The sequence below is a fragment of the Nicotiana tabacum genome, chromosome 9 (genome assembly GCF_000715075.1).
Source record: "Nicotiana tabacum cultivar K326 chromosome 9, ASM71507v2, whole genome shotgun sequence".
Lineage (NCBI taxonomy): Eukaryota > Viridiplantae > Streptophyta > Magnoliopsida > Solanales > Solanaceae > Nicotiana > Nicotiana tabacum.
Genome location: NC_134088.1, coordinates 125,088,029 through 125,156,388, shown reverse-complemented (window position 1 = coordinate 125,156,388; position 68,360 = coordinate 125,088,029). Strand labels below are relative to the sequence as shown.

Here is a 68,360-nt window from a genome sequence, read left to right as displayed (position 1 = left end):
CTTCTAGCGTTCTATCTGCAGTATGCACTATTCACAATCTTCGGCACTTGAGTATATCGTACGTTGTTCACCTTTACCTTACTTACCTTAAAATCTCGCATCACGTCTTCTGTCTCTTTCATAACTTCCCTTCTGCATATGTATGATTTACATCCACAACTTGAAGCTCTATTATAACACTTGCACTTCTGGTGCATACACAATCCAGTGGGAGCATCATACTGACTTCTTATGAGGCTGGTGCTCTTCTAATTGACTTTATTGTAGAGGCGTTACAGAATATGGTTAATGTACTATCTCTTGTACCTCTGATATTAATAGTGATTCTGCAATGTTCTCAATCATGATGTCTAAAATTTTCTGGGTCCAATAATCAGACTCCTGATTTGCTTTGTTGATGTAACTCTTTTAGCTCCTCTTCCTTCTGATAGGCCTTTATGTAAGCTTAAGCTATCTTCCGATCTGCGGCTCATGGTATTAGTTATTACTTTAGCCTTTTATGGACGCTATGGAATATCCATGATGCAATCTTCTAACAATTCAATCCTTTGTCTATGACCTGGACTCAATTCTTTCTTTTAACTTATATCGGAGTCTTCTACGTTGTATGATTGTTAACATATATGTTGCATGGATAATACTCTAAAATCTTAAGTGCATTCATAACGTAACTAACTCTGGATCATTGATCGAATAATTCCTTTCGTTCCTTCTCAACTTTCTTTAAATGTAAGCACTTACTTTTTGTGGTCGTTCTGCCACTTGTTGCATGAATACTTGGCTTATCTTAGTTCCCATGCACATCGGAATTTTGTGCAATTCATATGGTCTCAAATATTACTTTTGGTTTCATTTCCCGCTCATTAGCCACGCCAGGTGCCACTTCCTTATGGAGTGCATACAATGTTGTTGTGAGACTGTTGTTACAAGACCATTTCCTCTTTTGGTCACTGTGCTTAGGTTGAAGCCTTCTTCCTTATTTTCTCAGCTAGTCCTTCGTTGTAGTATTTAGGGAGAACCTTCTGACTCTTGTAAAGCCGCGAGCTTATTACATCGCATTCCCGATAGAATTTTTGATGTCCTTCCTTGCCTATAATTATCCGTAGTTAATTACCTTCACGCCCTTGTGCTTGTAGGGTTGCTTGATATTTTGACAGTCTTCCCGCTGGAATTCTCTTTTATTTCCATAACATTCATACGGTACCTTTAACTACCCCAACTTTTATCTGAATATTTCTCAAGGGTCGCAATATCATTATCTGTGAGACTGAATTCCCCATGTTGGGGTTCACTATGTTCATCTTGCACAATCTGTTGATTTGTCTGTATCCTCTTGTCTAGCTATAACTAGGCTCTTCCTGGATCAACTACTAACTACTCGTTGGACCATTCTCATATCAATATTCCGCGTAATCTTTCTTGGGTTATTTCCTTTGTCTTAACTTACGTCTCGCACAGGCTCCTTCTCTATGAATAACATCTCGGGTAGGAACCCTTACTTTCTCTCCTTGACATCGTGTTTGCATAATATTCTGGAATCGTAGCATATCTGTAGGCTTTGAATAGGTGCAATATTATACCCTTCTCATTTTTATCGCATTCTTCTTTACCATTCCATAGTTACTAGAACTATTTAATTATGACTTAATGCTACATCACTCCATATTCCCCCCTTTAGGGGAGTGCTAATATTTAGTGCTACGGTGATCTACGTATAGATGTTTTACCTCTTCATCTTTGGCATATTTTCACATCATCGATGGCCCTTACTCGCCTTGCGGTAATCCTTCTGTATCAAAGATAACAAAAATTCCTTACTCGCGAGGGTGACACTTAGTATAACTGGCATATACAATCCCTTAAGCTTAACTTTGCTCACATTGCTTGCTTTAGGGAAGCGTCTTTCGGAATGACCATTCTCTAAATTTCTCATGAATCTTCTTCTGTTGTCCATTCTATTATCGTCGAAACGCAAATCTGAAATTCTCATGATGCCGACCATGATCAAATCACTCAGTCCATAGTTCATGTTTAGTTTATCTTGTGCACCAATTTATACTGATTTCTATTACTCCGGGGTCTAACTTTTCCTTTTGGTAATCACGTTAGAGTCACGAACTTATTTCTCGAAATGAGGATATGACTTTATGGCCTATACTCTTTTGTTGTCTCAAGGCATGTTACCTCTCGTATTTTCCTTTCCTTGTCTATAGACTCTGTAATACTGTCATCTTTTGATCTACAGTTGTCATCCATGTATCACAGCTTACTCCTAATACTTCATTAACTCTCTTCTTATTTCCCGCTAACATTTATGTCTATCACTTTATTCTGAAAACTCGAACAAGACATTCTTTTGCTTTTAGCTCCCCTTGCTCCATCTACTGGCTCTTCGGGTTGCCTAACATTCTTTCTCTACTAGGGACGGGAGTCACACTAAGATAATATTCATCCCTTCCAGGCTTTCAATGCTTATCTTTGTAGTACTTATATCTAGTTGTACTATTTTAGAGTGCACCATCTGGGCGTCGCACAAGGAGATCTATTAGCACATTGGCAATATCCTTTGGAAATGTCAGCTAACGCTAACAACCCATCCACCATTTTGGGTTAACTTAACCCCAGCTAGATCCTCATATCCCGCCTTCTCTTATACTACTTCTGTTAGCCACCATAGGGCATAAATGAGATGGGTTTGGCCAATTGTACATACCTCTATTATTGTTGAAGGTAACTCAAAAGGCTTATATTCATTCCTCTGCGATAATCTTCATTAGTTGGGTAGCTCGTACCCTTTTTCATCTTGCTTCTTTTACTTGCTGAAACTTGTATCTACCTTCCGATCCTCTTATTCCTTTTTACCATAAGAGTGGATAAATATTCTTTCCTTAAAGCTCCTTATCAAGAACCTTACACATTTTAGTACACGCATGATCTACTGAAGACCTCACATTTACTCATCACAAGAATCATGCAAAATCGAGTTTCTCTGACTCAACTCTTCCACAACTATATCTCTTATCAACTGTCTTTCTGAATGTAGGCATCGTCGTATTATCAATAAGATAGACTTTAGAAAATTGAGTTCTTACAACTGAGCTCTACCACACGATCTAGAGTAAGAAGAAAGAGTGACAATCCTAAATGCCCTGTAGCCTCATACTTATAAGTGTGGTGCACAACACACCCATATAAACAAGACTCTACTAGACACAGCTTGTAGACTCCCTAGGACAGAACTGTTGTGATACCACTTTTGTCACGACCCAAACCGATGGGCCGCGACGGGCACCCGGTGCCTTACTCAACCGAGTACCAACATTACATATCATTCTTATCGTACTGTCATTGGTAAATGGGCCAAACGAGCTGTCATGGGCTAACCAGAATAAACATAAGGGAATACTCAATATAATACGACCCAATCTGATATAAAAATTTATACATTTGACATACTGGCCTATAAGACCAAAACAATCACTCGTACACTGAACATAGGCCGACAAGGCCATACAATCTTTCACATATATGACATTTGTCTACAAGACTCTAAGAATACATAATTGTCATAAAGGTCGGGACAGAGCCCCGCCATACCAAAAAATGCACATCTAAATCATATTGACCAAACAAGCAACTTCGGAGCAAATAGAGTGCATCGACATCTTCCGCTGAGCTGATCGCCTACTTGGAGGACTCTCGACCTGTCTATCGAGACCTGCGGGCATGAAACACGGCGTCCCCAGGCAAAAGGGACGTCAGTAAAAATAATGTACTGAGTATGTAAGGAATGAAAATCAGTATATAATAGACATGAGAGAAACATGGAGTAAAAGACTCGACATGTACGTCTGCATTGCTCTGTGAATCATTTCATTTTTATAATGTCATGCATATGCGTATAAATGCCATACCATGCATAGGTATATGCGTTCATAACATAATCAAGCCTCTGAGGGCATCCCATCATATCATTTCGGCCACTGTGGGCAAATCATCAACGTATACCAGCTGATCAGGTGGTGGTACGTATATAACGCCGTAACCTTTTCCCATATCCCATATACATATAATATACGCGTATATAATGCCATCTGGTCATGGGTCAATGTACATGTATAAATGCATGAAATGCATAAGAATTACGTTAATAAGATTTCTCGGAATATCATAAAATCAATATGCCTTTCGGATAAACTTTATCAAATACGTATTTTTCTGAGGCTCATGAATATATGATAGAATAATAAGACACATGGGGAATCAAGAATATAGACACCCCTAGTATTTCTATGAATAGAGTCATTTATGAAAGTTACGTATTTTGCTCGTTTCATTTGTATCATTTGGATCACGCCAAAAGGAAAGAAGGGATAGCCTTAACATACCTGAGCCGATTCTCTTGACAATCCCTCTAACACACGTCAATTGTGACAACACGTAACGGCGGATCAAAGTAGGAAAAAATCCGTATGATATTCTTGAAAAAGATTGTACCGGTATCCCTTAGATTTGCAAGTCACGTTGCTATAACATTGTAGGGATTCATAAGAATTCTTGTTTGAGAATTTCCATCCGTTACTTTGTTAAATCTCTAACCCATCTCCCTTTAATGAATTAGGGGGATTGATTTTTATGTTATTGAGTGGGCCCCACTTTAGGGGATGACTTGGCCACAAAGTCTTCAAAATTTGCCACCTTATTATATGACCTTACGAGTCACACTTACATAATGGCCTTTGCTGCCACGTATAGGCTCCTTAAGCTTATCCATAGTCTTAGTTAATTATCCACAAAATTCCCTTAATTAATTAGGTAATATCCCATTACCCAACAATTAAGAATTATCTCAACTTACTTAAAATACTACTCACTTTTAACATACCTTGTACAACTTATTATAATGGCCACATGGTACCTTGTATGGTACCAGTCCATAAATGCCGGGTATTATAGCTCGGGCCGTATTCGATCCCAAATTGTCAAATTTCGCCGAAATTAATTTTCTTCGATTCGCTTATTCTCTCACCGTCACTAATTTACTCGTCACTTGTTTGAAATAGCATAATGCTTATAATCTCAAAATAATCCCATTACCGAAATTACGCCGATTACTTTACGACGAAACTTTAACATACGAAAATGCGGGATGTAATATCTTATTTCCAAGATTTCATCAATTTACTTATGGCGTACTTTTATGTACGAAAACATGGGGGGTGTAATATCATTCCCCCTTTGGAACATTCGTCCTCAAATGTTGACTGATGCACTTATCATTATCATAACCTATAGCTCTTGCGGATACTTTAATACCCTTCTTGCCATTTAGGCAACTGTTCTTTGAATAAATCCAAAGGTCAGGGCATTCCCCCCTTTAGGCCTCTTTCTCACACCACGGTTTGCGGTCGGAATTTTTCCAATCTCGTAACTCTTGCTACCTTCTGTCATGCAGCATGTACGACTTTTTCCTAGTATGTGCGCCTATGCGACTCTTCTCTTCTTTTTCCTCCAGTTTTTAGCCAATCTCTAGGCCTCAATTTGTAAGCATATACAAAGCTTGATAAGATGTCTCTCGGGGCATCTATAGGTATACTGAAGTTCTTTGCTCCATACTTTGTTGAACTTACGAATATTACTATATCTTATTTCATAGACCGGTTATCCATTCGTATGACTTTACTGCATCTAGGTAGGTCATACTATACCATAACTCTTACTTCGATTTATCGTTACTAAGGTATGCTACCGAACTCCAGGTTACTTTCGTTGCTTATCCCATATGTATAAATCTAAGTCCTTTAATGCTTCCTCATTACCGTTCATCTTAAGAATGACAACCTAATCTCATCTCATACTTTTTGACTTTTGTCCATCCATTGTTGATTCACCTCAATATTGATCTACAATATTCCACTGATAACTTGAAACTTCTTACGTAATACCTTGCCACTAGTGCTTACGTTGCATCGAGGAGTATTTGAAGTGATTTTCCTGATCCACTTAGCGGCGATACTGTGCTTTTATAACTGTATTTTATAGAATCCCAATAAGATTGACTTACGTGAGTATTTTAATCCCGTACAATTCATGAATCCTCTTCAAATCATTACTCAATCGAAGGCCCAATCGTCATCCTTTATCTATCACAATTACACTCTCATTGTACTATCATGGCAGCATTCTATCTCTTCTAAATGCATTAGTCTTAGACTCATTTGAGTTCATTCAGGTTATACCAAGCTTTGTATAACTTAGAGAAACCATTAGCTCTCTTGTTTTCCTGGGCTTAATCTTGAGGACTTATTCATTCTAGTCACCTTCTCACTCGCCCTTTCTTATCCTTACTCCTATCTTCCTAAAACCTTGTACCTTGTATGGTACCAGTCCATAAATATCGGGTATTATAGCTCGTGCCGTATTTTATCCCAAATTGTCAAATTTCGCCGAAACTAATTTTCTTCGATTCGCTTATCCTCTCACCGTCACTAATTTACTCGTCACTTGTTTGAAATAGCATAATGCTTATAATCTCAAAATAATCCCATTACCGAAATTACGTCGATTACCTTACGACGAAACTTTAACATGCGAAAATGCGGGATGTAATATCTTATTTCCGAGATTTCATCAATTTACGTATGGCGTACTTTTACGTACGAAAACATGTGGTGTAACACGGATCCGAATCGCCTAAAATTTTGTCGACCCATCAAAAATGACCTAAGAAGGATTAGTCATCATCGCCATGATCGTTCCTCGTTTTTTGGCTTCCTAGGGTCATAAAACTAGAATTCCGCCCCATTCCCAAATTTTCGAGTGTTATAGCCCACACCATTTGCATGGGTCTGGGCGTCCGGACCCGAATTGCCTAAAATTTTGCCAACCATCAAAAACAACCTAAGGAACATTAGTCATCGCCCCAGCATGACCGTTCCTCATTTTTTGGTGTATTAGAGCCAGAAAATTGAAATTCCACCCGATTTTTAGATTATTGTATGTTATAACCCACGCCATCTGCATAGGTTCGGGCGACCGGACCCGATTCGTCTAAAAACGTTTCGGACCATAAAAAATAACCTAAGGAATATTAGCCATTGCCTCGCCATGACCGTTCCTTATTTTTTTGGCATTTTAGGGCCATAAAGCTAGAATTTCGCCCAATTCCAACATTTCGTGTGCACCCACGCCATCTGCATGGGTCCGAGCGTCCGGGCCCGAATCGCCTTAAATTTTGTAGACCCATCAAAGACGACATAAGGACCATTAGTCATCATCTCGCCATATGTGTTCCTCATTTTTTGGCTTTTTATGGCCATAAAACTAGAATTCCGTTCGATTCCAAGATTTTCGTGCACTATACCCCACGCCACATGCATGGGTCCGGTCATCTGAAATTTTGTCGGCCCATCAAAAATGACCTAAGAAAAATAAGTCATCACCTCGCCATGACCGTTCCTCGTTTTTTGGCGTTTTGGGCCATAAAACTGGAATTTCACCCGATTCCCAGATTTTTGTGTCATATAGCCCACGACATCTGCATGGGTTCGGATGAAATGCCTAAAAAAATTTCGGCCCAAAAATACAACCTAAGGAATATTATTCATCGTCTCACCATGATTGTTCCTCATTTTTTGGCGTTTTAAGGCCATAAAACTTGAATTCCGCCCGGTTCCCAGATTTTCATGTGCTATATCCCATGCCATCTACATGGGTCTAGGCGACCGGACCCGAATCGCCTAAAAAATTTTAGCCCATCAAATATGACCTAAGGAACATTAGTCATCGACTTGCCATGATCCTTCCTCGTTTTTTGGAGTTTTAGGGCCATAAAACTAGAATTTCGCCCTATATACATATTTTTGTATGCTATAGCCCACATCATCTGCATGAGTCTGAGCGTTCGGACCCGAATTTTGCCGGCTCATCAAAAACAACCTAAGGAACATTAGTTATCGCCTCTCCATGACCTTTCCTCATTTTTTTAGCATTTTAGGGCCAAAACACTGAAATTCTACCCGATTCCCTGATTTTCGTGAGCTATACGCCCTCTGCATGGGTCCGAGCGACCAGATCCGAATCGCCTTGAATAGCCTAAATTTTTGTTGGCCCATAAAAAATGACCTAAGGAACATTAGTCATCGTCTCGCCATAACCGTTCCTCATTTTTTGGCATTTTAGGGCCACAAAACTGGAATTTTTCCCGATTCTCAAATTTCTGTATCCTATAGCCCACGCCATTTGTATGGGTCCGGGTATCCGGACTCGAATCGCCTAAAATTTTGTCGACCTATAAAAAATGACCTAAGGAACATTAGTGATCGTCGTGCCATGACTATTCCTTTTTTTTTTTTTGGCGTTTTAAGACTATAAAACTCGAATTCTGCCCTATTCCCAAATTTTCGTATGTTATAGCCCACGCCATCTGCATGGGTCCGGGCGTCCGGACCCGAATCGCCTAAAATTTTTTCGACCCGTTAAAAATAACCTAAGGAATATTAGTCATTGTCTAGCCATGACCGTTCCTCGTTTTTAGCGTTTTAGGGCCAAAAAACTGGAATTCCGCCCGATTATTAGATTTTCATGTGTTATAACCCACACCATTTGCATGGGTCTAGGCGACTAGACCCGCATCGCCTAAAAATTTTGTCGGCCCATCAAAAATGACCTAAGGAACATTAGTAATCTCCTCGCCATGACCTTTACTTGTTTTTTGGCGTTTTAGGGCTATAAAACTGGAATTTCGCGCGATTCCCATATTTTTGTGTGTTATAGCCCACGTCATCTACATGGTCCGGGAGACTGGACCCGAATCGCCTAAAATTTTACCGCTTGATAAAAAATAACCTAAGGAACATTAGTCATCGCCTTACCATAACCGTTCCTCGTTTTGTAGCATTTTAGGGCCATAAAACTGAAATTTTGCTAGATTCTCAAATTTTCGTGTGCTATAGCCCACACCATCTGCATGGGTTCGGACGTCCGGACCCGAATCGCTTAAAATTTTGAGGGCCCATAAAAAATGAACTAAGGAACATTAGTCATCGCCTCGCCATGTCCGTTCCTCATTTTTTTTTTTGCGTTTTATGGCTATAAAATTAGAATTCCACTCGATTTTTAGATTTTCGTGTGCTATATAGCCCACACCATCTGCATGGGTCGACGACTGGACCCGAATCGCCTAAAATTTTGTCGGCCCATAAAAAATGACCTAAGGAACATTAGGCATCGCCTCGCCACGATCATTCCTCATTTTTTGGTGTTTTAGGGTCATGAAACTTGAATTTCCTCGATTCCCAGATTTTCGTATGCTATAATCCACGTCATCTACATGAACACGAGCGACTGGCTCTGAATCACTTGCAGATCCAAGTATTGCTGATAGCGGTGGTTGCTAGAGCTATATCTAGATTTTCTTGGATGTTTCGAGGTAGCACTATTGTTCCGTTCGCACGACTTGAAGTCCTCTTTTATCTTATGTTCTTACTGTTCAGTCTTACAGACAATTTTGTATTTTGGTCAAACTTTGTATTTGGTACTCTATAGAGCTCATGCACTCGGTGATACCAGATTTTGGGATAGTTGTCCGTTGTTTTGCTATTTTGACTTCAGCTATTTATATTATTTCCCATTTGAGACTACTTAGTACTGTTATTAGATTTTATTTATGCATATTGGTTGTTGCCTTGCCTAGCAAGCAATGTTAGGCGTCATCACGGCTTCGGTGGGAATCTGAGTCGTGACAGGTGTATTAGTACCTACTGATTTTATATAAAAAATTTGACGGACTGTTATTGGCATGAAATTTCATAGGTTCACAGGAAACAACCTAGTGACCAATACTCATTGCTTCAGCATGACTTACAAGTTTATTTTATGGCATTTCGAGGTCATACAACACAAATTTATGATTATATCCACTTTTTCGAGTATACTAATACATGTTGATTTTATAATTAAAAAAATTAATGGCCTCTGATTGGCCTGAATTTACACATGTCCATAGAAAGCGGCATAGTGACCAATACTCATTACATCACCATGATTTTCGAGTTCATTTTATGGCATTTCGTGATCATGCAATACAAATTTGTGACTATACAATACAAATTTGTGACTATATCGGACATCGGATCGGAAACCAAAAAAAAAAATTGGTCTCATATAAAGTCGACTTGTGGACTTTATATGAGACAAAGTCAGAACTCCACTATCCGTTGTGGAGCAGAAGTGGTACTGTAAATATATCTACCTAATTAAACAAAACAATACACTACAACAACATACCCAGTATTACCCAAACAAAACAGTACACTATTATTTACAAACTTTGAGTAAATCGTCATTGCTTAGTAAGTTGGTAAAATATCGTACCATCACTATTTTCTTGCTTCTCTAACTTGGCTTCAGCCAGTCTTGAACGAATTGTGTCAGGATTTGATATCTTGTTAACACTGCATAATAAGAATAACGGCAATAAAACTTCAAACATTTTTTTTAGATTTTGGCTGCAAAATATAACAAGCATCAAAAGTTGAGTGAAGGAAAATGATCAAGAAAACGTGAAGGATGAATCATTGTAATAGAAAAAGCAAACAGATATCAAGAATGGAAGCTTACCATATGAGGAGAATTCCACTAAATGTTGGTTTCTCATAAATCCATTCAGGAGCTAGTTTTTGCAGTAATATGAGCTGCTCTTCAACTTCTCCTGCATTAATGAAACATCAAGATTAAAATGAAGCTTGTATAAATCTAAAAGGACTAAATGGTTATTATAAGTTATCAACTAGACTTACTTTTATCAGTAAGCTCCGTCTGTTTGGAAATTAGTCTGTGCATGAGCTCTTCTTTCGTCATGACAGAACATTTAATAGATTGAAAAAAGAAATAAACCATGTCAAAGAGGCGAGGCAAGCAAGCAATCATCTGTTTGCGCCTTTTTGCCTGAGATATGGCTGGATCTTGCTGCTCTAGTGCATTACTCTCTTTTTCTCCCATCTGTGGAGTCATACAAGTCAACTTCTCGTTGGTGGAATCAGAAGTTGGGAAAAATCCCCCAATAATCTCATGATTCATGAATGACAAACATAAAGCTATGGGATACACTCATGGAAGTATAAAAGTCTAAAGATGCAGAGGGACAAATTTTTGTAGCTTAACTACTACAAGAGATGAGAATTTCAATGAATCATATGGAGCTAGTTTAAACAAATTCTATCAAGGAAGATTGACGTGCAAGTTGATCTTGTCTTACCGATTTCAGAAGATTCTCAGGAAGAATGTCAAAAATATCATCGGTTGGAAACCTTTCACTCTCACAGACTTGATCAGCAGAATTTGCATTCTGCACAGGAGTGTCGAAGAATAATGACCTTCTAGTCGATGAATGCCTAGCTAGTTTTATTGGTGTTTCAGCTGGATCATCGTCTGGACTCATGTAACATCTCTTAGGAGGTTCAAGCATAGGGGTAGCTGGAGCAGACATAGAACCATTTTCTCCCTTTTTGGCTTCAATCATCGGAGGTGCAGGTGGATGACATGATGGTGAACTAGCCGAAACAATCCCTCCTGAAGAGTATTTCATATTAGTTTGTTTTGAACATAACTTAGGAGCATCAGCACATGCTACTGGTTTCTTCTTAGTGGAACTTTCGACTTTGAGGGGTAATGAAACTGGAGAAACTGGCACAAGCCCAGCTCTATCTTCTTCGGCATTTCCTCCGGTAATAGATGCCTGTTTAGAAAAGTATCTTCTAAAAGAGCCAGACAGGTGTGATGCAGATACTGACTGCAGCAAAAATGCACCATCAGGTGTCTCATTGGTTAAGGATGAGACTGACGATCTAGACGAGTTGGCACTGCTTGCTTAGACTGTGAGAATGGCCCAGGCAACGTTTCCTCAGGAATGTCATCACCCTGAAATGCAAAAATAGTAATTATTGCCAACAATGCATGCATAGAGAAAGTGCTGTCATGGAAATAATATCATACATCTAATCATCTTCCTTTCACTTTTCTTTAGAGGGATACAGGGGGCAATATGATTCAGGTAAAACATGCAAATCTACTTTAACGAGATCTTAGCAGACAACATGGTGGTCATATATGTAAAAGTGTTTGTGCTGGTTATTTCAATGCTGAGACGAGTAAAATACAGGTCGCTGAGCAGTTGTGATCTAACATGATATGGTATAAAGCACCTATAATGTTCCAGAGGCACTATACAATATGATTGAACTTGAGATCTTCTCCAAAATGTAAATGTTAGAAACATATGTACCATTTGTCAGAGAACGTGCCATACTGAAAAAGACCCATAACTCAAAATCTCGGCTTCTCCATATGAAACTTCTGCTATACTGTTAACGGGTCTATATTTCTCTCAATAAGTCAAGACCAATTGTTTGCAAATGAAGCATCAGAGCAGAGGGAAAAGAGTTGGAGGATGTCTTACAGAAAATGCACATCTTCGCATAACAACAAAGATAAATATCAACTAAGAACTAAGTAGGACAGGCACACCTGACACCCTGCCAGTCTTTCCTAGTAAATTTAACCAATAAGAATCAATAGTGAATCGAGTTATATTTGGGCAGAATCATTCTTTAAATAAATGAAAACGTTAGAAGAATTGCTTACCCCAGGGTGGGACTTGAAGAAATCCAAGAGCCGAGAGCGGAAAATTTTCCTTAACAGAACACTGCTAGTGTTAGATCTCCACTTCTCACTACCATCAATTGCATTGGCATTTAAAGTTATATAAAATCTGGCTTCATACAGCAAGTGAGCTCATCATGCTTGAGAATCTTCTGTATCTCAATTGCTTCAGGTAAAATAAACTTCAGCTGAGCTAAATGGCTGTAAGAAAACCTTCTAGAAGTCAAAAGATAAAGAATTAGTATTCCTTTCGATATAGATAACACCGTGATTATTAATGATTGAACATTTGTGATCTTCATACTTATCAGTCAAATTCTCCACTTTGGCACTAATATTAGTGAAAGTTGTTGCAGAACCCTTCAAATGCAGCAGCCGAATTGAACTATCCATGCTGTTGAAGAACTTTTCCAACATTACGTACCTACACTAACACAAACATATATGTTAAGAATCACCTGGATATTCATACATATGCCACATCATTCAATAGCCAAGATTGAAGAGACCGTAGTAATCCAGAAGCACAAGTAGTTTTTCCATAAAAGTCCTAGCTGACTTTTCTGTTTTCTTTCAGCTTATTTGTTCAAACTCTCAAGCTACATGCAACTTTCAGAAGCTAATGATTTTGAAGAAGAAAAAAAAGCTTTATTCAGAAGCTAATATATTGAAACAGCTATAGACAACGATCTTGAATTGGAGAAGCTAACTGTAGTACTCACTTTGTCCCCTGATTTTCTGTTACTTTTGGCTTTTCAAAAGCCATATGTTCTATAATTTGACCAAAATTTACTCCTTTGTTAAAAAATAGTGAAACTATTACCATTTGAAAAATCAAACAATCTAACTTTTACTAGTATATTTTCTAAAACATTTATAAAATTATGTTTAACTTTAAACTTCTAATTTATAGTGCTTATACATAATTTTTAAATATGGTGCTTATACATAATTTTTAAATATACAATTTTTATTTGAAAATACATTAATAACTCCATATCTGAACACACACTGAAATTAGATGCGTTGATCACAACAAATTTTCCAGATCGATGAAGTATTATTAATTTTGAGAGTAATAAAAATTATTCAAATCAATATCTTCTTTTGTTCAGCCACTGGCGATTCAGATACCGACGAGCATTTCTGCTCATCGGAGCTTAATAACGGGTCATAAAGCAGCTCGCGCCGGATTGGCACGGGTTTTAGTAGCTTCTGAGCTGCTTCTCTGACGTCTTTCAACGAGACTAGGGAGCGGGCGCTGCGTTTTTGGACATTGAAAGGAAGATTTATCGGTTTCTCTGGTGTTTTGGTGCTCCATTGGTCCAGCACCGGAGCTAGTACACCGGCGTATTTTTTACCGGAAACTGAATTCGCCGGAGATGATTTGCGATCCGACGGTGGAGATGATTTGAGATTCCATGAACTCCATTGATGATGGGAGGCGGAAAGAGAAACAGAGAAGGATGAAAGAAATTTATAGGTAGATGATTTTGGCGGGAATGGTGAGGTGGATGATGACGTGTCTCGTATGCCATGTCAGATTTTGCGCCAAGTTATTCTTGAGCTGGGCATAGCGATAGTGTTAGCAGAAGTATATTTGGAATAAAGAGTATCTTTACACAAATAGCCGGTCACATTCATTATTTATTTTTTCTAGTCATATACATAGATTATACATTGATTATACACAACTATACATATATAATACACAAATTATGCATATATTTTACTTTCAACGTCTATTATTAGTTTAAGTTGTTAGGTGGACGGCTATTTGGGTTAATTCTTCTTTGGAATATGAGGCCCAATAGTTACATGGTCAATGATAACGTAGAAATGATACCAAATAGCCACTTTAAAGGGCTGCTATTTATCAATTATTCCATGTGTCCTGAATTTCAGTTTTTCAGTTCAAATTTTCATGATAAAAATATCCTGAATTGTCCGGAAGTTAAGATTTTTAGTTTAAAATTTCAGAACAAAATAAGTACTGGCTAATCTCTAAATAGTATCCCTGAGAATGACTATTTGTGCAATTACTTCATGAATAACATAGAAATTATTTTTTGGGATGGTCTTTTAACTTTTGACTCCTACTTGTTTTATGGGGAGAATTTTAAGGTCAAAAATTAAAGGTTTTGCGAGAGATAACACTTGTTAAACTTGAAATTTTTTCAATGAGATAAATAGGTATAAGATTTCATGAATATTTGTGTACTTTACCCCTTTTCGATTCTATCTTTGAAAAATAGCCAATATTATGGAGTTTCAGCTTCTAGAAGTAAAACTCCACAACAGTAGCATGAAGTTTCATTTATAGAAGTTAAAACTCTAGAAAAATTTATCTTTTAAGGAACTATTTCTAGTTCTAGATATTAGTATATAAAATTAGTGCAAGTTTCAGTTCTTCGTAAACTGCCACATATCTACAAATGGCGAACAAAGGCAATAGACACCTAGCAATGATGGCCAGGAGTTCCATTCAATTGCACCGCTTTTCAAACCACTATTGAAATAATTATTTTCCTGTTTTTTCTCTATATATTTGACATTAATCATTTTTTGGTTCTTTTTTGCAATCATTTGATTTATTTTTTCATTCAGTTGTCAAGATGACTACTAATAGCAAAAAACACAAAGGGAATCCTCCAAAATCAGCATCAACAGATAAAGAAGGTCAGCTGAAATTGTACTCACCAGACTATGCTGTTAAAGTGAATACTAGTTACCAACAAAAGTCAGATGATCAAAACAAGAACATGGTAAGCTTACTCAAAATTTGAAGAAAGTTCTTATTTATATATAGTCTTGGGAAGTTTTAGATCAACGATATAGTTATCTTTGTATATACGTCACGAGTTCAAGTCATGAAATTAGTCACTAGCCCTTGCATCAGGTAGGTAGCAGCTTACATCACACCCTTGTGGTCCGACATTTTTTCAGATCCTGCGTGAACACGAGATACTTTTCTTGCATCAGAGTAGGTAGGCAGCTTACATCACATCCCTTAAGTCCGACATTTCTTCAGATCCCTTAAGTCCGACATTTCTTCAGATGCTGCGTGAACACATCCCTACTTCGTACTGCCTTTTTTTTAATCTTTGAAGTCCAGAAATTTTCAAACTTATTAACAATATCTAAATATACTTTTTCCTAGTGGGATATTCTAAAATGATGTATTCGACTTTCTTTCCTTTTTTCATTTAATATCAAAAAGATCCAGAAAAGCTAATGTAGAAAGGATACCTAGCAATGAGATGTTATTCTTCAATCTTTAAATTCAAAATCTACTACCTTCTTCTCATGTTATATGCGTGTGTGAAAGTTTTTGCATCTCTAATGAAGAATATTTAGTAGTCTTAATCATAAGAATTATGTGTAAAAGATCCTCTTTGTTTAAACGTATCATTTAATTAACACTTACTGAAACATAACTACGTGAAAAAGAGATATATAGAGTTATTATTCAAATGTTCTGCTTTTCCTAATTGCTTCAATTTTGATGCCAAGGAAGATGACTAGCAAAATGGACAAAGGTCAGTTAGAGCTTTATTCACCAGAATATGCACTAAAAGTGAATAGTCCAGAGGTAAGGGTACGACATAACGACAAAGTTAATTTAATTTATTTTCTATTTATAATTATATATCATGTTTGACAAACTCTTCTTTTATTCACATTAATAATTCTCTCTTTAATTTTGGTAAAAAGTAGAATAGATTTTGGATAATATATATTCTAATCTACGACCTTGCAATTGTAAATCTTCAAGAAAGTTTTTTCAAACGGATTATTGGATGATTATCGAGAATAAAAGGTTTAGCTTGAGATGTGTCCAGGACACTGTCCTTAAGGATATTTCGCCCACACCGTGATAACAAAGATTAACAAAGAGAAACTATAGCACAATAGTAGAAAGCTTTTACTTTGTTCACTTCCGAATTGGACTTCTGATTTTCAAGAATGTAACGTAGCATATTAAAGTAATGTTAACAAAGTTAATAAACATTTCCAATAAGAGACGTTACATAACTTTAAAGCAATAAAGCCAAAAACGTTTCAAATAGCAAATTCATTATCATACAAAATCACTATCTATATACATAGATTATACATTGATTATACATAATTATACACATATAATACATAAATTATGTATATATTATACCTTCACCGGTTATTTTTAGTTTAAGTGTTTGGATGAGCGGCTAGTTGGGTTACATTTATTTAAATATATTTACATGGTTACTTACCTTAATTTTCAAGTCACTGCCCATTACTTGGAGCAAGTCACTACGGCGTTAGTTATAAGTTCATACTTTGGCCCGGGCCTTGTGTATATATTAAAATAATTTATTAAATAAGTACAAATAATAGATTTGAAACTGGGTCAATCAAATGAAATGAAATGGCGATAGAATTCACATTTACATTTATACCTATATAGTTTAAATCCTGAATTCATCTTTGCTGGCCGTTACGTATCCTGGATTTGTGTTACTTGTCTTTCGACACTTGTTGTTAATGCTTGCAACCTGACTAAAGCTAAATTTTTTAATTTTTTATTATTCCTTTGTCCTTGAGCAGGTTAAGAAAGAAGGGGTGAAGAAGATGAAACAGAAAAAAGAAAGTGAAGAAAAAGAAAAGGTAACAGCAGCTGTTGAGGGTAAGAAAGAAGATGATGGTGGTCCTCTGGTGACACCTTCAGCAGTCAGACTTACTTCTAGGATTTAGCATTTACGTTTGGATAACAAAGCAAATTTTATTAGGAATAAATTAGAAATGTAGAATTAATGCAAGTTTCTTGATTTTTCTTATCTTGCTTCATGGTTTGTATTCAACAAGGATGAATGGGAATAAAGAACGGGAAAAGAAGGTTTATATAGATTTACATACAATATAATCCTCCGCCTAAATGAGTTCGAATTAATTCTCTTCTGTCCCTCTAGCTCCGCCCTTGATCTCTAGTTCCGCCCTTGATCTCATGTTATATATGATAAATTCCCTCGGGAAAAAGAAGGTATATCAGCAACGACCAAATTGGAAATACAAGAAAAGTGTTAATTCATGGGGATTTTACCTGAGAATTTTATTTGCAGATAATACATGCGGATTTTCATGAGAAAAATTAAAATTCCTAAATTTAGAATATTTTACTTGCGAAAAATATTTTCCCAAGAAAATATGTACGTAACTTTGGCGCCATAAAGAGCCAAAGTATTTTCTAGGAAATTACCGGGGAAACTAATCCGCAAGTACATTTTCGCAGGTGATTAAACAAAAAAATAGAAAAAATTTTCTATGATACTCCGTAGGAAAATTCCCAGATAGCGATACATGCGAATTTACTTGGGGATATTTTCTTGGGAATTTACCTGGGGATCTGCTTATTTGGGGAATTACCTGGGGATATTGTTATTGTGAATTTAGCTTGAGATTCTTTTAGGGGATTGTCTTAGCTGAGAAATTACCTAGGGATGTTGTTGATGCGGATGTAGCTGAAAAAATTTTCTTGAAGATTTACTTGGGAATTTTCTTACTTGAAAAATTACCTAGAGATTTTGTTGTTGTATATTTAGTTTTAAAAATAATTCTTGGAATTTGCTTATTTGGAAAATTACATGCAAATTTTATTATTATTTGCTAGAAACTTGTTCTTGGTGATATAGCTGAGAATTTTCTTACCTAAAAATTTGTCTGAAATTTTGATTGAGGATTTGTTCTTAGGATTTAGATAGAAATGTTATTGTTGCTGCTTTAGTTGAATATATAATACTTGAAAATTTACCTGAGGATTTTATAGTAAGATATTTAAATTTGATTTTCTATAAATACTTTAAAATATTATTTAAAGTTTTAAGAAAATATTATCATTTTTATTTAAAAATATTTTTTTACTTCTAAAAACTACAAAAACTTGATATGGAAAACACATCCTTAGGTGTTAATTTTATCTATTATATTTTCTCGACTTTATAGGTAAAAATAGTTAAATTACTGACTCTATATAAAACTTAATGATATATATATGTTCGGATTGAATATTACAAGTCATTAATTTAATATAGTCGGTCATCACTTTTTCAACAACTTCAATAACAATATCATTAGCATAAATCTAGTTATATCAAGAACTAAAATCTTAAGATGGTTGATATAAAAGGATATAACAAAACTAAGATACGGCCATGTCTCATATATTTTAGTTAATATCATCAGAAAATATACTAAATTATGCATAAGTGCATAATTTAAGTTTAATTTTTAAGCAGAGAAAAATTATATTATACTTATAAAAAATGTAACTAACTTTTATTAACTTTTTATCTTATGTATGTTATTTTTTCACATGTATTTAAAATGATAAAATTTAATTGTAGTGTGTTAAAATGATATTAGTTTGTAAATCTTAGGATTGAAACTTAATTTCAAGTGACCATATGATTTTACTTTCTAACATCATCTCTTGATTAACTTCTAGCATATTATAATAACTTGATCTTGTATAAATTGTTAGGATTAACGAAATAATTCTTACCAATTACGATATACAAGAATTCTTGTTAATTAATATAATATTTATATAAAAAGAAATTAGTGGCATTCAAGGAATATAAATGAAACTTTTGAAAAATAACTAAGAATATTATTAAACTAAAAGTATATAGTTATAATTTAATTCACTTGCTTTTACTTCTAAAAATAATTTTTTACTTGATTTATCAAATCCTTAATTAATGCATCCGGTTTATAACTTCAGCATGTTGGCAAGGCGTCCGACTGTATTTGCTTCAAAGCCTCTTGGTGTATTAATGTAATAAACTAGTCTTATGTTAAGAAAGTTACAAAACATGAAAATTTGGAGGGAGATGTTTGGATATATATTTAGTAATAGTAATATAGTAATAGTAATAGTAATTAATAACTAATATAAGAAAAACAATGTTGTGGTATTGTATATGTGTGAGAAGCGTATATCCAAATACAAAAATAATATATGTATATAATTTTAATAATAAAAATACTATAGCAGTAATTTTAATTTTTTGTCTAAAAGTTTTATAGATTTATTTGGAAATTTTGATGGGGATTTACTTGCAGATATTTTCGTATGAAAATCCGCAAGGAAACTCCTAACTTTCATACCAAAACTTTCATGTGAATTTTTAGAATTTCCTACGAAAAAATTCGCAAGTAATTTACATACGGATTAAAACCCCAGGTAATTTACATACGGATTTTTTTTTTTACTTGCAGGTAATAATCCCCAGAAAAATCCCCATGTATATAGCCGCAGTAAAAATAATAGCAGAAAAAAATATATAAAATTTTGTATATTTTTTGTATGTATGTATGTATATATATATATGTATATATATATATATATGTATGTATATATATATATGTATATATATATATATATATATATATATATATATATATATATATATATATATATTCTGTATGTTATATACAAAAATTATACAAATTCTATATACTTTTTCTTCTGGCGCGGGTTAAAAGTGATAATTCCCCGACCAAATTCTCAGCAACATCCCATTTCGGTTAATCTTAGAAATGCCCTGTTTGAAAATCTTAAAATGCTTTATATTTCAAATTTGTATTAGCTGGGAATACAATGGCAAACATAGTTCATACAAGTGCCAGTACACTGAGAGATCTTAAGCTCAGGACCTTTAATCTTGACATATAATTTAATGCCACATTTCTACTTTGGAAATGATAAAAACTCTAAATACTATTACAAAAGGATCTCCAAGATTTCCAAAAGGGGTGAACCTGCAACCTTATAAAAATGACACAAGTACTTTTCACTCTGAAATTAAAATCAAGTTCACTATATCTCTTTCAAGAATCAACTGTGCTGAATCATATGAATATACACTTAAGACCATCAGTTAATGTTTGTGTCTACAGTAACTGAAGCGGAAACGAATGTAATTGCAACTCTCCTCTGTATATCCACATCTCTCTGTACATAACTGTAAATGCTAAGGTTCAGTGTTTGGTAGCCTGCTGAGGACAGAATGCTCTGGTTTGTGTTCGCATTCAAAATCGAGATGAACGAATGCTCGTTCAACGTCAGGGAGTTTCTCGAGCTTTATTTGTAGAGTTTCTCCAATAGTATGTGCTTCTTTTAAAGGCAAATCTTCTGGAAGTTCAATATCAACCTGTGTTGAGAGAAGCAGACTACTTTTAAAATGATTGACAGAAAAACCATTATGCTATTAGAGATTTTCAAGACACCAACCTCTACAAAGTACAAAACACCAAATGTGTATGCCCGAACTGTATCAATGCGCTTCACTTGGGGATGTCTTATAACAAGATATGTTAACTTTTGCAAATACTCGGGAGGCGCTGACTGTCCCACCAATGACGCTACATGAGAAAACCTTGTTCAGGTTAGCATCGGACATTCTTCGGTCCATAACAACATTTTAAAAGTAGAACGAACTTCTTTAATAAATTCGAGCTCCAATATCTCAATTGGGCTATCAAACAATTGGATTTTGTAGCCAGCACAAAATTTTGCAGCACTCACTATCATTTGGTGATATTTCCTTTTTTATTGAAAGTAATAGTTTATGGATTTGATTTAGAAAAACCACTTATACAAGATATATACAGAAAGAAAAGAATTTTTCATGACTCTGATTCACTATGATGAAGTGATGTTCCTTCAGGTGAGAAGGGCAGCAGAAGCCAGCCTTCATCACCAATTTTTTTTTCTGTTTCCACTCTCGCCATTAAATAACTAATATCCGTGTCCCGAATAGCCAGAAAACCACCGTGTTGAAAGAAACAAGAATTACCTGCGTTCTCTAAAACAGTTCCTGACCAGTTGGAGATTGTATAAATTGCAAGGATAAGGGCGCCAACGGGATCGATCCACCAGTAGAACTTATCACCAAGGACAGCTGCTACCAATCCGACTACATTAGTTACCACGTCAAAATAGTGATCCTGACAAAGATATCTTCAATTTAGACAAGTAGAGAATCACCATAAGGATGTCAAAGCCAGAAAGCACAGATACTAAACACACCTTTGCATAGGCACGTACAATGTTGTTTCCTGAGCTTCTGCAGTAGAGCCAAAGGGTAAGTTTTACCACTGTGGCTGTTATCATGATAGCATACAACCAGAAAAGTTCATCCGAGGTCATCTTTTCGGGAGATTTATTTTCAACTAGTTGTCCTACAGCCTGAATCAACACCTGAAAGCCTAAAATGGACGAAACTTAAGCACAATATCAATAGAGTTCTCACGGATACTTTTCTTGACATAGCTCCCCCAACAAATGTAACGACTCAATGGATTCTAAATGAAATGGTTAGCATGTCAAAGGAGATCACATACCAAGTGTAGCCATAACAGCAGCAAATATAATAATTCCTACTGGCTGCACTCGCAACTTCCCTATAGGATATTTGTAGATGTTGATATTTTTCATTGATAGGTGAGTCAACCACAGTATGGCACCAGCCATGAGATCAAGTAAGGAATCCAATGTAGATGCAGCAATAGCCAGGGAACCACTCTTCACCGTGGCATAGATCTGCAAGGTGCAAGATAGTTACTACTGCCATTACAGAAAAAATGCATAAAACATCACACTACTACTGGCATTGATATCCAAGGAGCAAAATGTGTTACCAGAGCCATTATATGAAATTGCATAATCACCATCTTTGCCAAACTAATTTCCTCTGGAGTGCAAGTACTGGCGAACCTAAGTTCAATTGAATCCCCTTCAGAAATTGCTCTGTACATATTGGATAAAAACTTTTTGTATATATATATACAAGTTCTCGAATCTGCTTGACATAAGGAAAGTTTTAAATTTAATGGTAAAGGGGGTTCAAAACTTGCCACCTAGGATTCGAACTTGTGACCTATTGCAATTTTTGAGCCCCATTAAATTTAAAACTTCCCGTATGTCAAGGAGAATCAAAAACTAATATATATACAAAAAATTGCTTTATCATATTTTTACAGAGCAATTGTTTTACGAAGGGGATTTAATTGAACCCCCTTCATTGTACTTAGGTCCGCCACTATAAGTATGTAATTGTTATTACCTTAAGAGCTAGCAATAAAACATTTGCGTAATTGGAGATCTTCATCGCCCTCTCATGTTGAGCTTGTTCTTCAAGATCCTCAGCATCAATGCAGTTAGATGCCACAATGGAATCAACTTCTTCAAATGACTTCAATGTCTCAAATTGTTTTTCATAGTAGTCCTTTTCTCCTATGGTAAAAAATAAAATAATAATAATTAAAAAATAATGAACAATTCAACAAAGAAAGGGAAACTAGCTAGCTTCATTGTAGGCGGGGTGCAATTTGATATCATTTCAAACACTTCAGAGTCTTAATGAAGTTAATGTGCAAGGAATAACAAAAAGAATTGTATCAAGCAGTTGTTCTTGATATACCTACATAGCATCAAGACTTATAATCTCCATTTCCAACCACGCACTCAAGTTTGATACTAAAGGAGGAAAGGGAATGGGACGAGAGATGTAACCAAACACCAATACAGGTTTTGAGAGTCCTTAAGATCTAATGGAACATGGTCAAAACACCAAATTTTGCCTAGGATCAGCATCTTCCACTAAATTTCATCATCGCATTATCTCTACCACATAACATAGTGTTTCCCCACCCTTCAACAACAACTTGTAAACAAAATTGCAGGTTTCAGCCACACTGACGACTAGTCGACTAGTGTCCTTAATCGTGCTAAAACATTATCATGTGGACTATGAAAATGCATGCTCAACCATTACCACAAACAATTAAGACAAAAAGCCTATTCCACAAAAAATTGCAACCCAAAAAACCAAAATAAATGAAACAAAACAGAAAATGACCCGATCAATTTCACAAGGTCTTCTCTACTTCCTTCACCTATAGAACACATGTATACTTTATGCTAGTCCATATACTTGAAATGTGCTAGGAAAGTAGTAGCTTAGGCAGCAATTTCAACACAACATATATTCCCAATCTCCTCATACCTTCTCCAATAAACATAACAGATAGACAAAAAAAATATACATGTTAGCTGCTTGATATACACAAAATATCAAAGAAAGAAAAAAGAAAGGGAAAAAAAAACAGATAACCAGTCCCTCTCTGTAACAGAAGTTTGGCACTTTTCTTTCTAAAGACTCAAACTAAGAAACTTTTACTAACATTGTGTTCTTTCACTTTGATATTAAAGATGATATAATCTAGTTCAATTTAATTCCAAAAGTTAGCAAAAATGACTCGTTTTTTCTCTCTTTAAAATTGACTCTTGACAAGCAAAAGGGTAAAGGTAGCTTGACGTAACCGGTAAACTTATTGACACATCCTGGTCACGGGTTTAGGCCGTGAAAACAACTCTCGCAGAAATGCATGTAAGATTGAGTACAATAAAACTTGTGATCCGCCCCTTACCGGACCCGCGCATAGCGTCAACTTAGTGCATTGGCTGCCCTTTCTTTTATAAGCAAAAGTGTAATTGAGGGAGGAGAAAGAGAGAACCTTTAGTTAAGCAAGAGGATTTGGAAAGGTCAATATTGGAGCAAGATTCAACATCACCATTATCATTAACACAAGACTTGACCTTTTCAGGTAATCTTGCCAAGAAATCACCCCTCAGAGATGTTACAGAATTCCGGCGACTTATCCGGTGGCTGCTCCGCCGTTCACTTCCACTAAGCTTCCACCCTTCTAACAATGGCGTCTTGTTTTCATTCTTTACTTCTTCTCCCTCCATTTTTTCACCACACCCCACAATTCAAAGCTTAAACTTTCAATTCTGTTACCACCCCATTGACATATATATAGCTGCTCTCTATGTAGAGGTTTTGGTTTTTTGTCTTTATTAGTTTGATTTTAATATGTGATGAGAATTTGCCTGGTGACGAAAAATAGTTGGACTTTTCTAGAAAATGTTTTTATATTTGGATAAAAGTTTTTTTTTTAAAATAAAATAAAAGTGGTAAAGCTTTTTGACAAGATTGTCATTTCGACCTTTCATAGTAGTTTCGTACTCTCTAAATTTAGCTGGTACAGGCTTGTTTCTTTTCAGCTTTTTCTCTTCTTTTCTTTATTCCCTATTAATATATTATTGTTATAAATAGGATTATGAATATCTATATTTTAGTTAGATTTTAGGGTTTGTTATTTAGTGGCAAAATCACTTTTTTCTTATAAATAGAGGAGTTCTATTCTATTATAATTCACCCATAAGAATTATCCCTCTACTCTTCTCTGCAATGTTGTTGTTTCATAACACAACACAAGACTCTAACCAATTGAGTAGAGGCATCTGCTTTGATCGCCAGGCTTTGGGATACATGCATGATGCTCAACTTCTACATAATATTGAGCACAATGATTGTCAATTGATCCATGAACTTTCTTCATGAATAAATTCCGGATTTAAGGTAAGTATTTTACCTTATTTTTCTCTTCTAAATTTTTGAAATTCTATAATTTGATTTTAAATACAAGCAAAAATAATAAATTTTGATTATAACTTTAATAGAGTTTGTGAGAAATTATAACTACCTAAAATGGTAAAATTTCTATGTCTTGCCATAATCAAATCCATGTATGATTATGAGCACAGGAAGTGAAAACTCCTCCCATTGAATTTGCTTCATTCTCGTTCTCTTAAGAGAATGTGGTAGCAATATGTAATAAGTCTGAAAAAAGATAAAATTATTACCGTGAAGGTATCAATGGATGTGGACATGACAATAGACGAAATTCTAATCGCCATCATTGTGGTAATGAGAAAAATAAGGATTCTCAAAATAATCCTTCACTCTGTGAAAGTAATGTTTGTCATCGATTTGACATGAGATTTTCTAAAGCACATATAGATAATTATGGTCCATTCATGGCTTGAATGTGATAACATGTGATTTATGAATACATATTTATTCTTGAAAGAATATAAACGTGCTAGTGGTAGTGAATATATCACACTCACCTCTAGAAGGAGGTTTGAGATGAAATAAGAAAATAATTTTATTATTGTAGCATGAATGGTCATTGGTCACGTATTGTGATTATGCCAAAATATTTTGGCAATATGATTATTAAAGTACAACAGTAATGCAAGAAACAGATCTTGCATATAATTTTGACCATGACCATAATGATATAACTTTCTCTTTAAGAGAGATATTCACCATATGGATGTTGATGAATATATGGTAGTATAAAATTAATTGAGAGCTCTGGAAGAGCCAATTATACTATGTTGGAGAAATAAAATTGATTATCAATAAGGTATTGTGTTGTAGTAAGTCTCAAAGAAACTTATTGAGTTTCTAATGTATTCGGGAAATCGGTTGGTTATATTGAGACTATAAATAAAGGAAAGATTTAATATTTTCTATTACTGCAACTTATAGCGGGGTAATATGTATTTGAAAAGTTACCCGTTTTATTCTCCAGTTTGTACTACACAAATAAAAGTATGTAACAATAAAATAGAATTTTATTGATATAAAAACCTATATCATAATAAACTTGGAGTTTATTGATAATTGCACACGTCATGATGTAAACCTGAAGTTTATCAATATTTGATAATTTACTCAGTTGGCATAATTAATTTAGCCATGTTAATTTAAGCATGATGTGCAAAAATAAAACTGAATTCACATGGGTAAATATTAAAGAACTAGGAATTTCTTTACGAATTCTCTTACGTTGTTTGTTCTCACTAATTAATAGACCAACTAAAATTGGGATTGAATCCCATAAATGCTGAAAATATCAAAGGTGAATATGGGATCATTCATCTGTCATGTATACCACATAAGATGCATTTATGATATGGTTATATGTGTGATTATTATTAACCCGCAACCTGGTATTTGCGAGGTAACTTGCTCAAAAAAAATTATTTTCGAGTATAATTTCCAGATTTTCTATTAAAGACAATTCATCTTGGTAAGTTGGTTTACATTACAATTAGTTTAGTGATGATAGGATAGAAACTCGTGTTTTAGCTATAGTATTGCACTCAAATTACTGTATTTTACTTGTGTTGAACCTTTAATTGGTAGTGTTTTTGCACTTATTGGGTATTTTATGCCTTATAGGGGTGATTCCGAGATATGTAGCTATGATGGAGCCAATCCGAGCTATTTGGAGCTTTGAAGTCTAAGTAGAAGCCCAAGTAATTAAGTCGGGATCACGTTCAGGGGTCGAAGACCAAGTCTGGATGTCAAAAACTAGAGAAACAAATTCACTCTAAGAAAAATGCATTGCCGCGCCGCATGGGGCACCGCGAAGCGCGGCGCGGCAGTTAAAAATATGCCTATAATAGTATTTTCAATGTGTTTTGGAAATCGCCACAGGCGCGCCGCATGTTGCGGTGCGGCATGCGGCGCTGTAGTCCAAATTCCTTAGAGTATCTTTTATTTTCGCTAATTAAGGGTAGTTTCGTCCGGGGGTTATTTTGGACTTCGGTCTAAAGGCACCAAAAACACCCTTTTTCATGATCTTTTGACAGAGGGAAGATTGGAGAGCCACCGAGGGAGAAGACTCAAAAAATCATCAAGATTTCAATCTACAATCGGTACAATACGAGAGTTTGTATCAAATCTTTAGAATTGATGTTTTCTTTGTTCTTAAACTTGTTTGAGATATCCTACTCCATTGTTATGGAGTAATTTCCATTTGGGTGTTGATAGATATGGTATTTCAATAGCTTGACTAGGGATTCGATTCTTGATACTTGCTAGAATTAATTGATTGAGCTTGATTTGTATTGTGGAGTTATTTAGTATTTTGCGTAATCGGAAGAAAAGTTTGATATTAAATTCATACACATCTTATGCTCTAGTTTAGATTAATGATTCAATTAGGTAATATAAGAAGCCTCTTGAATTGTTGATTGAACGAGAAATACGAAATATTCGTGAGAAATTACCCTTTTGATCATACACATCATTTTTATTATTGCAATTGGTTACCATGCTTTAATTGGGTTAATTACTGAAACTAGTGTTTAATCGAAAGAGGAATATTAGCTTCAAGTGTAATATGATAATCGGTTGAATTCGTAAGAATCGATCGTATTATAGAGTGAATTAACTCAAGAATTAGATCCCGAGTCAGTTTCCGTGCACCTATCTAGTCAATTACCCTTATTTTCCTCATAAATATTTCTTCGTGCCCACTTGCTCTTTTTAGTGATCAATTATTATTTGCTTAAACTTCAATAGTTAATCGTAGTAAAAGTTATCTAACCAAGTGTTAATTTTTCTGGATAGTAATCAACTGGAGATTATTCAAACACTGTTTAATTTCAATCCCTGTGGAGACTATAATTAATCTATAATATCTTTGACTAGCGAGCACAATTTAAGGGTGTGTTTTGCGCTCGTCAAATTTTGGCATCGTTGCCGGGGATTGGCAATCGATAGTGTTAAAATAATTTGTAGTACTAATTCAGGAACCAATTTTTACTTTAGTGTATTCACATTTTTTTCTCACATGCGCGCATGGTTCAAATTTTGATTTCTTTGGTGTATGACTCGATCCTCTTCAAGGGAAGTGATTCCATACGAACTATAATTGGAAACACACGTGCGACATCTGAGAAGGGAAAGATAATTAAAAGAAAAATCATTGGGACAAACTTCAACTCAAGGAACCATGAAAAATAAGGACAATGAATGAGTAGACTTAGCTGCAAGGGAAGCAGCACAACAAGAAGTTGCACGGAGGATTACTGATGAAATAGTCGAACTAAATGGGGGTCGAAGGTTCAATCTAAACCGACCTTTGGTCGAACACTAGTTCGAGAATGCAGTACCCCGACCGGGAAGATCATTGGGTGACTATGTTAGGCCTGTATATAATCAAGGAATGTCAAGTATCATACCTACACATATATCAGCAAATAAATTAAAATTGAAGCAAGGCTTGCTTCAAACTATCCAAAATAATTTCACTTTCAGAGGGAAGATGAACGAAGATCCTAATACTCACTTGATGCACTTCGACGATATAATGAACACCTTCCAATACAATGGAGCATCAAATGATGCTATCTACTTAAGGGCATTTCCTTTGTCACTGAAAGATAATGTGAAGCAATGGCTTCGCATCTTACCCGCAGGTTCTATAAGGACATGGGAAGATATGACCAAGAAGTTTCTTGACAAATATTTTTCGGCTGCAAAAACAGGAATGTTCAGAAGGGAAATTCATAATTTCTGCCAGAAGGAGACAAATGGCTTTTGAATCTTGGGAACGATTCAAGGAGATAGTCAGGACGAGCAATGGTTTATGTGTGGGGTGTTGATGGTAGACTAGAAACTCGTATTTTAGCTGTAGTATTGCACTCAAATTACTGTATTTTACTTGTGTTGAACTTTAATTGGTAGTGTCTTTGCACTTATTGGGTATTTTATATCTTATAGGGGTGATTCCGAGATATGTAGCTATGATGGAGCCAATCCGAGCTATTTGGAGCTTTGAAGTCTAAGTAGAAGCCTAAACAATTAAATCGGAATCACGTTCGGAGGTCGAAGACCAAGTCCGGATGTCAAAAACTAGAGAAACAAATTTACTCTAAGAAATATGCACTGCCGTGTCGCATGGGGCGTCGCGAGGCGCGACATGGCAGTACAAAATATGCCTAGAATAATGTAATGACCCGACCGGTCATTTTGAGAATTTGCACTTCGCTCGGTAGTTTGAGGGCATGAGTAACTCTGTATGATGTATTATGACTTGTGTGAATCGTTGGTTTTGGTTTTCATGTTATTCAAAATTAACTTGGAAGAACGATTCTCAACTATGAAGCTTTAAGTTGGAAGAGTTGACCAAGTTTGACTTTTGTGAATTTGACCTCGGAACAGAGTTTTGATGATTCCAATAGCTTTGTATGGTGATTTTGGATTTAGGAGCATATTCGAAAAATTATTTGAAAGTTCGTAGTTAAATTAGGCTTGAAATGGCTAAAATAGAAATTTAAGTTTGGAAGTTTGACCGGGGAGTTGACACTTGATATCGGGGTCGGAATCCAGTTCTAAAAATTTGCATACGTTTTTTTATGTCATTTATGATTTTTGTGTAAAATTTGAGGTCAATCGGACTTCATATGATAGGTTTCGGCATCGAATGTAGAAGTTGGAATTTCTTAGTTTCGTTAAGCTTGAATTGGGGTATGATTCGTGGTTTTAGCGTTGCTTGATATGATTTGAGGTTTCAACTAAGTTCGTATTGTATTTTAAGACTTGTTGGTATAATTGAATGGGGTCCCGAGGGGCTCGGGTGTGTTTTGGATCATTGGTTGAGAAACTAGTTAAGTTAAGGATTTGGAGTTTGACCATGGTCAATATCGGGTCAAGATGACCTCTTTTCGGTGTTTTGAGTGTGTGAGCAGGTTTGTAGCGTGTGTTATGATTGAAACGCATATATGGTTTGTGTCTGGAAAGTTCCGAATGAGTTTTGGGTGCTAAAACGAAAATTCTTTCGTTGCTGATTTTCTGGTGCAAAATAATTACGAAAATGTCATTTTTTATCCCTTAAATTTCCAGACTTCATTTAAATCTTCAAAACGTCATATCTCTCTCATTTTAAGGCCAAATTGGGTGATTCAAAAGCCTAGCATGACTGGAATTTCATAAGGAATCCATTGGAGGTATCAAAAGAGAGTTTCGGGGTAGTTTGGAACACGAAATGAGGCAGAACAGCTGGGCAAAAAATATTTAATATCGAGGGTTTGTTCATTTTCTATTTTTGACGAATTGGAGCTCGGAAAGAGGCGATTTTCGTGGATATTTTTAAGAAAAATAACGGGTTAAGTATTTTTAACTCAATATTGGTCAAATTACCTGAATACATGGTTGTTTTTAACATTTAATTGGCGAATTAAGTTGGAAAATTTAAAAAATCCTCTTGGTTTAATTTGAGAATTTGAGGGTCGAGTTGATGTCGGAATTTGATAAAATTGCTACTCGAGGTTGAATGGGCATTCATATTTTATAATTTTTATCGGGTTCCAAGACGTCACATGCGATTTTTGAGTGTAATTTTGGATTTTTTAAAAAAGTTAGTATTTTAATATGGGATTAATTTCTATAATTTGTGTTTACTGAATTGAATTAATTGTGACTAGATTTGAGCCGTTCGGAAGTTGATACGCGTTATGAAGTTGATACTCCGTTTTGGAGCATTGTTTAGTTTGCTCGACATTGGATTCGGCTTGTTCGAGGTAAGTAACATCTCTAATCTTGGAGCTGAAGGTATGAACCCTGATTATACGTATTATGTGAATTGTTTGGAAGTGACGCACATGCTAGGTGACGGGCGTGTGGGCGTGCATTGTAGAAATTAAGACTCGGTTGATTACGTAGAGCTTTATAGTCAATTCACTTGTATTTTTTCATGTATTTTTATGTGTTAGAGAAACTGAGCTGTGACTCATGTTAGAAATCATGTTTAGGCAAATGTTGGTATTATTGGGACCCACTGAGTTTATTTCTGTTGTCGAATTATTTGTTAAAATTATAACTTCATACTCAGTCATGTTCATTCATTTCATATCATCTCTCATTCTCTGTTGCTATTTATTGATTAATTATATCATCATTTATGGGCTGATTTTTATGACATTATGAGCCCAAGAGACTGGAGAGATTGATGACTGAGTGAGGCCGAGGGCCTGATGATGAGGATATTTATGGAATCGGGTTGCAGCATGCAACATGTTTTATTGATTGATGCCATGATTGGCTAGATATAGCGCTTGGGCTGAAGGGCCCCCTCCAGAGTCTGTACATACCCCTAGTGAGCGCAGGTACCTACTGAGTGCGAGTGTCGAGTGCGAGTGCCGAGCGATTGGTATGATTGAGTGACTGTGAGGACTGAGAGACTCGGAGGACTGAGTGGCTGGCAGGGCTGAGTGAATTGATACTCCGAGAGTACGCATATGGTTTATCACTGAGTTGCATCGCATTTGACATGCACACTTGACTTACATGCATAAAGATGCATTTTTTCTCATGTTGTTCGGTATCACGTTATTCATGACTTCTCATATACATTGACATGTAGGCATAGAGATATATTTTCCTCTTGCCATCTAAAAATGAAACATTTACCTATTGAAAGTTTTTGGAAAAAATTACAGTTTTCAAACTTACTCATAAATTGGTGATTTCGGTAAATGATTTGGCTTTTCACTAATATATTTAAAAAGAAGGTCTATTTTTCTGGAATTGTGAACTAGCTGAGTAGTTTATCTCTGAGCTACTTCTTTTATTACTTCCATTATATTGTTATGAATTGTTGTTGGCTATTGATGTTGGACCCCGACTTGTGTTCAAGCTCGTCACTACTTTCAACCTAAGTTAGGATTGCTATTTATTTGAGTACATAGGGTCGGTTGTACTCATACTATATTTCAGCACATTGCGTGCAGATATTGGATATTGATATAGTTGTGATCGACCGAAGATGGATTTGAAGATGTACCTGTATTCCGGTCGTAGCTGCCTCTTGTTCATGGTAGCCTTAGATTTATAAAAATCTGTTTATGTACATTTCGAACATATAATGTATTTATTTTATACCAGCTTTGTAAATTCTAATCTTAGAAGCTCATGATTTGTACTACCAGTACTTGGGGAGTGTATTAGAATCAGTTAAATATTAATTGAATCGGATATTTGTAAATTGGCTTACTTAACGGGTTGGGTTAGGTGTGGATTTTTGGGTCGTGACAAATAGTATTTTCAATATGTTCTGGAAATCGCCACAGGCGTGTCGTATGTTGCGGCGCGGTAGTCCAAATTCCTTAGAGTATCTTTCATTTCCGCTAATTAAGGGTAGTTTCGTCCGGGGGTTGTTTTGGACTTCGGTTTAAAGGCACCAGAAATACCCTTTTTCGGGATCTTTTGACCGAGGGAAGATTGGAGAGCCACCAAGGGAGAAGACTCAAAAATTCATCAAAATTTCAATCTACAATCGGTGCAATATGAGAGTTTATATCAAATCTTTAGAATTGGTGCTTTCTTTGTTCTTAAACTTATTTGAGATATCCTACTCCATTGTTATGGAGTAATTTCCATTTGGGTGTTGATAGATATGGTGTTTCAATAGCTTGACTAGGGATTCGATTCTTGATACTTGCTAGAATTAATTGATGGAGCTTGATTTGTATTGTGGAGTTATTTAGTATTTTGCTTAATCGAAAGAGAAGTTTGATATTAAATTTCTGTACATCTAATGCTCTAGTTTAAATTCATGATTCAATTAGGTAATCTAAAGAGCCTCTTGAATTGTTGATTGAATGAGAAATAGGGAATATTTGCGAGAAATTACCCTTTTGATCATACACATCATTGTTATTATTGCAACTGTTTACCATGCCTTAATTGGGTTAATTACTGAAACTAGTGTTTAATCGAAAGAGTAATATTAGCGTCAAGTGTAATTTGATAATTAGTTGAATTCATAAGAATCGATCGTATTATAGAGTGAATTAACTCAAGAATTGGATCTCGAGTTAGTTATCGTGCACCTATCTGGTCAATTACCCTTATTTTCTTCATAAATATTTCTTCGCGCTTACTTGCTCTTTTTAGTGATCAATTGTTATTTGCTTAAACTTCAATAGTTAATCGTAGTAATAGATATCCAACCAAGTATTAATTTTTCTGGATAGTAATCAACTGGAGATAATTCAAACACTGTTTAATTCCAATCCCTGTAAAAACGATAATTAATCTATACTATCTTTGACTAGCGAGCACAATTTAAGGATCTGTTTTGCGTTCGTCATTTAGCAAAATAATTTATTGAGTGCCTCCATTTAATAGTTAAATTATTGCTTATGAGAAAAAAATTATCTATATCAGTTTGATATAGGTTATATAAGAAAGCATATTACATTCTCTCCTACAAGTGGTTCATGGTCAGGAACCAAATAACATCATTTTATTATTATTATTATTATTATTATTATTATTATTATTATTATTATTATTATTATTATTATTATTATTATTATTATTATTATTATTATTATTATTATTATTATTATTATTATTATTATTATTATTGATGTGCGGTGTACATTTTGATTAATACCATAACACACAAAGATGGATTTTCAAAGTTGAGGAAACAAGTTAGTTTTTCTAACATGAGTGGGAGACAGGATAAACAATTGAAAAAAAGTTACGTGGAATGAATTATCATTTGTACATCTAGATCCTCGAATAAGATAATATGAACTTGAAGTTCATCAAAAGATAATTCATCTGCAGTATATTGCAAAGCATGCTAGACGCATTTGCTGACCCAAAGAAAGTAACTATATTCTCACTACAAATGCTCCTATTAGAATAAGCCCTAAAAGGACAAAGTCTATGATACGTTTAAAGCATATAGACATATCAGTTTCAAATAAAATTCTTGATAAAGAAGATGAACAAATGATCAAAATGATCATAATAAGGAGGCAAGTGATCTAGAAGATCACATGACATAATACCTCAAAAAATCTTAGGAGAGGTTTAGGTATCTGAAAATATGAATGAAAAAAATCTCTATGTCATGTCTTTATGAAAAATGATGATTGGAACCGTTACAAAATGTTCGTCGATTACATCTATGATAACGCTAAATATATATATGAGGAACTTAAGTCTGGAGAAACAATTCAAGTAGAATTAATTTCATATGAAAGATATATAGTTTCGGACATGCAGTTCAAACACTTGAAAGTATAAAATAAATGGTGTGTACAATCACTTTTATCAATCTTATATGTCTAGCATGGCATGAAAACTTGATGTAAATCTAAAGTCCATTTATATGACTTAACTTAAGACAATCCCTAAAGGATTTAAATCGCTTAAAGCAATTTATGTACTCATGTATCTTGCTATAACTTTAAGTATGATAATATGATAGTGAGAATCTCTATGGAGATATTGATAAAGATCATTCCACGGCATTTTATAAAGACATGACATATCTCTAAAGAATAATGATTTCAAGGTGCAACATATTCATTCAAGTTAATATGACTGATTTGTTTATCAAATCTTTACCAACGATCTTTTGAAGATGGTGCACAAGATCGGGATGTGAAACCTTAAAGATGCGAATTGATACTCTCACCAAGGGGAGTTAATACGCGGTGTACTCTTTTTCCCTTACAAGGTTTTTTCCCACTCAGTTTTCCTTGCAAAGTTTTTAACGAGGCAACAAAAAGGCGTATTGTTAGATATGTGTGCTCTTTTTCCTTCACTAGAATTTTTTTCCACTGAATTTTATTTTAGCTAAGGTTTTAACGAGGCACATTATCTATTGAATAGACATTCAAGGGGGAGTGTTATAAATATAATTGTATTTAAGGTGAATGTCTATATTTTAGAGAGATTTTAGGGTTTGTAACTTGGTGGCTAAGTCACATTTTTTCTATAAATAGAGGGGTTTTATTTCATTGTAATTCATCCTTGATCAATAAGAATTCTCTCTACTTTTCTCAGCAATACTTTTCTTCTTCTTTTATTGTTTCATAACAATTATTTCTTTTTGATACTTTTCTTTTGCCCTTTTTTTCTTTCCCCTTTTGTATTGAGAAACAACAAAATTTCCCAAGTAATAGTACATTTCTCTTCCAATACTTTACGGTTTTATTTAAATACTCATACTTGTTGCAATATCAACAGAATTCAGTCAAAAATGAAATATGCGGAAGTGCCTATCACTCTCGTTTGGCCATAAATTTTGGCTTTATTTTTTCAAAATATTTTTAAAAACGTTATTTATTTATGAAATATGATCATGTTTTGGGAAAAGAGATTAAAAAATATTTAAGTTCCCAAAAATTGGCTAATTTTTTTTCTTCCACTCACAAAACTTCAACTTTTCTTCAAATAAAATGTATGTCCAAACACAACTTCAACTTTCAAAGATTATTTTTCAACAAAAAATCAATTCAATCAAATCTAAGTCCAAACGTTAGCTTAGTTTAGTACTGTCTCTTTATTCTTGAACTAGTTACGATTAGCCGGGGTTGTGCCCGGCTCCAACAACTATAGTCAAAGGTAAAAATTTTTATGTGGCATCCAATTTTATGTCACCCATTGAATCTATACCTCTTTAAAAAAAATAACTTATACCCAATGTTTAGATAACTTTCAGATACATACACTTTTCTCTTCTTCTCTACTGGTGTTTTCTTCTTCTTTGTACTTAGAGTTTCTTCTTCTTCTTCCTAGATGCGAAATGGGTATGTTAAATTTGTTGTTATTTCGATAATTTGATGATTGAGATTTGTTGTTTATAATATTTGAATGTTATGTTTTAAATTTGAGCTCATTTGGAGTAGATTTGGGCATTGAGTATATTTGGTCTTTTCCTTTTTCTTAAACTCTATATCCAGTCAAATAGACACATAAATTAAAACGGATGGAGTAATTTTTATTCCCTCCGTCTCGTTTTATGTAACACATTTCTTTATTTAGTATATTTTAAAAAGAATGATATCTTTTTATATTTAAGAATAATTTAAATTTAAAGTTTTTATTTTACTCTTAATAAAATAATTTCAAGCCATAGAAATATCTATAACATATAAAATAATTTCAAGCCATAGAAATATCTATAACATATTTTAAACCACAAGTTTTATTTTTTTTAATTTCTTTCTTAAATAATATGTAAGTCAAAGATCATCATATAAATTGGAGCAAAAGGATTACCATATTTATAAGGTGATCTAAAAAAAGTTAAATTTTTTGTTATTTGTGTACACGAAGAATAAATTTGCCTCGTTTGTACTTGCACATGTTATGTTACTATTTATAATATCGTGTTGTATTTGTTAAGGATTTATTAATATAAAATTAATATTTTGTATATTTATTCACAATATATAAGTAAGGTAAAGAGAAGTATGTACCTAAGAAAATTATTGGGAAGTGACTTAAATGAAAGTAACTCATGTGTCTGGTGCATTTGCGGGAACAATGATTTTGGTCAATCCTCCTTGCAAAATTAGGATGATCACATCACTTGTGGTTTAAATTGCAAAGACAAATATTTTTCTTTTTCCTCTTTATTATATAATTTTATATTACAAAGTTTAATATTTTTTAATTAATATCTAATGGCGTTGAATAATGACTTTTTCTTTGTGATTAAAGTTGGCTGAAAAACGGTTTAGCTATTATATTCTTCGACATCATTTCTCATGGCAAATCACGTACCGTAGTTACTACTTTTTAAAATTAAAGTATGGCAAAGTGAGGATATGATAGATTTTTCTTTAAATAAATGATTATTCTTCTTCTTTTTATTGTATTTCAAGTTTTTGATTGATTTTTGCAATTGCTTAAAATTTCTCCCTTAGAATATTAGTTACCAGTTGCTGAAGTATTAATTTTTTATAATTAGAAAATAATCTTTTTGTCTATTTTGCATAAATTTGCACATAATTCATATAGCGTCGTATTTTGGGTGATTGTATTTATTACTCGAATAATTTTTTTCACTCTAAGTACCAGTGATAAAAAGAATAATATGTTGTATAACATTACAAAATAAGATTTTATAAACTCAATTTTGAATTACTTATTATCATCAAACATAAATACTAAATGAGTATATGGTGCCAGTAAAAGTGAGATACCCATTTCGAGTTTTTTTTTAACCGTCCATCTTTCTATAACTCTTCTCAATTTTGAGGATTGACGTGCAGTAAATGTGATGGTTTCAACATGTTACTAAGTTAGCAATAATTATTTTTTTAAAGAAAGTGTTCTAAAAAGTTTTTGGGTTACTTTTCTCCTTTTTTTAACCACAAAATAAAGATGATCGCTATATATTTTAAAATTGTTGCACTTGGTATGTTTATTATAATATCAAGCAAAATACTTTTATATTTTGTTCTACATTAGATTCGGTAAATAATTTCTACATTTTTGTTTATTTACATTATTATGTAAAGTTGGTTAGCTCTAGTTTATTAATCCATCTGGTCCATAATAAGCTAGCGTTTGGCCATAGATTCCCAAATTTGTTCTGAAAAATCTGATTTGGGTGAAGTTTGGTTTGAAGATGAAAATGCGTTTGGACATCAGTTTTCAAAACATATTTTCCAAATTTATTTTGAAAAAACATGAAACATGACTTATACCCACAAGTTCTAAAAACTATCATAAATACCCAACAATACCATTATCAATAACATTCATTATATTATCGCAAACCATAGTCTCGAACATAAATAAATTTGATACAAAATTATCGTTTTTATAATGAACTACATGATACACTATCAGATGACCGAGAAGACGAAGCAACATTGTTACAACATAATAAATTATGGGCTCTTTTATAAAATACAAAAGTTTGGGGCAATTTTTTAAAAATATAATAGTGATATTTTGGCCCAAAACAAGCTATTGAGCTGATTTTGGGATTTGGGATTTGAGATTTGGGATTTTGCCAAAATGTAGGCAAAATCTATGGCCAAACATGTGTTTCCTAAATAAAACCCAAATTTATTTTGGCAAAATCTATGGCCAACGGGTCCTAAGTGATCATTTTGTCTTTGGCACACTTATTAAGAAAATACGAATTTCAAGAGAAAAAAATATATTTATTAAATTAACCTTAATTAATTGTTACCTTGACACATTGAAATATGTAAATAAGGGTAAATTTTGGAAAAATAAAATTAATTGTGGATACTTATTCTGGACCAAAATAAAAAGGTAAAATGATCATTTATTGTGCAACTGGGAGTACATTTTTTATTTACTTTTTCTGATGTATTATTCTATTAACAATTAAAACTTGTTAGCAAACATTGCATATTGTTTTTGTACTTCTAAACAAAATTTTCGAAAGCTGTCACAAACTTGAATTCCTTAGGGTCATTATTACTATGATGTGCTGTAATAGGTAGTCCTGGCTATTATAATAGAAACCCTGCAAATTCCCATTTGGGAAATAGAGTGAGAAAACGGGCCCCACCTATTAGAAAAGCTATATATGCACTTATTTGTACATCACTTCCTTTATAATTTTGAATTTAAGAAAATGACATTTTTAAATTTATTATGGATAAAAAAATAGATATCTTATGTATAAAAAAAAATTAGAGTTATAAAACTAAAAATTAATTTGTAAAGCGGGTAAAAATCAATTGAATGGCCACTCTCGTTGGTATGCTATAAATAGAGCTAGAATGAGAAGAAAATTCAAACGGCCCCACCTATTAGAAAAGCTATACAAATGCATGACACTATAGCCCGTTTGGTCCACCTTCTATTGAGTTTATTTTGAGAAAAGTACTTTTCAAAAAAAATTATTTTGGTGAGAAATAATTTATGTTTGATTAATTAATTTAAAAAATATTTTTGAACATTAATTAATGTTTGACCAAATTTTTAAAATCTGCTTCTAATGGTATTTTTCTCAAAAGTGTTTCTCAGAAAAGTATTTTTGGAGATAAGCTACTTTTTTCTGTTTCTAAAAAATTATTTTTTTCCTTCAGCTTGGCCACTCAAATTTTTGAAAAAAATACTTTTGGCCAAGAACACATTTTTGGCAAAAAAGAAAGCTCGGCCAAACAGACCGAAGGAGCTCAACTGTGGCTTCTATAATAAGATAAAATGTTGACTTTTGACTTGTTATTTGTTCAGTAATTTAATCATTTAAATATTGAAAGTAGAAAATTTTTAAGCTTGCTTATTAGTTTAATGTTGATAAACTTAGCTTATGTGTTTTCTCCCGAAATACCAAGTTCATGCCACTTAGAGAATATTGATTGGTTGGAGAAAAAAAATTAACATAAATCCATGATTCATAATGACTCTTTTCTCATGAGTAGTTTGTTGTTTATATGTAAGAGTTTTTCGACATTTTCATGCCTAATTTAATCTAGACAAACATTGATAATGCCACTATCATTGAAAATGAACAACCAAATGAATATAAACTTGGATTGGTTGGTTTACGACATATTGTTTAGTTCATTTTACAATTTTTAACTCTTTATCACATTGAAATGCATGCTTATGCATTACCTTGACTTGCCACTTCTATCGTGCTAATTTCTTTCCACTTTGAGACTTTGGCTCTTCTGTTTTATCAAAATAACTACCAAGTATTATAATAGGAGTTCGAAATCCAAAACCTCAAGGGTAAAAAATTCATTAAATGTAGGTGTCTATTCCCACGAATACTAATATGGCTATAGCATGAATCTGTTCTTATCTTCAGCTGCTAGAGCAGAGGATAAGCAAAGGACACAAGTAAAACATATGTAACCTGTTCTCAGGATATATAGAGAGATATTTAGATCAGGAAGATGTATACAGATATGTTATAATGTCCGATAGCAAAAGTTGACAACTGGGAATCGGCAATAAAACTGAAATTCCGCCAATTTTTTGGTTAGATTTAGTTAGGGATGGCAATGGGGCGGTGCAGGGAAGGTTATGGGAAATGCGGGTGCGGGCGGGGCAAGGTTCAGATATCTTTTAACAAAATGTATGCGGGGGCGAGGCGGGTTGCGGTTGTGGAGATCCTGTCGATTCGTCACTTAGATGGTTGAATGGTTCTTTCCGAAAGGTGTTTAGCCTGACACTTATCAGAATATTTTTTTTCCTGGGGCAAAATTTTTAAAACTATAAATATCCAAAAACTTATCAAAAGCTTATTTCTAAAAGGTTATTTGGAAATATTATTCAAGCAACACTTGTAGGTGAAAATCGTTAGTCCTGTGACTAGCAGCCAAAGAAATTATAAGATTTTGTGGTAACACAAAGTAGGAAAAGTTAACCAAGGTGGAATGTTCCAGTATATAATTATTAGAGTGCAACTTAATTTCAATGCTAATTACTACAATTACAGTATATATCGCAAAGATTGCAAATCATAGTCCATCAAGTTTTCTACAATTTGTTGTCAAAAACCATTTTAAAATGTAAGATCTCTTGTCATGGGATAAAAAAAAACTAAATGCAAAAAGACAAAAGTTGAAGAAAGTTTATGTGGGGCGGGTTTATGCGGGTCCGGCAGGGCAGGTGAAAACAAAAAAACAATTGCTTGGCAGGGCGGGGCAGGTTGAGTTTTTGCAGGTTAAGACTGAACTCGCCCTCGCAACCACCCCATTGCCATCCCTAGTTTAGATCTATATCAGATCCTTACATCCTGTATCAACAGCTACATCAGGAAACACAACCCGCTTGGAAGTAGAGATATGCATTGGCTAGAGCACACACTAGAGATATCAATCCAAACATGTACAGTAAATAGTGCTGTTAAAATGCTGAGCAGCAGAAGATAGTAACAGAAAACTTTAGCTTCTCCCATGAGTTCCCGAGTCATAAATGAACTTATTCTCAACCACATATCCTACTATCCAGCTATACAATACAGGACCACACAAATAGAAGGATTGCTGTTCCTGTACTGTTTGGGAAAAGGGTAGGAATGGTTTTCTCCTCGCCAGTACTTACTATAAGAATACAGCTACAAATGCACATGGAAACTTCAAAGTGTCACAGCAATAAAGGGACATGATTGGAGTCGACAATAAGTAGCAATTACTGACATGACAGATGTTCATAAATCATAACCTCAAGATTACATTTAATTGTGACAAACAGATCAAAAATCTCCTTATAAAGGGTGCTATTACCAAGTTTCATCAATTCTCTAAAAAGGAACCAAATATCATACTGAAAGGAGCTCCTAGTCAAACAGACTGAACCCCATGTCGTCATCACTTTCTTCCTTGGGCTCTTCCTGTTCCACATTTCGACAAAAGCAAAACAAAAAGGTTAGAGAAAGGCCATAAAAATAATCTACTTTTACTTTTAGAAAAGAAACGATAAAACTGATATAAGTTTAACTTCATGGTTGAGAGAATCCCACCAACCACTAAATATTCTTTTGCTTTCTCTTGAGAGAATTCATGATTAAGAAAATGTTACCATTTTTCTAAAACAATTATACATTAGTCAGAAAATCACCAAAGCATGTTAGAATTCCCAATCAAGGAGATTATACCAATTACACATGCACCAATACCAAATCAGCCTTTTCATAACAAGTTCAATATCCAAACATAACATAAGATGATATTCAACATTAAAAGTATTCCAATATCTTTTCTAAATCAATTATTTCATAGGCATCTCTGCCAAAATATACTTCTTTTCATTGTTTTATGTTTTCCATATTGTTTCCATCAACCAGTGTAGATAACATCCAAAAATATGTTTGAAAGAAGATTGCAAGATCTACTCAATCACCTTTTCAACCAAATTAGTTTTTCTTCATTTTTTTTTTTTTGATTTTGCACCGGGTGTCCGAGTCTCTTTGAGCCCCGACTAATCCCGGGGGTGCACAGGCCCTCGGCAAGGAGTTTCCCGCAAGTGCACCACGGTTAATTCAGGTTTTACCCAGTCCGATGGCCCTCAGAAATTGTTTGCACCCAGTGGGTTTCGAACTTGAGACCTTGAAAGGGAGCAAACCCCAAGGCTCAAGTCAATTGCCACCAGGCCAACCCCTGAGGGTTTAGTTTTTCTTCATTTTTATTGTCGCAGAAGTAACTATAACACATTCCATTACCTTCTTTTCCTCTGCAGCAGGGGCAGCTGCTGCAGCACCAGCACCACCACCAGCGGGAGCAGCAACAGCAACTGCAGCACCACCGCCACCAGCACCGACATTCATGATGAGATCCCCAAGGTTTCTCTTCTCAGCAAGCTTAGCAAACAGCAGAGGCCAGTAAGGCTCGACTGTCACATTAGCCGCTTTCACTAAAGCAGAAATTTTCTCTGCCTATTACCACATAAACATAACAAAAATATTAGAAAATGTTACACATCAAACAAAATACCATTATTTTAGACAAAATACACATCAAACCCCTGGGATTAGAAATCTTATGCACGCAAAGCACAATCAACATAAAACCAAACAATACATCGAAACAATAGAATTAGAAAAATATCACACATTAGTGTGTTTGCTACAAGGAAAAATGACTTCCAAGAAAATGTTTTCCATGACAGAGTCATTTTGTGATGTATTGTAAACAAAAGTATTTTCCACAGAAACATTTCCCATCGAACAGAGGAAAATAACTTTCCTCACCTATGGGTGGAAGTCATTTTCTATACAACTATCTTAACTTTCAACTTCATATTACTTGCTTCAGCTAATACTAGGGCATTATTATTAATCTCTAGCCGTCAAAATTTCATAAATACGCTCTCCAATTAGCTAATATTAATATTAACCTTTAATATACATTTCCCGAATCATATTTTCCACCGACTAACAAAACAACAGAACATATTCCATGAAATTTGATTTCGGCATACCAAGCGCACTTAAACACACAATCATGGTACAATAAATACAACATAAAAAACCGTTGGATTAAAAGTTTAGGGCAAGAGGCTCTTACAGTGATTGGAATGTCCTCGTCGTTGAGGATCAAACAAGCGTAAGTGCAAACTACTTCTCCGAGCGACATTTTGTTAACTTTACTGTAATTTCAAAGACTGCGAGTCAGAAAGTGATGAAAATTGTATGAAAATGCTCGATCGCTTTGAAAATGGCAGAAATAAATGAAAATGCTAAAAAATGGTTAAAATATATGGAAATGTTTAATCGCACTCAGAAAAATGGAGAAAATATATGAATATGCTTATTAAATTTGAAAATGGAAAAAATAAATGAACATGCTAATATACGGTGAAAATTACAAGTAAATGTTTAATCGCACTCAGAAATGAAGAAAAAATTGATTGAAATGCTCAGAAAATGGCGAAAATATATGAATATGCTTCTTAACTTTGAAAATGGAAAAAATAAATGAACATGCTAATACATGGTGAAAATTACAAGTAAATGTTTAATCGTACTCAGAAATGAAGAAATAAATTGATGAAAAAGCTCAGAAAATGGTGAAACTATATGAATATGCTTATATGCATTCAAAGTTGGAGAACATTGATGAAAATATTCTCATACCTTCGAGAAGACGGCAAAGGAGTTTACGGGGGTTGGGGAGCGATTGCAAGTCTTCTCTACTAGGGTTAGGGTTTAGAAAATGGCGGTGGTTATAAGGGGGTAGACTTATGAGTGAGAAGAAGTTATGGACCCAATTTTGTTAATGAAGCCCAATAAAGATCAAAGCCCATCTTTACACAAATAGCCGATCATATTCATTATTTTATTTTTTCTAGCCATATACATAGATAATACATAATTATGCATATATAATACATATATTATACATCAATCGGTTATTTTTAGTTTAAGTGGTTGGATGAGCGTATATTTGGGTTAATTCTCCAAAGAAAGAGAATCATCTACCGTAATGGCTAGAAGATGGCAAAAACAGGACACAATAAGGGATAGTCTTTAACTTTTGGCCTTTCGGGCAAGTCATCTACCAATCCGCAAAACTTTAAGTTTGGCTAAGCTTGTTAAACGTGAAGTTTTGTCCATTGGACAAATGACTCGTCCTAAGGGTCAAAAGTTCAAGATAACTCTTTTCAAGGTCATTTATGAACTTCACCTGTCAACTCTTCACCTTTTCTTGAACCGAGGGTCTACCGAATATAACCTCTCTACCTTATCGAGTAGGGATAAGGTTTGCGTACACACTACCCTCCATAGACTCCACTTGTGGATTGAACTGAATCTGTTGTTAAGTTGGATTGTGACTTGTTCAACTAATTTTGATTCAAACAAACTTTCAACACGAACTTGATAAATGGTTCTATTTATTAACTTAACCACTTTTATCCAACTCAAATTCGTTAAGTGGAGGATAAAACGTGGCATAGTGTGAGAGGAAAGTTGTAGGAACAGCATTTTTCACATCAAAATGCGTCCAACTTAAGTTTGGCGCAAATTACAGGCTATCATGATTCATGACTATGAAATTTCATTCCCTTCAGTCTATGTTACTTCATCCATTGAGTAGATATATAACGATTAACTATGTCCCAATTCCAAATTAATTAAGATCGACTGTATGAAACTTATATATGTTAATAAGTTTAAATAACATTTGAAATGTTCCTGTTTTGTAGTTACACAATATTTGAACAAAATGATTGCAATAATACCTATTTATACAACTCATTATCAGCCAGAAAGAGCAAACATGACATCTATAGCAGTACAAAATTGATCATATGGTAGAGCAGAAGTCATATATATGGTTTGTGTTACATGCATATATCAGTTAGCATTTAACTTCATTCGCGTAACGAGACATTTTGGCATCAAAGAACACCCGGATTTTAGGCTGCAACCATCGTCAGAAAACGGGTTCCCAATGCAATTGTCAACCCTGAATGCCTCTGGTTAATGCATTTCTCTGGTTTCTTCTTTGAGAGGTAACACGGGCTATTCTTCCCACGTTCGATCTGCCTTCAAGCGATGGGACAAGATTCCGACAGATAGTAAATGCTTCCAGTATTAGCAAGTAGTTGAAGCCACGTCGATAGTTGATGGTTCTGCAATTTTTTCAGCAGAGTCGTTCAACTTCCTCTTTTTCTCATTGTGGCGCTGCTTATTTGAAGAACGGTCAGCTTTGGAAACAATTTCTGAAACAGTAAAGCCAGCAACTTCAAAATTATATGATCTGTTTGGAAGTAATCCATTACGAACTATGACATCAACGCCATCATATGTCCAGACACCTAGTTTAGCCTCTCCCTTAAGTCCAATGGCAAACCAACCAAGACCTGAAGCAGCAATATCAACAGAACTTGAATCCCACGAATTCCCACTCACATGAAATTCCCTCTTCAACCATTTCCCTAGCTCCTCAACTCGTCCCTCTCCAATCGGCGGCTGACACAATGAAGGAAAAAAAATACAGCATTTAATGATATCATATCAATCAGCCAAATGGTCAAAGCATGAAACTAGTACATGAGTTTTCTATATCCAAGGGTAGTCCGATGCACAAAGCATCCCGCGTTCACGCAGGGTCCGGAAAAGGGATGCACCACAAGGAGTGTAATGTAGACAGTCGACCTTAATGCAAGCATTATTGACTGCTTCCATGGCTCGAACCCATGACCTATAGGTCACACAGAAAAAAATTTACCGTTTCTATATCTGCTGGGAATTTTGAATTAGTACATGAAAGTAGTACATGAGGTTTCAAAATAGAGGGTCCTTTTATTACCCTAAAACCATCTTTTATTACCAAAAAGCATTTTTTTACTGGGTTAGTTATACAATTGGCCGCTCGGTCAAAAATATTTACAGCCCCGAGCCAATATACATATATTATACACTAATTTTGTATAATATATACATATGCCGGCTATCTTTTTGGGCGGGCGGCGACTAAAGTTAACTTCTCTTTATTTATTCTATTATGTATTTAATCCTATCACTCAAGAGTCCAACACAGTTCTAAACATAGCATCAGACTCTTGCACTATAATGCCTTCTACTTCAAACTCAAGAGCTTGATTCCCTACATCAAAGGGCAACCTGATGCACTAAGCTCCCGCTATGCGCGGGTCCGGAGAAGGGCCGGACCAGAAGGGTCTATAGTACGCAGTCTTACCCTGCGTTTCTGCAAGAAGCTATTTCCACGGCTTGATTACCTACATCACTCCCCCGCAATACTACTATTGGGTGGCCAAGATTTTCAGCAAAACTTTCAAACTCTTTCACTCCATCACTCAACGTCATGGACAGCGTCCAAGTCAGCTTCAAGCTTTAGGTGCTCCCACATACTCTCAAAATCAGAGCTAACAAATTACTCCCATCAGTATTTTTTTTTTCTTTTCTGCAGTTAAACTAGATTTATAACACTAGTATTGAACTGCATGCAAAGAGTAAGAAAAAGAAAAAACAAAAAAACATGCAATATCATAAGCTTCGGACAAAAGGACTATGTTAAAAATAAAGATTTAAAATTAGAAAGAGAGAAAGGAGAATATTCGAATCCTAAAGCAAATGATACCTGCAGCTGACGCCCAAAATGTTCTTCCAGCATTGTGCCGACGTTCTCTGTCCTCCCCATATGAAGCGGAATCAACGGAGATGCCCAAACTGTAACATACACAGAATCAACAGATAATTCTTCCACGTCCAACCTCATGAGCCCACCTATATGAACTGAATGTCCTACCTGTCCACAGCAAGTAATGAAATCATGAGATTTCCAAGTGGATGCCGCAACTAAACTAGAGAAAGCAGGTTATTCAAGTGAAGTTCTGGGTATAGGCATAAGCAGACACATCTAATGGAGGTAGGTGATATGAAATGACAAAATTTATGCCGTATTTTCATTTTTAGATCCTGTATCAGAGATGACACAGGCAACCATTACATATCCACGAGCATTTTACAGGTTAATAATCTAATCTCAGTTATATCTTTTCTGAGCATACCTTGCCATTAGATTCTTTTTTTAATGCTCTGAAGCTTCACACAAAGCATTTCGCTTGAACAAAAATCTTTTTACAATGCGGAAAAAAGTAACAAACATTTTGTTAGGTAAGTAAGTTTAGAAGAAACGATCATAAGGCAATCATATATAGTTGATTGCAACATATTACAAGCACTGAAATGCATGATGCAGGGGAGAACTTAAGCCAGTATACCTGCTCAAAAATGAGAGAGAAATGATGAATTTTAGCAAAAGCTGATTCCTTTTTTAACTTCGCGTTATCTATTAACAATTTGTGCAAAGATTGGATAAGACTAAGACGAGCATAACGAGATGGATTCAGTAAATCTTCATTATTTGCATTCACCTTGTAAGAAACTACCAAAGGAAAACTAAAAGAGCTTAAGTGATTGAAGATAATTTCTCCGAAAGAAGGATCCAAACAAACTCAATAAATTACAGAGTTATTATTTGCAATCTGACACTCAAAATTGAAGATGAAGTGCGGAAGAAAGCTTTGGAAGTAAAATAACACATTTTTAAGGAGCCAGAAGGAAAAGTATGAACCTTGATCCTATATGTCCTTGGCCTCAACTCTTTACTTATATGAACTAGCTTCTGCTCATTCCTGTTCAACCTCGTCGAAATCTGATGAGGATGTAAAAGCCCCGGGGTATCGAACAACTTGGCATTCCCAGGAAGCACCCCTTCCACTCTCAAAATCCCTAATGTAGTTCCTGGCACCGGAGCCTCCGTTAAATGAGTTACCTTCCCACCAAAACACTTTCCAATCGCATTGATCAATGTGCTTTTCCCAGCATTTTGTGCCCCTACTGCCCAAATATGGCCTCTCGGCCCAGCCAATTCCACTACGTCATCAACCAAATTCTTCACTCCCCAATCTCTCACTGCACTAACCATATGTACACTCGTCAACTTAACCGCCCCGCCCTCTCTTGCCCTTGTTCTAACCCAATGTTCAAGCCTAGTAGGTGACAATGAGCTAGGTAAAAGATCAATCTTTGTAACTACCAATACCATTCTAGGTACATTCCCCGATTTTCCCTCCTTCCACGCCCGGGAATTCTCTTCAATTGATTTAGACACTAACCGAGCTACTTTCCTAGGAAACGATCCATCAAAATCAGATGCATCAACCACCATTAGAACAACAGCTCTCGCCCCGCTACTCGACATCAACCTCCTCCCAACAGTGTGATCAAAATCAAAATCAGGCAACAAATTCTCTACACTAGGGTCCTTAACTTTCCCATAATGCCTTAAACTATGACACCTAGCACAAACTACTGGCTTTCCAATTTTCTCAACTGTGTTTTCAAGATTTTCTTGATTTTCACATTCTACAACCTCATTAAGTAAACCCCTTTTGAGAGAAACTGATATTTCTGGCTCATCAGCAATTGGATTCTTGTTAATGCGTTCTCTATAATTTGGGCTTTTAATTGAAGGCTTAATGAAATACCCTGGTTGTCTTGGGGCAGAATCTTGCATAGTGACACCACAACCAGGGCAAATGACATTCGAAGTAACTTCCTCAAAATTCCCATCTCTAGAAAGGGGTAAAGATTGGATTTTTGAGGGTGTACAGAAGTTTCTGAACAAGAAATGAGGGATTAGGGTTTTAGCAGGGTTTTGGGTATAAGGGATTCTGTCAAGAATTGGAGGTAAAGAGTTGGGTATAGGAGCTGTGTGTGTGCATGGTGAGAGAGAAAGTGGTAGAAGTAGTTTCTTCAGCTTTGATGGAGAAAGAGATCGGATTAGCATTGTACTATGATTTTGTTCTTCCTGTTAATCTAAGGTTGTCGTGGGAGTTTCTGAGGCATTTCTCTACCTTTTGAGGTTTAAGGAATTTGTATCTTTGTTTGTGGCTGTGTGCGCTAGGGTTGAAAATCTTTTTTTTTTTCCTTAACATTTTGAAACTATTGGTCTCTCAATTTTTAGTTTTGGTGGAATTATGTTTTAGATGACTTTAAAAAGGGATAAGAACTAGAAATTTACACCTCTTTCATTTCAGAATATGATCTTGACTTGAAGCTTAACCTCCTGTTATAGAGTGTCTAAAAAATTAAAAGTTTGAGTTAGATCGAAAGTCAATTTGTTTAATATCAGAATGTAACGACATGGCCGTTCGTTTTGAGTATTATAGTCTCGTTCCCTCATTTAATGTTCTATTGGTGCTTTATAGCTGTATTGTGACCTATCGGATTAGTTAATTCGGGTCCGGAGAGATTTCAGAATGAATTGAGGCACTTAGCCTCTTAATGAAAAGCTTAAGTTGGAAAAGTCGATCGGATATCGATTTATGTGTAAACGACCTCGGATTCGAATTCTGATGATTCCAATAGGTACGTATGGTGATTTTGGACTTAGAAGCGTGTCCGGAATATTATTTGAAAGTCCGTAGTGGAATTTGGTTTGAAATGGCGAAAATTGATTTTTTCGGGAAGTTTGACCGAGGAGTTGACTTTTTGGTATCGGGGTCGGAATCCAGCTCTGAAAATTTTTATAGCTCCGTTATGTCATTTATGACTTGTGTGCAAAATTTGAAGCCATTCCGAATTGATTTGATGTGTTTCGGCACAAGATATAGAATTTGAAAGTTTAAAGTTCATAGATTTTGATTTGAGGTGCGATTCGTCGTTTTGATGTTGTTTGATGTGATTTGAGGCCTCGAGTAGGTTCGTATTATGTTATACAACTTGTTGGTATATTTGAACGGGATCCTGAGTGGTTCGGTGAGTTTCGGGGTGAGTTTTGAGCGATGTCCGGGCATTTCGGTACTCTAATGTTGTTCTGGAACTTTTGAAAAAGTGCGGACTACATAATTTTGTGTGCGGCCGCATTTCAGAGGACAAGTGTGGACCGCACAATTTTGTGTGCGGACGCACTCCAGAGAAAAAGCGCGGACTGCACAATTTTGTCTGCGGCCGCACTTCTGGTGATTTTCGCAGGTTGATTTATTCGACTTCGGAAGCTTATATCTTTTGATCTGCAAGGAATTTGGATATGATTCAAAAGTTAAAGTTGTTGCCCTTCGTGTCTAGTTTCTAAAAAGGTAAAGAAATCATCATTTGGACATCTGTAGAGAAAATTATGGCTAATTTACTGAAGTTTGGTAGTCGAAAGGTTGTGAAGTGCGGCCGCACAATTTTTGTGCGACCGCAGAAGCTAGGATGTGCAACCGCACTTGGAATTGTGCGGACCGCACATTGTGAGGTCATATTGGGTACTATATAATCGAGGTTTAGGATATTATTTCATTTTTGACTTTGGGAGCTCGGTTTGAGACGATTTTTCGTGGGATTTTCAAGAAATTCATCGGGGTAAGTGATTCTAACTCGGATTTGGTTAACATACATGAATATATCATTGTTTTCATCATTCAATTAGTAGTTTGAGATGAAAATTTGGGAAAAATTGTAGAAATTTCATAAAATAAATTTTTGGGATTTGAATGTCGATTCAAAGTCGGATTTGAGTGAAACTAGTATAGTTGGACTCATAATTGAACGGGTTATCGAATTTTGTCAGTTTCGTCGGATTTCGATACGTGGGCCCCACGGATAATTTTTTAGTGTGATTTTGGATTTTGTTGAAAAATTAGTATTTTCCTATAGAATTAATTGCTGGAATTTGTATTGACTGAAAGAAATTGATACGCGCAGAATGGAATTTCTAGAGCATTGCTTAGCTTGCTCGACATTGGATTTGGCTTGTTCGAGGTAAGTAACTCTTCTAATCTTGGAGTTGAGGGTATGAACCCTGAATATATGTATTATGTGAATTATTGGGAGGTGACGCACATGATAGGTGACGGGCGTGTGGGCGTGCACCATGGAAATTGTGACATAATTGCTTCCGTAGAATTTTGTAGTCAAATAATCTTGGCATTTTCTATGTAGTTTTATGTGCTAAAGAGATTGAGATGAGAATCGTATTAAAAATCATGTTGAGGTTATGTGCCAGTATTATTGGGACCCACAGAGGTCATATTGCTGTGAATTATTTATTTTAAATTGAAAATTCATACTCAGTCATCTTCATGTCATTACATATCATATCTCAGTCTCTGTTATTATTTATTGATACATCATATCATCATTTTCGCGCTGTTTTCATGACATTATGAGCCCATTAGAGAGAGACTGGAGAGATTGATGACTGAGTAGGGCCGAGGGCCTGATTGTGAGGATAATTATGGGATCGGGCTGCACACCGCAACCTGCCATATTGGCTTTATATACTTTATTATTATGGGATCGGGTTATACGCCACAGCAGGTCAGATTGCCTTATTATAGCACGTGAGTTGTCCGTGCGGATACATATATTGATATTATAGCACGTGAGTTGTCTGTGCAGATTATAGCGCTTGGGCTGAAGGAGCCCTTCCGGAGTCTGTACACACCCCCAGTGAGCGCAGGTACCTACTGAGTGCGAGTGCCGAGCGATTGGGAGGATTGAGTGACTGTGAGGATTGAGTGACTGTGAGGACTGAGTGACTGTAAGGACTGAGTGACTGTAAGGACTGAGTGATCGGGAGGATTGAGTGGATTGATACTCTAAGAGTATGAATATGAGTTCACCTCTAAGCTACATTGCACTGACATACAAACATAGAGATGTATTTTTTTTCTCATGTTGTACGATATACATCATTCATGATTTCTCACACATGTTGGCAGATGGGCATAGTGATGCATTTGTTTTACACTGGTTATCTGGAAAGAAAAATGAAACATCTTATTATTATTGAAAGGATTTTGGAAAAATTATTGTTTTCAAACTTATTTATATTTTTGGCAACTCCGGTAAACGATTTGGGTTTTCATTGATGTACTTGAAAGGCAGAACTATTTTCAGAAATCATGTTCTTCTGCACCTTGCGTGCAGATGTTGGCTGCTGATGTTGCTGCGTTCGTTGGGAGCTGGATCTGAAGATGTACCTGCGTTCCGGTTGTAGGTGCCTCTTGTTCATGGTAGCCTTAGATTCGTGAAACTCTGTTTATGTACTTTTCAAACAGATGATGTATTATTTCATACCAGCTTTGTAAACTCTATTCTTAGAAGCTCATGATTTATACTACCAGTTATTGGAAAAATGTATTGGTTTTAGATTTTTTCTTTTAGTTAATTGCCTTATTTATTTCATTGGAATTGGATAGTTGGTAACCGGCTTACCTAGCGGGTTAGGTTAGGTGCCCTCACGACTAGTTGGATTTTGGGTCGTGACAAGGTGGTATCAGAGCTCTAGGTTCATAGGTTCTACAAGTCATGAGCAAATGTCTAGTAGAGCCTTGCGGATCGGTATGATGACGTCCATACTTATCTTCGAGAGGCTACGGGGCATTTAGGATAATTTTCCATCTTTCTTTCTTTATCGTGCGTAATTGATTAAGCTTTAAATATAACTCTTTGAATTCCTTCCACGCATTCGTGTGCGCATATGAGCACTCGGTATCAGTTGTGTATCGCCAACTTGTGATTTCAGGGATGGCGTGTGGGATGTGTATTATGTGTTTTGGTGATGGGCCAGTCTGGAGGACTTGAGGTCAGGTTTGGACCGTGGCTTAGGCTCGGTAGCTTTGGTTGTAACTTGTACATTTGGACTCATATGTATGGTAGTATCCCTATGAGTGGAAAATTTGTGGCTTGATGAGCGGTCGAATAGCTATATGATGAGGATGATGCGATTGTGGGATGTGTTAAGATGGATTGAGTGTGGCGAGAAGTGTTTCCTGGGAATGTAAAGAGGGCCATTGGGTGCTTGATTTTCATTTTGATGTGATGTACATTCTCGAGTATGAATGTTTTGAAGGACCTTTCACGTTGTTAAATTTAGGGACAGATTAAATTCTCATATCTGGTTAATGAGTTTGGATCGGATAGACTAAGTGATTGCATAGTAATTGTGACGGCGAAAGGGTACAACAAGATACCAATTTGAGGTTAAGCAGGTGGATTATCCCCTGGCGAGTAATCTACGTAGGTGTGTTCCTTATAATGTGAGTGGAGAGTTTCTTTTCTGCCAGCGGGGCGTATGTGTAGAGGTTTGAATTTGAAGCTGGTTGAGAAAGTTGACTTGACTGTCAAGAGAATAAATGCGAGTTTAGCGGATGATTGAGGTATTTTATGGTTGGCGTTGTATGAGCTTGAGAAGAATTTTCGTTGGACTGACTGTAGTATTATGGCAGTAATAAAGTATAGGTATTGTGAGTTATGGAGTGTTTTAATCTATGGCTTTAAGCCAAGTGGGGGAGCCTGCTATTGACAATTCAATTGATGGTTATATGTTAAATTTTAGTTTTGGTTTGAGACATACTTGTGGATTATTAATGACTTGCAGAGGTTGAGATCGAGGATGGCTCGAGCAAGGAAATTCTTGAATACAGGTTACGTTGCACTTTATGAAAATTTGAAAATCATGGAATGAGTGAGTTGTTATTTGTGAAGGGTGTAGTGCGCACATAGTATAAATTTTATTGGTGGTGTTAAGGCAGGGGTACTTCTTTGGGTGTTGTTGTGATAATGGGGCATGTGTCTTTCGGCCCGTTTGGGCGGTGCAATTGATATTTGAGCAGAGTGGATGACTCTCGAGAAAGTTCTAATGGATTCAAGATTAATATATAGCAATTGAGAATTTTTGGCGGATTTGTTTATGGTTAAAATATGAGAATTTAGTTGGATGGTGTCAAGACTTGTGGCATTTTTGCATATCATTATGAATTTTATATTTCGGTATCAGGAAGGTGAATGAAACGGCCTTAGACTCAAATAAGGTATTTTCAGAGTGGGTATTTCGGTTGTGGTATTTATAAGGGTAATTATGATGTGGTGAGACCCTACAAATATTTTAGTGGCAATATTTTTGGGTTTTGATGACCTACGTGGTTTGGTCGAGTTAGAGGAATTTAGTTCTAATAGCTTGGTTATGTGCAGATGGATTTCAAAGTGTTCTTGATGGTTTCTACCATGGTTTGAACTGGATATTTTCTACATGGCCTGATTGTGAGGATAATTATGGGATCAGGCTGCACGCCGCAGCAGGACATATTGGCTTTATATATTTTATTATTATGGGATCGGACTGCACACTGCAGCAGGCCAGATTGGCTTATTATAGCACGTGAGTTGTTCGTGCGGATACTGATATTGATACTATAGCATGTGAGTTGTCAGTGCAGCACATGAGTTGTCCGTACAGATTATAGTGCTTGGGCTGAAGGAGCCCCTCCGGAGTCTGTACACACCCCATTGAGCGCATGTACCTAATGAGTGCGAGTGCCGAGTGCGAGTACCGTGCGATTGGGAAGATTGAGTGACTGTGAGGATTGAGTGACTATGAGGACTGTGTGATGGGGAGGAGAAAGTGAGATTGAGAACTCTAAGAGTGTGATTACATGATTTCATCTCTGAGATACATTGCATTGACATGCACACATGACATACAGGCATTGAGATGTATTTTCCTCATGTTGTACGGTATCACATCATTCATGATTTCTCACGCATGTTGGCAGATGGGTATAGTGATGCATTTGTTTTACACTGGTTATCTGGAAAGAAAAATGAAGCATCTTATTATTATTGAAAAGATTTTGGGAAAGTTATTTTTTTCAAACTTATTCATATTTTTGGTAACTCCGGTAAACGATTTGGATTTTCATTGATGTAGATGAAAGGCATAACTATTTTTAGAAATCATGTTTTTTGCTGAGCATTTGATTGTTGAGTTACTTCTGGTATTACTTGTTTATATTGATATGAACTATTGTTGGTTATTGAAGTTGGGACCCGACCTTGGTACAAGCTCGTCACTACTTTCAACCTAAGGTTAAGTTTGTTACTTATTGAGTATATGGGAGCGGTTGTACTCATACTACACTTCTGCACTTTGCGTGCAGATGTTGGCTCTTGATGCTGCTGCGTTCGTTGGGAGCTGGATCTGAAGATGTACATGCATTCCCGTTGTAGCTGCCTCTTGTTCATGGTAGCCTTAGATTCATGAAACTCTGTTTATCAACTTTTCAAACAGATGATGTATTATTTCATAACAGCTCTGTAAACTCTATTCTTAGAAGCTCATGATTTGTACTACCAGTTCTTGGGGAAATGTATTGGTTTTATATATTTTTGTTTAATTAATTGCCTTATTAATTTCATTGGAATTGGATAGTTGGTATTCGGCTTACCTAGCAGGTTGGGTTAGGTGCCCTCACGACTAGTTGAAATTTGGGTCGTGACAGAGAGTGTCTAATAGTATATCTTGTTAGCAAAATGCAAAGTTTACGGCTTGTTTGGATGGTTGTTACTCATTTATCATATTGTATTGTTATCCCAAAATAATATTTGTTTTGATTGTTTAGTTAAAATTGGTTGTATTGTATTGTTAAATTCATTGTTCTGGAATAATGAAAAATCTCATTTTTTAAACAACCGATTTGATGTTGTGATGATCCAAAGTGTCATCTTTAAATTTACTAAATAATTTTGTGTTCTAATACCTTGAAAAGCACTATTTATCATTCATCTAATTGCGTGCACAGTCCGTATAATTTTTCGAAAAGTTTTTATGTGAAATATTGATTAAAATGTGAAATAGAGCTTTAAAACTCAACTGAGTTGACTTTGGTCAATATTTTGAGCAAACGGACACGGATCAGTATTTTGACAATTTTGATAGGTCCGTATCGTGATTTGGGACTTGGGCGTATGCCCGGAATCGAATTCCGAGGTCCCTAGTCCGAGATATGGAATTTTGATGAAAAATTAAAAGTTTGAAAGCTTAATGATTTTTAAGAATTTACTGATGTTGGATTTATTGACACCGGGTCCGTATTTTGGTTCCGGAGCCCGGTATAAGTTCACTATAATATATATGACTTGTTTGTCGAATTTGGTGAGAACAGAGTTGATTTGACGCGATTCGGACGTCTGGTTGTGAAAATATAAGTTTTAAAATTTTCTTGAAAATTTCATTCGATTTGGTGTTCAATTCGTAGTTCTAGGTGTTATTTTAGCGATTTGATCACGCGAGCAAGTTCGTATGATGTTTTAGAACTTGTGTGCATGTTTGGTTTGGAGCCTCGAGGGTTCGGGTGAGTTTCGGATCGGGCTACGAGTTTTTTGAAACTTTGGAAAAATCTGGTATCCTTAATCGTGATCGCGTGGCTTCATCCGCGATCACAAAGGTTTGTTGAGTACTGATGGAAATTTGTACTATGCGATCGCAAAGTGAGATTCATGATCACATAGTGATAGCAGGCAAAGCACCGCGAACGTGAGGGCCAAGCCGCGTTCGCGTAGAAGGAATGAGGCAGAAGTTGAAGCATAAAATTTGTACTACGCGATCGCAAAAGGCTAAGAAATTGTGTTTCGCGTTCGCGAGAGCACTGCCGCATTCACGTAGAACAAAAAGCTAGGCATCCAAAAATGTGCTTCGCGATCGCGAAGCATTGTACGCGATCACATATGGTAAAATTTGGGCAAACAGAACTTAAGTTCTGGAAAATGAGATTCGTCCCATTTTCAACCATTTTTCATTTTTGAGCTCGAGTAAGGCGATTCATGGGCGATTTTCACGGGAAAACATTGGGGGTAAGTGTTCCTTATCCTATATTGATTATATTTCATGATTCCATACTCAGTTATATCATGAATCCGTGAATTTTTGGGAGAAAAATTAGATTTTTATAAAATCTTCCAAAAAAGAAAATTTAAGATTTGAAAGTCCATTTGACATCGGAACTTGATAATTTTGTATGGTTGGACTCGTCTCGCAATGATTGTTCGGATTTCATAAGTTTTTTCGAGATTCGAGATGTGGGCCCCACTGTCAATTTTTAAAGTGAATTTCGGATTTTATCCGAAAAATTAGTAAATTCATATGGAATTAATTCCTATGATTCGTATTGAGTATATCAAATTGTCTATGAATAGATTTGAAGCTTTTGGAGATAAATTTAAAAGGAAAAGTTGTGGTCGAGTAATTGATTAAAATTACAAAGCGAGGTAAGTGTCGTGGTTAACCTTGACTTGAGGGAATAGAACCCTTAAATTATTTGTTATGTGAAATGCATGTGAACGACGAGGCGAAGTGATGAGTGTCTATACATCGTCAAATTAATTGTTTGCATAATTATTTGAAAATTCTAAATTTATTTTAATACACGAATTAATTGTTATGATAATTGTTTCTCTCCTATTCTTTGTCAAATATTAATTCTTGAATTCCTGCAATAATTGCTACATGCTGATTTGATTTATGTGCATTAATTGCTACTTGACATTTATCATATTAAATAGTAAATTGCCTATTTTTCCTTGCTTTCCATAATAAATTGCTATTTGTCATTGTTTGTTTCATAATTAAATCATAATTATTGTATGTTTGTTGTCTTAAATTTTTTTATATTAATTGTTGCATTTATTGGGCAATTTCTTCTACAAGAATTGGTAAATGGATATATTGGGGGATCGGGTTGCACGCCGCAACAGACTTATTAAAAGTCCATATTGGGGGATCGGGTTGCACGCCACAACAGACTTATTAAAAGTCCATATTGGGGGATCGATCCATATTGGGGGATCGGGTTGCACGCCGCAACAAACTTGGTTAAAAGTCCATATTGGAGGATCGGCTTGCTCGCCGCAACAGACTTATTTAAAAGTCTATATATACTTGATTAAAATAAATATATGGGAGGATTGAAAATGAATATGTTGTGGGAGAGGGTTGCACGCTGCAACAGAATATGATTGAAATAATAATTGGTTATGACTGTTGAGTTGGTTTCAACTATTAGAAATGAGTTATCTGATTTAATTCTATTATTGTGGTTATTACTATTATTGCGTACAAGTTATGTAAGTGACCTGCCTTAGCCTCGTCACTACTTCATCGAGGTTAGGCTCGGCACTTACCAGTACATGGTGTCGGTTATACTGATACTACACTCTGCACTTCTTGTGCAGATTTCGGAGTTGGTCCTAGCGACGTACCATAAACTTGCTCAAATTTCAGCTACTAGAACCAGTTCAGGTCCCGGAAGGGTTCATAGCTACTCCAGTACTTCAGGACGCTCTAGTCCGTTCGGTGAGCCTAATGGAGGGTATGGCCCAGAATGGTACATTTCCAGTGGCACCAGCCGTATCACGGGCCGGGGGAGGAGCATGAACTCCCACTACTCCCGCTCCGGAGCAGATGGCTCCTCAGAATCAGGCTTCCGCAGCCCCTCCAGTTGGGGTAGTTTAGCCAGTTGTTGCAGCACAGATCGGTGATAGGCCCGCCATGTCTTTTGAGGCCTTATTGAGACTGGATAAGTTCACTAAGCTCTTTCCAGTTCACTTCAGTGGTATACCTTCTGAGGACCCACAAGATTATCTTGACCGCTGCGGAACATGGGTATAGTTGAGACCAATGGGGTTGATTTTGTTGTATTTCAGATGACGAGTTCCGCCAAGAGGTGGTGGAGAGATTATACATTGACCATACCAGTCGAATCGCCTGCACTTACCTGGGAGCAGTTCTCTCAGCTATTTCTGGAGAAGTTCATTCCTATCACACTGAGAGAGGATTACCGCAAGCAATTTGAGCGTCTACAGCAGGGCAGTATGACTATTACTCAGTATGAGTACCGTTTTGTGGATTTGGACCGTCATGCTCTCCTTTTACTACCTACTGAGGGAGAGAGAGTGAGGAGGTTTATTGAGGGACTCACTCACCCTATCAGGCTTCAAATGGCCAAGGAAACCGAAAGCGAGATTTCTTTTCAGGCAACTGCTAATATCGCGAGGAGGATCGAGATGGTTCTTGCACAGGAGAGAGGGCAAAGGTCTGATAAGAGACCTCGTCAGTTTGGTAGTTTTAGTGGTGCCTCGCCTGGAGGCAGGGGTAATTTTGGTAGGGGTCATCCTCACAGACCATTTCATTCAGCACTTCATGCATCTTCCGGTGCTTCATGGAGTCACGGTCCTATTATGCCTTACTCTAGGCAGCCAACACTTAGTGCACATTCAGCTCCTATCAATGCACCACCACTCCAGAGTCACTATAGCGGGTATCTGGCCCATTCGGTTCAGCTTCAGCTTCAGCATCCACGACATCATGATGGGTGTTATGAGTGTGGGAACATTGGTCACATCAGGAGGTATTGCCCTAGGTTGGCGAGTAACAGATCTCGGCAGGATTCTTGTACCATCATACCGGCACCGGTTGCTTCACCGCCTGCTCAGCCAGCTAGAGGTAGGGGTCATGCAACTAGAGGTGGAGGTCAGGCCATTAGAGGTGGAGGTCAGACCATTAGAGGTGGAGGCCAGCCAGCTAGAGGCCGTCCCAGGGACGCAGTTCAGAGTGGTGGGGCTCAACCCTGATTTTATGCTTTTCCAGCTAGGCCTTAGGCCGAGTCATCTGATGCTGTGATCACAAGTATTATTCCAGTTTGCCATAGAGATGCTTCAGTTCTATTTGATCCAGGATCTACTTATTCCTATGTGTCCTCCTATTTTGCTTCATATTTGGTTATGACTTGTGATTCTCTGAATTCTTCTATGTATGTATCTACACCGGTGGGAGACTCTGTTGTAGTAGATCATGTCTATCATTCATGTGTGGTTACTATTGGTAGTCTTGAGACTAGTGTGGATCTTCTACTTGATATGGTAGATTTCGATGTCATATTGGGTATGGATTGGCTGTCACCTTATCATGCTATATTAGATTGTCATGTAACCCTAGCCATGCTAAGGTTACCTCGGTTAGAGTGGAAAGGAACTTCTGGCCATTCTTCTAGTAGGGTTATTTCTTATATGAAAGCTCGGCGTACGGTCGAGAAAGGGTGTCTAGCCTATTTGGCTTATATTTGTGATCCCAGTCGGATGTTCCTTTTATGGACTTAGTACCAGCGGTTCATGAATTTCCAGAAATATTTCCTGCAGATTTGTCGGGAATGCCACCCGACAGAGATATTGACTTCTATATTGATTTGGCTCCGGGCACTCAGCCCATTTCTATCCCACCATACCGTATGGCCCCGCCGGAGTTGAAAGAATTGAAGGAGCAGTTACAAGACTTGCTTGATCAGGGATTCATTAGACCCAGTGTCTCGCCCTAGGGTGCACCAGTACTATTTGTAAAGAAGAAAGATGACTCTATGCAGATGTGTATAGATTATCGACAGTTGAACAAGGCCACTATCAAAAACAAATATCCGCTGCCAAGAATTAATGACTTATTTGATCAGCTTCAGGGTGCCAAGGTATTTTCGAAGATCGATTTGAGGTCTGGTTACCATCAGTTGAAGATTAGGGCATCTGATGTCCCTAAAATAGATTTTCGAACTCGGTATGGGCATTACGAATTCCTAGTGATGTCATTTGGGTTGACAAATGCCCCAGCAACATTTATGGATTTGATGAATCAGGTGTTCAAGCCCTATTTGGATTCTTTTGTGGTTGTATTCATTGATGATATCTTGATTTACTCCAGCAGTCGAGAGGAGCATGAGCAGCATCTACGGAGTGTGCTTCATACTTTGAAGAATAATCAATTATATGCTAAATTTTCAAAATGCGAGTTTTGGTTAAGCTCAGTTGCTTTTTGGAGCATGTTGTATCAGCAGAAGGCATAAATGTGGACCCTAAGAAGATTGAGGCTGTTTAGTATTTGCCTAGACCTACCTCAGTTACAGAGATCCGGAATTTTCTGGGTTTAGCAGGTTACTATCGTCGGTTCATGGAAGGGTTTTCATCTATAGCAAGCCTATTGACCAGACTGACCCAGAAAGGTGTCCCATTCAGATGGTCAGACGAATGTGAGTTGAGCTTTCAAAAGCTCAAGACCGCTTTGACTACGACGCCAATGTTGGTATTACCCACAAGTTCAGGATAGTATCCGGTATATTGTGACACATCTCACATTGGGCTTGGTGCAGTATTAATGCAAGATGGTAGGGTGATTGCATATGCGTCGCGATAGTTGAAAGTTCACGAGAAGAATTATCCTGTTCATGACTTAGAATTGGCAGCCATTGTTCATGCGCTAAAAATTTGGAGGCATTATCTCTACGGTGTCTCATGTGAGGTATTTACTAATCATCGTAGCCTTCTGTATCTGTTCAAACAAAAAGATCTTAATTTGAGGCAGAGAAGATGGTTGGAATTGTTGAAAGACTATGATATCACCATTTTGTATCACCCCGAAAAGGCCAATGTGGTGGCCGATGCTTTGAGTAGAAAGGTTGTGAGTATGGGAAGTCTTGCGTATATTACGGTTGGTGAGAGGCCATTAGCTGTAGATGTTCAGACCTTGGCTAATCAGTTCGTGAGCTTAGATGTTTCAGATCCCAATCGGGTTCTAGCTTGCACAGTCACTCGGTCTTCTTTATATGAGCGCATCAGAGAGCGGCAATATGATGATCCTCATTTACTTGTCCTTAAGGACACGGTGCGGCACGGTGATGCAAAACAGGTTGTTGTAGGCAAAGATGGAGTTCTGCGAATGCAGGGTCGTATTTGTGTGCCTAATATTGACGGGCTTCGTGAATTAATTATTGAAGAGGCACACAATTCCAGGTATTCTATTCATCCAGATACCGCCAAAATGTATCAAGATTTGTGGCAACATTATTGGTGAAGGAGAATGAAAAAGGATATTGTTGCATATGTAGCCCGGTGTCTGAATTGTCAGCAAGTTAAGTACGAGCATCAGAGACCTGGTGGTTTGCTTCAGAAGTTAGAAATTCCTGAGTGGAAATGGGAGCGTATCACTATGGATTTTGTTGTTGGACTCCCACGGACTCAGAGAAAATTTGATGTAGTTTGGGTCATTGTGGACAGGTTGACCAGGTAAGCACATTTCTTCCAGTGGCAGTTACCTATTCTTCAGAAAGGTTGGCTGAAATTTACATTTGTGAGATTGTTTGCCTTCACGGTGTGCCCGTGTCTATTATTTCAAATCGAGGTACACAGTTTACCTCACACTTCTGGAGGACTGTACAACGTGAGTTAGGCACGCGGGTTGAGTTGAGTACAACATTTCATCCACAGATAGATGGACAGTCAGAGAGCACTATTCAGATATTAGAAGATATGCTTCGCGCTTGTGTTATAGACTTTGAAAGTTCTTGGGATCAGTTCTTGCCACTTACGGAGTTTGCTTATAATAATAGCTACCAGTCGAGCATTCAAATGGCTCCATATGAGGCATTATACGGAAGGCGATTCCATTCGCCAGTTGGCTGGTTTGAACCGGGAGAGGCTCGGTTGTTTGGTACCGATTTGGTACAGGATGCCTTGGATAAGGTCAAGATTATTCAGGATCGACTTCGCACAGCTCAGTCTAGGCAAAAGAGTTATGCCGACCGTAAAGTTCGTGATATTGCATTCATGGTTGGAGAAAGAATATTGCTCCGGGTTTCACCTATGAAAAGTGTAATGAAGTTCGGAAAGAAGGGCAAGTTGAGCCCTAGGTATATCAGACCCTTTGAAATTCTTGAAAGGGTGGGTGAAGTAGCCTACAGTCTTGCATTACCACTTAGTTTATCAGCGGTTCATCCGGTGTTCCATGTGTCTATGCTCCGGAAATATCATGATGATCTGTCACATGTGTTAACTTTCAGCTTAGTCCAATTGGACAAAGATTTGACTTACGATGAGGAGCCGGTGGCTATTCTAGTCCGGTAGGTCCGACAGTAAGAGTTATCCTTCAGTTCAGGTGCAATGGAGAGGTCAGCCGGTAGAGGCATCTACCTGGGAGTCTGAGTCGGACATGCGAAGTAAATATCCACACTTTTTCTCTAACTCAGGTACTTTTTCTAACTCCATTCGAGGACGAGCGTTTGTTTTAGAAGTGGAGAATGTGATGGCCCAAGTGTCATCTATAAATTTAATAAATAATTCTGTGTTCTAAGACCTCGAAAAACACAATTTATTATTCTTTGATTTGCGTGCGCAGTCCGTATAATTTTTCGAAAAGTTTTTATGTGAAAAATGGATTAAAATGTGAAATAGAGCTTTAAAACTCAACTGAGATGACTTTGGTCAAAAGTTTGAGCAAACAGACTCGGATCAGTGTTTTGACAGTTTCGGTAGGTCCGTATCGTGATTTGGGACTTGGATGTATGCCCGGAATCGAATTCCGAGGTCCCTAACCCGAGTGTCACGACCCAAATTTAACCCTCTGTAAGGTGTTGTGATGGCACCTAGTCTTTACGACTAGGTAAGCCTAATATTACGAAAAAAATATAAATAAAACATAACATTTTAAAGATAAACCGCATATTGTGAATAGCCAAGAGTAGTACCTCTCGGCATATACAAAATAATTTTCCAAGACCCGGAATATCACTAAGTCACAAGCTGCTATAATCTATGTAGCTCTATACAAAAGTCTGAAGATAATAAAGAAAGTCTCTAGGCGAGGGAGTAGAAGGGGACTCTGAAGATCTGCGGACGCAAGTAGTAGTACCTTGAAGTCTCCTAGACTCAGCAACACGTACTAACCCCGAGGTTGATAGCTCGCACCTAGATCTGCACACAAAAACATGTGTAGGGAAGGGCATGAGTACATCACAATGGTACCCAGTAAGTGCCAAGCCTAACCTCGATCGAGTAGTGATGAGGTCAGGTCAAGGCCCTACCGGAGTAAATATAATAAATTAAACAGTAAAAGATACAAGTAAAATTTACGGTAACACAGTTAAAGAAATTCTCGAAAATTTAACTGTAAAGAATCCCTCGGCTCAGAAAAAGGTAAACACAGTTAGGAAACTCCCGGGATACCGTCTTGTAGTTCCAAATGAATATGCAGTACAGGGGAATTTCCCGGAATACGCCCGTAGTCCCAAAGTAAATATGCAGTGCTGGGGGATGTCCCAGAATACGTCCGTAGTCCCAAAGTAAATATGCAGTGCTGGGGGATCTCCCGAAATACGTCCGTAGTCCCAAAGTAAATATGCAGTGCTGGGGGATCTCCTGGAATACGTCCGTAATCCCAATTTAAATATGCAATGCAAGATGAAATGACAGGTATGGCATCGAGTTATACAGTTTATACTGGACACAGATAAGGAAAATAGGGACTTAACTAAGCATGGCGCACAAAATGTCAATTAGGCAGTTAAAACATGTAAGCATGCTTCTCTAATCTAAGTTTAACAATTAAACATATCAGTGCAATTTAATAAGGAAAAACAGTTTATGATTTAGAAAGGAAAGACGGGATTTTTGCAATAATAGCATGTGTACGTACTCGTCACCTCACGTACATGGCGCCCACATATCAATTAATATCAAACATCCTAAGGGAAAGTCCCCAACACAAGATTAGGCAAGCCACTTACTTCGAACCGCTCAAATCAACTTGATATTATGTTCTTGCCACGAGTATCCGACTCCAAATGGCCCGAATCTATTCAAATTAATTGTATAATGTAAATATAACTACAAGTAACTAATTTAGCTAATTAATTTGAAGCTAAAGCGTGAAATTAGGAAAAACGCCCAAAATGTCTCCCCGGGCCTACATCTCGAAATCGGGTAAAAGTTATAAATTTTTGAACACCCATTCACTCACGAGTTCACTCGAACAAAAATCATCTAAATCCGACGTCAAATTCCCATTCAAATCTCAGATTTTCAATTGGGGAACCTTTCCCCCCATTTCCAAACTTCTACCCTCAAATTCCTTAATTAGACGAGGAAAACAATAATAGATTTATGTATTATGATCAAAATAGAGTTATAATTAGTTACCCAAGAGTTCTCCTTCAAAATCCCTCGAGAAATCGTCCCCCACCGAGCTCTAAATCGAATTGGTGAAAAATGAGGAGTGAACCCTCGAAGCTGCCTCTTCAACCCAGCGATTTCCGCACCTGCCCTCATACTGGCTGGGTCCTCACCTGCGCGCTTGAGTCCGCACCTGCGGATGCGCTTCTGCGCTCAATCATCCGCTTCTGCGGAACCTTGGGTCCTTCTCACCTCCGCATCTGCGACTGCCCTTCCGCAAATGCGACTCCGTTCCTGCGGCTCACTCGTCGCATCTGCGAGCACTGACTCCCCAGCCTAAAAGTGCACCTGCGATACCAGCCTCGCTTATGTGGGGCCGCACCTGCGGACTCCCCACCGCAGGTGCGAAAACATCAGAACCAACAAGTCCGCAGGTGCGAAAACATCAGAACCAACAACTCAAAAATTCCTCTTAGTCTAAACTTTCAATCGTTAAGCGCCCGAAACACACCCGAGGCCCCCGGGACCTCAACCAAACCTACCAACCAATCTCATAACACCATACGAACTAAGTCGAGCCTTCAAACCATATCGAACAACACCAAAATCATGAATTAAGCACGGATTCAAGCTTAAGAATTTAGAATTTTCGAAATTCTACAAACGACGCCGAAACACGTCAAATCTAGTCCGAATGGCCTCAAATTTTACACACAGGTCACAAATGACACTGCAAACCTACATCCACTTCCGGAAATCCATTCCGAGCTTGATATCGAAAATTCCACTATCGGCTGAAATCGCCGAAAATCTAACTTTCGCTAATTCAAGCCTAAATCTACTACAGACCTTCGAAACACATTCCGGACGCACTCCTAAGATCAAAATACTCAACGGAGCTAACGGAGTCGATGAAATTCCATTCTGGATTCGTCTTTACATAGTTCCTACTACGGTTCAATCTCTAAGGCTAAAACTCACAACTAGGGACTAAGTGTCCCAAAACTCCCCGAATTCCATAACCAAACACTCCGGCAAATCCCAAAAGCAGAAACAAATATGGGGAAAGCAGATATTAGGGGATCGGGGCTCAAATTCTCAAAATGACCGACCGAGCCATTACATCCTCCCCCTCTTAAAACAATTGTTCGTCCTCGAATGAGTATAAAGACATACCTGAAACTGTGAAAAGATGAGGGTACTGGCTACGCATATCCTGCTCGGTCTCCCAAGTCGCCTCCTCGACCGGCTGACCTCTCCACTGGACTTTTACTAAAGCAATATTCTTTGACTTGAGCTTTCTGACCTGCCTGTCCAAAATGGCTACTGGCTCCTCAACATAAGATAGATCCTTGTCCAACTGGACTGAGCTGAAATCCAATACATGAGTCAGATCATCGTGATACTTCCGGAGCATAGACACGTGGAATATCGGGTGAACTCCTGCTAGACTGGGAGGCAAGGCAAGATCATAAGCAACCTCCCCAACTCACCGCAATATCTCAAAAGGACCAATGAACCTCGGGCTCAGCTTGCCCTTCTTCCCGAACCTCATGATGCTCTTCATAGGCGATACCCGAAGCAAGACCCGCTCACCAACCATAAATGCCAAATCACGAACCTTACGGTATGCATAACTCTTCTGCCTGGACTGGGCTGTGCGAAGTCTCTCCTGAATCACCTTCACCTTATCCATGGCATCCTGGACCAAATCTATACCCAATAATTGGGCCTCGCCCGGCTCAAACCATCCCACTGGGGACCGGCACCGCCTACCATACAAAGCCTTATACGGTGCCATCTGAATGCTGAATTGGTAACTGTTGTTGTAAGAGAACTCTGCAAGTGGCAAGTATTGGTCCCATGACCCTCTGAACTCCATCACACTGGCACAGAGCATATCCTCAAGAATATGAATCGTGCGCTCGGACTGCCCGTCCATCTGAGGGTGAAAGGTTGTGCTCAGCTCCACCCTAGTACCCAACTCCTGCTGTACGGATCTCCAAAACCGTGATGTGAACTGTGTACCTCTGTCCGAAATAATAGATACTGGAATACCATGAAGACAGACAATCTCTCTGATATAAATCTCAGCCAACCTCTCTGACGAATAAGTGGTCAACACTGGAATAAAATGAGCTGACTTGGTCAGTCGATCCACGATCACCCAAATAGCATCGAACCTTCTCATAGTCCGTGAAAGTCCAACTACAAAGTCCATGGTGATCCGCTCCCACTTTCACTTTGGGATCTCTAACCTCTGAAGTAATCCACCCGGCCTCTGGTGCTTGTATTTAACCTGCTAAAATTTGAGACACTTGGCCACAAACCCAACTATATCATTCTTCATCCTCCTCCACCAATAGTGCTATCTCAAATCCTGGTACATCTTCGCGGCACCGGGATGAATGGAGTACTGCGAGCTGTAGGCCTCCTCGAGAATCAACTCCCGAAGGCCATCTACATTGGGCACACAGATCCGACCCTGCATCCTCATTACACCATCATCCTCATTACCCTGCACACAGATATGAAATTTTGATGAAAAATTAAAAGTTTGAAAGCTTAATAATTATTAAGAATTTACTGATGTTGGATTTATTGACACTTGGTCAGTATTTTGGTTCCAGAGCCCGGTACAGGTCCATTATAATATTTATGACTTGTCTGCCGAATTTGGTGAGAAACGGAGTTGATTTGACGTGATTCGGATGTCCGATTTTGAAAATATAAGTTTTAAAGTTTTCTTAAAAATTTCATTCAATTTGGTGTTCAATTCGTAGTGCTAGGTGTTATTTTGGTAATTTGATCATGTGAGCAAGTTCGTATGATGTTTTAGGACTTGTGTGCATGTTTGGTTTGGAGCCCCAAGGGCTTGGGTGAGTTTCGGATAGGCTACGGGTGTTTTGAAACTTTGGAAAAATCTGGTATTTCCAGTTCTGGTTTCCTTAATCGCGATCGCGTGGCTTCATCCGCGATCGCGAAGGCTTGTTGAGAACTGATGGAAATTTATACTATGCAATCGCATAGTGAGGTCCGCGATCGCACAGTGACAGCAGGCAAAGCACCGCGAACTCGAGGGCCAAGCCGCGTTCGCGTAGAAGGAATGAGGCAGAAGTTGAAGCATAAAATTTGTACTACGCGATCGCGGAAGGCTAAGAAATTGTGCTTCGCGTTCGCGAGAACACTGTCGTGTTCGCGTAGAGAAAAAAGCTGGACAGACAAAAATGTGCTTCGCGATCGCGAAACATTGTACGCGATCGCATAAGGTAAAATTTGGGCAAACAGAACTTAAGTTCTGGAAAATGGGATTCGTCCCATTTTCAACCATTTTTTATTTTTGAGCTCGGGTAAGGCGATTCATGGGCGGTTTTCACGGTAAAACATTGGGATAAGTGTTCCTTATCCTATATTGATTATATTTCATGATTTCATACTGAGTTATATCATGAATCCGTGAATTTTTGGGAGAAAAA

General features: G+C 36.7%; 4 protein-coding genes and 1 pseudogene across 7 annotated transcripts; 1 reads left to right on the top strand and 4 right to left on the bottom strand.

Annotated features, from left to right (window-relative positions):
- Positions 1–10,342: 10,342 nt before the first annotated feature.
- On the bottom strand, positions 10,343–13,426 carry LOC107802900 (CDT1-like protein a, chloroplastic; annotated as a pseudogene).
- Positions 13,427–15,100: 1,674 nt separating this feature from the next.
- Positions 15,101–17,593, top strand: LOC107802901 (uncharacterized). Of its 2 annotated transcripts, XM_016626482.2 has the most exons (3): positions 15,129–15,425; positions 16,178–16,252; positions 17,251–17,593. In XM_016626482.2, exons 1-3 carry the CDS (start codon positions 15,276–15,278, stop codon positions 17,395–17,397), a joined length of 372 nt encoding a protein of 123 aa, XP_016481968.1. In that variant the 5' UTR covers positions 15,129–15,275; the 3' UTR covers positions 17,398–17,593. The 2 variants fall into 2 exon arrangements, with proteins under 2 accessions (XP_075078475.1, XP_016481968.1); XM_075222374.1 differs by lacking the exon at positions 16,178–16,252 and having other exon boundaries at positions 15,101–15,425.
- A 2,656-nt stretch (positions 17,594–20,249) lies between these two features.
- On the bottom strand, positions 20,250–24,602 carry LOC107802905 (metal tolerance protein 4). Its single transcript, XM_016626487.2, has 7 exons — positions 24,223–24,602; positions 22,770–22,939; positions 22,048–22,246; positions 21,734–21,912; positions 21,501–21,651; positions 20,936–21,066; positions 20,250–20,855 (listed from the first exon to the last, which is right to left on the bottom strand). The coding sequence occupies exons 1-7, from the start codon at positions 24,455–24,457 to the stop codon at positions 20,676–20,678; spliced, it is 1,245 nt and encodes a 414-aa protein (XP_016481973.1). The 5' UTR covers positions 24,458–24,602; the 3' UTR covers positions 20,250–20,675.
- Positions 24,603–41,274: 16,672 nt separating this feature from the next.
- LOC107802904 (uncharacterized) lies at positions 41,275–43,863 on the bottom strand. Of its 2 annotated transcripts, none has more exons than XM_016626485.2 (4): positions 43,741–43,863; positions 43,172–43,253; positions 42,328–42,540; positions 41,275–41,499 (listed from the first exon to the last, which is right to left on the bottom strand). In XM_016626485.2, the coding sequence occupies exons 2-4, from the start codon at positions 43,238–43,240 to the stop codon at positions 41,446–41,448; spliced, it is 336 nt and encodes a 111-aa protein (XP_016481971.1). In that variant the 5' UTR covers positions 43,241–43,253; positions 43,741–43,863; the 3' UTR covers positions 41,275–41,445. The 2 variants fall into 2 exon arrangements, with proteins under 2 accessions (XP_016481971.1, XP_016481972.1); XM_016626486.2 differs by having other exon boundaries at positions 43,172–43,268; positions 43,741–43,793.
- A 939-nt stretch (positions 43,864–44,802) lies between these two features.
- On the bottom strand, positions 44,803–49,087 carry LOC107802902 (GTP-binding protein BRASSINAZOLE INSENSITIVE PALE GREEN 2, chloroplastic). 2 transcript variants are annotated; one of them, XM_016626483.2, is made up of 3 exons: positions 47,708–49,084; positions 46,712–46,879; positions 44,803–45,579 (listed from the first exon to the last, which is right to left on the bottom strand). In XM_016626483.2, exons 1-3 carry the CDS (start codon positions 48,923–48,925, stop codon positions 45,202–45,204), a joined length of 1,764 nt encoding a protein of 587 aa, XP_016481969.1. In that variant the 5' UTR covers positions 48,926–49,084; the 3' UTR covers positions 44,803–45,201. The 2 variants fall into 2 exon arrangements, with proteins under 2 accessions (XP_016481969.1, XP_016481970.1); XM_016626484.2 differs by lacking the exon at positions 44,803–45,579 and adding an exon at positions 45,600–46,570 and having other exon boundaries at positions 47,708–49,087.
- Between the last annotated feature and the right edge of the window lie 19,273 nt (positions 49,088–68,360).

Coding starts and splice junctions, on each gene's coding strand:
- LOC107802901 (XM_016626482.2), top strand. CDS start 15,276: ATGACTACTAATAGCAAAAAACACAAAGGGAATCCTCCAAAATCAGCA. Junction 15,426..16,177: donor ATGATCAAAACAAGAACATG/GTAAGCTTACTC, acceptor ATGCCAAGGAAG/ATGACTAGCAAAATGGACAA. Junction 16,253..17,250: donor TAAAAGTGAATAGTCCAGAG/GTAAGGGTACGA, acceptor GTCCTTGAGCAG/GTTAAGAAAGAAGGGGTGAA.
- LOC107802905 (XM_016626487.2), bottom strand. CDS start 24,457: ATGGAGGGAGAAGAAGTAAAGAATGAAAACAAGACGCCATTGTTAGAA. Junction 22,940..24,222: donor ATCCTCTTGCTTAACTAAAG/GTTCTCTCTTTC, acceptor TTTTTACCATAG/GAGAAAAGGACTACTATGAA. Junction 21,652..21,733: donor TTGTACGTGCCTATGCAAAG/GTGTGTTTAGTA, acceptor TATCTTTGTCAG/GATCACTATTTTGACGTGGT.
- LOC107802904 (XM_016626485.2), bottom strand. CDS start 43,240: ATGTCGCTCGGAGAAGTAGTTTGCACTTACGCTTGTTTGATCCTCAAC. Junction 42,541..43,171: donor ACGAGGACATTCCAATCACT/GTAAGAGCCTCT, acceptor ATGTGGTAATAG/GCAGAGAAAATTTCTGCTTT. Junction 41,500..42,327: donor CTGCTGCAGAGGAAAAGAAG/GTAATGGAATGT, acceptor AATGTGGAACAG/GAAGAGCCCAAGGAAGAAAG.
- LOC107802902 (XM_016626483.2), bottom strand. CDS start 48,925: ATGCTAATCCGATCTCTTTCTCCATCAAAGCTGAAGAAACTACTTCTA. Junction 46,880..47,707: donor CAAGGACATATAGGATCAAG/GTTCATACTTTT, acceptor TGCTGTGGACAG/GTAGGACATTCAGTTCATAT. Junction 45,580..46,711: donor ATTTTGGGCGTCAGCTGCAG/GTATCATTTGCT, acceptor TCATTGTGTCAG/CCGCCGATTGGAGAGGGACG.